Source organism: Cajanus cajan, chromosome 5, assembly GCF_000230855.2.
Source record: "Cajanus cajan strain Asha chromosome 5, NIPB_CcT2T_4, whole genome shotgun sequence".
In the NCBI taxonomy this organism is placed as follows: Eukaryota; Viridiplantae; Streptophyta; class Magnoliopsida; order Fabales; family Fabaceae; genus Cajanus; species Cajanus cajan.
Genome location: NC_138521.1, coordinates 48590606 through 48662694, shown reverse-complemented (window position 1 = coordinate 48662694; position 72089 = coordinate 48590606). Strand labels below are relative to the sequence as shown.

The 72089-nt window shown below is 31.8% G+C and overlaps 1 protein-coding gene, 2 long non-coding RNA genes and 1 pseudogene across 3 annotated transcripts; 2 read left to right on the top strand and 2 right to left on the bottom strand.

Moving 5' to 3' along the window:
* Positions 1-10597: 10597 nt before the first annotated feature.
* Positions 10598-12162, bottom strand: LOC109816160 (CST complex subunit STN1 pseudogene; annotated as a pseudogene).
* Positions 12163-29716: 17554 nt separating this feature from the next.
* LOC145957755 (uncharacterized) lies at positions 29717-46078 on the top strand. Its single transcript, XR_014433757.1, has 2 exons — positions 29717-29919; positions 45475-46078. It is a non-coding gene; the product is annotated as an uncharacterized LOC145957755 (long non-coding RNA).
* Positions 46079-50962: 4884 nt separating this feature from the next.
* LOC145958039 (uncharacterized) lies at positions 50963-56806 on the top strand (the record flags this gene model as incomplete). The annotated part of the gene is made up of 6 exons (XM_083074490.1): positions 50963-51047; positions 51148-51155; positions 51467-51574; positions 52112-52177; positions 52262-52323; positions 55817-56806. Coding segments are annotated over 6 exons (717 nt in total), but the record flags the coding sequence as incomplete, so codon positions are not given.
* Positions 56807-61882: 5076 nt separating this feature from the next.
* On the bottom strand, positions 61883-63750 carry LOC145958333 (uncharacterized). Its single transcript, XR_014434063.1, has 2 exons — positions 62751-63750; positions 61883-62194 (listed from the first exon to the last, which is right to left on the bottom strand). It is a non-coding gene; the product is annotated as an uncharacterized LOC145958333 (long non-coding RNA).
* Between the last annotated feature and the right edge of the window lie 8339 nt (positions 63751-72089).

Here is a 72089-nt window from a genome sequence, read left to right as displayed (position 1 = left end):
AGAACGACCCGTTCTAGGGTTGATTTTAACACACATTGACCATAATTGGAACGACCCGTTTCACTTTGGGAACGGCCCGTTCTGGAATAACCAAAACTGACTTATTTATTAATTTGGAACTGCCCGTTCCACTTTTGGAACGACCCGTTCTACTACTTCAAAAATAGTTTACTTTCATCGTTTGGAACGACCCGTTCCACTTTTTGGAACAGCCCGTTCTGGCCTAAAAAAAATAAAATTATATATAAAAATTTTCATAAATAATTTAAATTATCACAAACTTTTACAATATTCTATAAAACCCCTTTAATTAACTAAGATAACTATAAAAAAATAATCTTCATAAATATAAAAATAAATAATAATTAATATTATATTAGTAGAAAATTCGGGGTGTTATAGTATGAAATGGAATATATCGTCAAGAAAGATCCCTTGTGTAAAATCTTGGGAGCCGACCTTGGGGATTGCTCGATTTGGAAGTCTCAATCCTACCCTCATGAGCATGAGATGTATCTTGTGCGACTTAGCTATCTCGACCAGACCTTGGTAGTATGTCCTTCTAGTGAGAGTGCATAGAGGGTGTGACCTGATTTGTACCCCTAGACTCTATAGTGTGTTGTTAACGATAATACAAAAGTGTGATATGTAATATTTTTACTGGTGTCACATGCATGATAACATATAATCCGTGTCCATTGCATATGTATTATAATCTTATTTATTGTTACTTACTATGCTATGAATGAGTTAAATATCATGATGTTAATTGTGGTTGCTATATCATGTTGTTTGTGTTTGGTCTACACCATGAATCAAAGTGAGATGTTCCTTACTCTAATTTCATTTGTGTTGTCTTTCTGTGGTTTTTGTGGGTAATCATCAACATGGTGTTGAGGATGTTAGTGATGAGGCTTAGTCCTCAATGTTGGGTTTTACTCTAATAGGACACTTGATACTGGAGAATTAGTTAGGACTAGTTAGGATTTGATTTTTTCTATTTACTTTAAGTAGTTTAATTTTTATTTTCGTTGTAATTGTTATTTCTGCTAAGTCTAGTTTATGTTAAAATGTGATTCTCTTTACTTATGTGAATTTTGAGTTTATTTATTACATTGAAGTTATTCAGTTTTATATTGTATAATATGTTATGGCACGCAAGGTAGAGGGTACCACATAGTCCCGAGGAAGTACAATTTTACTTAAATGCCCTCATAAATATTCAATTATGTCTCCTGTCACTTATCACAAAACTATTTATTATCCAATTTAATCAATTCTTTTCAATATTAAAGTACTACTCCCTCAATTACAAAATGACTATAATTTAAAGTTTACTATATAAAATTAAAAATAATAATAAAAGTATCACTTTTTAAATACAATTTTACTAAATAGTTTTATAAATATGATTTTTATTACTTACTTCCTCTGTTTCATAATCAGTGTTGTCTTAGATAAAGATGAAAAATAAAGTTGTACCTGCAGGTAATGTTCAAACATGTCCTGACTTTGATGGGAACTATCCATTTTGACCGGATATGAATACGATTATGGATAAAACACAATTTATTAAATCGAGTATGGAGGCGGAAATCAAGATGATCGATATATACTTACCTACCCTATACCCATCTTTGTTCTCATCCCCATCTCCATCCCTAATTTAAATTTCTAAAACACCTTTAGTGTTTTTTAGAATTTACTCAAGATTTATGTAATCATTATTCTATTTTGAATTTATGTCAAACATAACTTCATCAATATAATTTTGTAATTATCACTCTATGTTGAAATTTGTGTTATTTTATATTTTCTTGCCAAAAAATATTTAATTAATATTTGGTCGATTACGAAGCGAGGTCAAGTATACCTAATATCTAATAGGAACGAAGATATGACACAAATTTTATATCTATCAGGTATCGAAGACGAGAATAGGTATATGTTATGAACTCAAGACAAGGATGAGAATATTTAAACATGCACCCATCTCGTCCCGTTGTCATTTCTAGTCTTACATGTTGTATATTTTGAGATATTTCAAAATTTTAATTAATTTGTGAAATTATTTTGAATTTAAATTTAAATTTAAAATAATTATTTTATTAATTACAAGTTTTAAAACTTAATTAATATTAATTTTAATGAGATATAATAACCTGATCGTTGTAGTTTTAATTAATTTTAATTATCAAATGTTTTTGAAATTTAATTGATTTTAATTCTCATAATTAATTATAACCAATATCCCCTTCTATAAGTATTGATAATCATTAAGAATCAAATGTATTAAACATTGCTCTATGCTTTCTTCTCTCTCTTTTCTGAATTAAAAACTTGTCAATTATGCATCCATATTATATCATAGGGACTTGTGTGAAAGTCTGTAGATAAGCTCTTTAAGACAATGTATTGCATGTCTTAAGAGTTTTGATCAACTCATGTATTCAACATTTATAGACAACAATAAGTTATTTTTACATAGACAAAAAAAACTAATAGATAGATAAAAAAAATAATATTACAAAATGACTATAATTAATCTTCTTTAGGAGAAATAATGTAATATAGCAACCACTTTTTAAAGAATATTATGAGAAATGTGTATTAAATGAAAAATAAAATTAATTAATACTACATTAAAAAATTAACATAACACTTTAAGATTTATTTTTTGCTTCAAACATGACACACCTATTATAAGGATATAAGGTGTATTTTTCAAAAAAAAATAATAATAATTTCCATCCCTTTATGTCATTAGAAAAATATTCAATCATATCTCTCTTCAATTATTGCAAAAATATTTATTAGCCAATTTAATTAATACCTTTCAATGTCGATAAAACACTACTCCCTCAATGACTACGATACAATTTTAGATTTTTACACATAATGTTTTCATTCCTTATTTTGCAAAAATTAATTTCCATCCATTTATATATCATTGAAAAAAAATTCAATCCTATCTTGCTTTACTTATTGCAAAAGTATTTGTTAGCAAGTTAATTATTTTTTTTTTAAAGAACAGCCAAGTTAGTTAATGCCTTTCAATATTGATAAAATGCTATTCTTTCGTCACAAAATTAATGACTTGTAATTTAAGGTTTTTAAACAAATTAAGAACAATAATAAATATTTTTTTAAAAGATTTTACTAAAATAATCTCATTCATAATGTTTTTATCACATATTTTGCAAAAAATAATTTTCATCCCTTTGTATCATTTATAAACTATTCAATGTTATCTCTCCTCACTTATTACAAAACTATTTACTAGTCAAATTAATTAATGCCCTATAATATTGATAAAGTAATACTTTTTCCGTCTCAAAATGACTGTAATATAAGGCTTCTTGTTTATGCACTTAAATTATAAAAACTAATAGATTTATAAAATAAGAGATAAATTATATGTGTGGAAATTAATATAAAGAAAGTATGTGTGTGCGTGTGTATGCGTATACATGTGTGTATATTTAAATATTAAAATTTGAAATTATTATATTTTATTTTAAAACAATTTTTCATATAAATAAATTCATTTTCAAAAGTTTTATATTAATACATTATAATTATTAAATATAATAATATTTTATTCTTAATATTTAATCATTATAATAATTATCAAATATAAGTTTATTTAAATGTATATTTATAAAAATACTATATGAATTTAATCAATTAAATATCTACTAAATATTTATATATTACATTAATATATTTAATGAATATAATAATTATTACTATATAATAAAAAAAATAATTTATTTAAATATTTATAAAAAAAATAATGTATTTATAATATTAATTAAATATTAACTTAATACTTGTGTTTGTTTTTATTTTACTTATACATACATAATTTTTTTTTTAAATTATATATGATTAAATATGATTTTGAAAATAATAATTAAAAACATTTTTCATTTTTAATTAAATTTAGCAAAACTGATAATAATTATTATAATAATAGTTAAATGTATAAATTAAGAAATAAAAATTGAAAGTTTAACATGTTTTGCATCAGTTAAAAAAGAAGGGTAAGGAGAACAATGTGAAATATGTGTAAATGTTGTTTTGGTAATAAAATAAATTAACCACAGCTTATAAAATATGAAAAAGAAAATTACCAACGGATAAAACAGCATATATTTGAATCGGTAGGAGAAGACCATATTTTTTAACTTAAGATAGGAAAACAATCACCATGTTTCCGGTAAAATTTGATAAAATCATATCAACTAAGTTGATTTTTTTAATTCCATCAAATTTAATCTAAACTAATTAAATCTGGTTTTAATTGATTTATATCATGTATTTACATTTTATGATCCAAGAACTTAATCAATTAAAATTATTATTATTATAATTGTTATCTTAATATTGTAATTTTATTAATAACACATAATAATTTTATTAAAAACCATAAAGACTACTTAAATAATAATTATAATTTAAGCAATTTAATTATGTTTATAAGATTATCATAATTTTAAATCTTGAGATACTTTAATTTTGAATAATAAATTATGTTTGACTATTTATTATTTATTATTTTTTACATTATTTTTTATTTTTGTTTGAATGTTATTTATACTATTTTAATAATAAATTTTTATTAAAATTTTGGATAAAATATTATATTTTCTATGTTTTTAAAAATAAATATCATTTTTTTCTAAAAAAATTAATTAACCTAACTAAATCAATCCATTATTTATTAGTTTGATTTGGGGCTAATCACAATTGTTTTTTTTTTTTTATCATTTTAGTAAGTAAAGGTTGAGCTATCAATATTATTAGATGAAAATGTCACAATTTTTTTCTTATCATTTAAGCATGTAGTTGATAAAACCATAAATTGGAGATTAACATAAGAGTTGTAGACAAACTCTTTGACTTCCACGTGAGATAAAAATGAACTTAATATATAGTATTAATATAACTCAAACATATGGTTGCTTTATCTTATGTTGAGTTGTAAGTTGTTTTAAGATGAATATGTACAAGTTAAATAAGTTGTTTTTAAGTTGTGGCTATATGCTTTATGCATGCTTTAAGTTGAAAGTTGTTAAGTAGAAATGATGAACATTGAGTATGATGACGATGATGTTATATGTGTGTGTAGATGCATGTATATTGTTGGATATATGTCTTGCTATTGACACAAGCCTGTGGTGGCTATAGATGAGATGTGTGTGCTTAGACATGTTGTTGAGAGTGAATTTAAGGAAGGCTTGAGCTCCTATTTCTTAGAGCTAAATGTGGTGTTCGGAAGGTTGGATCCTTTTCACCTATGTTATTTCTAAATATGTCTTTAAGGCGGTTTAAAGGAAAATGATGAATTTAGATGTTTTTTCTTAGTTGTTTAGTGGAAGATGCCAAATGATTAGATCTCTAGGATCCTAGTGCTTTGTGTGGTCCCACACAGGGATTAGTGTTATGAAAATTGTGATTCCCTTTTAAGTAGTGTGTTATGAAAAGATATAGTATGTAGTGAGTCATTTGTATAATTGTTGTTGTATAGTCATACATGGGCACTACTAGAAGGATTGTATTCTAAGTCGGTTATTTTGTCATATCTACATCGATTTTAAAACCGACTTAGATAAGGGTGACATAGATGAATGAACATATCTACATCAGTTACGTAAAAACCGACTTAGATGTATTTATACATCTAAGTCGGTTTTAAAAACTGACTTAGATGTATTTATACATTTAAGTCGGTTTTCACAAAATTGTCTTAGATGTGCACATACATCTAAGTCGGTTTTTATCAAAACTAACTTAGATGTATATGTGCACATCTAAGACGATTTTTATTCAAAATCAAATTAGATGTATATGTTCATATCTAAGATAGTTTTTATTCAAAACTGACTTAGATGTGCACATATACATTTAAGTCGGTTTTTACGTATAACTACTGTAGATTGTATTTTTTTTAACCAGGTTAATTTTTAAAATAAAACTGATTCAATTATAAATAACCTGCAAAAACTGATTCAATTATCCAATGTAAGAGAAACCAATAGAGACCAATTTGGGACCGTTATCATTATAGAAATGGCTCAATTACATCATTATATAATATAGGCTAAAAACCTATTTTGGTCCCTTATAATAATTGTTTGTTTCAATTTAGTCTCACTTTTATTATTGGTTTCAATTTATTCCCAAATTAATTAATTGGTTTCAATTTGGTCCCAAATAAATTAATTGGTTTCAATTTGGTCCCAAATAAATTAATTGGTTTCAATTTGGGACTTCCGTCCAAATTATTTGAACAGAGTTAATTGTTGGCCACGTGGATGCCACGTAGATGCATATGTGGATGTCACGTGGATGCCAATTTTTTTGAAAACACCTGGAACTAGAACGGCTCGTTCTGAAACCGGCTCGTTCTGAAACCAGAACGGGCCGTTCTGGTTGCACTTTTGTTGTGTTAATTCTGCATCCGGAACGGCCCGTTCTAGGTGCAAAATTAACACACTAAAAGTGAAACCAGAACGGGTCGTTCTGGTTCCAGACTGCTAAACATAAACGATCAATGATTATAGTTCATGGTTGTGAATCATGGAAGGTAAAAGACCCAAAGTACAAAGCATTTCAAACATTACCCCCACTAACCATATGCACGGACAGATCTAAGTTAACCATTTCATTCTTTTTTTTATATATATAATATTAATAATTTTATAAAATATATATTATTAATTATATTTTAATTATGTTGTTATATTTAATATAATAAATATATTATTATTTTTTTATATTTTATTTTATTATTTAATTATTTTTTATTTTGTGGTAAAATTATTTTTATTTTTAATGAAAAAAAATTTACTTCCTTCAAGAGTACGTCTTGATATATTTATTCTATTTAATAATTAATGTTCTATATCAAATTTTTAAGAATTTAATTGTTAAATTAAAAAGTTTTTCATGTATAGATCAAATTTATAAAAAAAAATTTTAAAAATTAAAAATCATATGATATTTCGTTAAATTAATTCAAATTAACATATAAAATATTTTTGTTTTAAATGAATGTAAAAATTTAGAGGACACTAAAAGAAAATAAATTAATAATTTTATTATGTTTATCCTATTAATTTTTATCATTTTATTCCTCTAATTTTAAATAAGTTGCAAAAAATTATAAAGTGACACTTAAATATTTCTTCAGACAGAAAGAGAAAAAAAAGTTATTACTTTATTTATAAGACAATTGTATTTTATAAAAATGAGTAATTTTAAAATTTTTACCATAAAAAAATATTTTTCAAAATTATTATATTTTTTAATAAAATTAATAAAGAATATTCTATTCTCAGTTTTGGAACGGGCCGTTCTGCATCCAGAACGGCCCGTTCTGAAACCAGAATGGCCTGTTCTGGTTTCAGAATGGCCCGTTCTGCTGTACTGGTGGTGTGTTAATTTTGCATCTGGAACGACCCGTTTCAGATGCAAAATTAACACACCAAGAGTGCATCCAGAACGGTCCGTTCTGGTTTCAGAACGGGTCGTTCTGGTTCCAGGTGTTTTCACAAAATTTGGCGTCCACGTGGTATCCACGTATGCATCTACGTGGCATCCACGTGACATCCACGTGGCCAACAGTTACTCCGTTTAAATAATTTGGACGGAAGTCCCAAATTGAAACCAATTAATTTATTTGGTACCAAATTGAAACCAATTAATTAATTTGGGACCAAATTGAAACCAAAAATAAAAGTGGGACTAAATTGAAACAAACAATTATTATAAGGGACCAAAATAGGTTTTTAGCCTATAATATATATAATACTAAAGAAGCAATATACTTGGAATCCAAAAGAGGCCAATCTAGTATCTATAAAGAAGAGTTTTTTCTTACAAGGAGAAGAGAAACTCAAAAAAATTAGGTTACACTACATTAGACATGCACTAGGCAGCCTAATACCGAAACCACATTCACCTATTTTTAAATTTTACATGTAATACTAGACCTTTCAACATGATCTATTTCTAAATTTTAGAGAGTAATTCAATAGTGGAGAGTGGAGAAATCCCAAATAATCAATTGCTAGCACTAGCAATATTGCTGCAACTTCAATATATGGGATCCTAGATTTTAAGTTGGCACGAAATTTATGGGTGGTTAGTGGTCACCTAAGGTGCACCCCAACCAAGTTCTAAATGGGTGTATGGTATCTTGGGAATAGACAATGGATTAAATCCATAGGGGGTTTGATTTTGCAAACTAATGTTATAATAAACTCATACATAAGTTATTTTATACTTAACTGATAATACTTAATCTTCTAGGTTTATATTGATAATACCTAAGTGACTAAGGTTGTTATTCTCCAACAAGGTTGAATCGAATAGATTGCTCATTTAGGAGATCTTCGTTATTGTTCATGAGTGATGGTGCATGATACAAGCAAGTACGTTGTTGTGTTTATCTGCAAGTTGTGGCATATGTTGTGGTATGTTGATGTGGTTTTCCATGGATATCTTTGTGGTGGGATTGTATGTTGATGTTGTGATCTTGGAGGCTCAATGTTGTATGTTGTTTTCTTTATATGTCCTACCATGCTTTGTATATCTATGTTGTTTTATATTAAATTTCCCATGTTTTTGTGTTGTCTATAATGATCATGTTCTGACATGGAGAACATACATTGTATAATTGGAGGATCACTAGTGCAAAATTTGGATTTAAAATCGGACTTTTAAGATCGGTTATAAGGTAACCGATCTTAAAAGTGACGCGGTGGAAAATTTGTAAATAACATGAACACTTTTAAGATCGGTTAAATTTTAACCGATCTTAAAAGTACTTTTAAGATCGGTTATCAAATAACCGATCTTAAAAATTGCACTTTTAAGCGGTTCTTCAGTAACCGATTTTAAAAGTATCGTCAGAAATCTTTTATATTCCCCTCCATTCTCATTCTCTTTAATCTTTCCCTCCATTCTTTTTTTTAATCTGTGACGCTCTCATTTTCTAAAGTCTCCAATAAGGTAAATTTCGTTGTCATTTTTGTTTCATTTTCGTCTTCTCATATTCTTGTTGTGTTTCTTTTCGTTTTTTCATGCTTTTCTCGTCTCTATTTTCGTTGTTGGCTTAGCTTGGCTAAATTTCGGACCTAGAACGACCCGTTGTGCAAGGAGAACGGGCCGTTCTCCCTTGAGTACGGGCCGTTCTCCCTTGAGTACAGGCCGTTCTCCATTGGGAACAGGTCGTGCTCCCTGGAGAACGGCTGGTACTCAAGGGAGAACGGGCCGTTCTCCAATGGGAACGGGCCGTACTGATAATTAAATTTTAAGCCTTTTGATTAGACTGGAACGGCCCGTTCTAGTTTTGGAACGGCCCATTCCAGTTTAATTTTTTTCCCAGCCAGACTTTTAAGATCGGTTATTAAACAATCGATCTTAAAAGTTAACTTTTAAAATCGGTTATTTAACTGATTTTAAAAGTCTAACTTTTAAAATCGGCTCTTTCAAAATCGGTTACAAAACCGATTTTAAAAGTGAAAAATAACCGATTTTAAAAGTCTTTTTTCACTAGTGGATGGATAATTTAGAGCTATTGTAGTCATCCATTTCTAATGGATGGTGGAAGTTAAAGACATATGATCTTTTGACTTGATGTTTTGTATTGTGAGATTAACTTGATTGTTTAGTTATTTTTGGTGTATATAGATTTATATATTCTAAGACTATAATCTCATAAGAAAATTGTATTTTATTGCTTCAGTAGCTAGGGATTACTTTAGATTCCAATTAATGACTGAGATTATGAGTATATACATATTGTACACATGGATGATGTTTAGATTTTTGTTGCATATAAACCTATGATAAATGATTTATTTTTCTATTATGTTATTTACTGTTGATGGGTAATTTGTGCCGATTTTTACCTGTTGGACCATTAATTACAAGTTTATTATATGACGTGTTGTGTCACACAAGGTGGTTACATTCTTCGTGACAAAGTTAGCCCTTACATAATTAAGTAGACATAATTTGTGTGACTAAGTCGGTTTATGACCGACATTAGTATCTTGCTTTGGTTTTGTCGGTTTGTAGAGTGGCTTGGAATTATGCTACACTACATTGGTGTAGTTGATACCATATCTATATTTCTTAAACTGTAATTACTTTCGAAACAGTAGTCTCCAAATTGGGATGAAGCAAAACTAGTGTCTTATAGGATTAAGCATATAAGTTTAATTTTGTTTTGTGGAATCTTCATCCTTCTTTGCCGTGAGACAATTTTGCCATCTTTGACGAATAGACCATGGTACAATTAGAACATTCTTTAAAGTTGCTAAATCAAGTTGGGAATCACACTCCACCCACAAATTATGCCATTCATATATCATAAGCAAATTCAGTGACCAACATAGTCATAATCAATTCAGCATATAAAACATCCTTAATGCTAATAAAACCACAAAACCCACCCAAGAAAAACTTCATTATGATCATAAAAAAGATCATCACAAGCAACAAATTCAGGAGAGCCTCTAGTACCACCATTTGAATTACACTTCACAAAACCCTAGGCTAAAGGGTTTCAATCAACTTGTTTAACTAGTATAGAGGTTTTTGAGATTGGATAGAGACTAGAAATTGTTTCAATATGCGAATATCATTTCAATAATGTGAAATATGCCCTTTCGCAAGAGAGCTAGACATTTTCACTGCAAGATTCACTACTACAAAACACGCTATCTACATCGGTTCTTTAACATCATCTACATCGGTTATAAAACCGATGTAGAAGAAGGAGACGTAGTAAATGTATATAAATCTACATCGGTTATATTATAACCGATGTAAATCTATACCCCTCTAGCTGCCACCGAGAACTGCGTCGTCGCCGTCACCGCCTTCCAATTGTCCCTCTATCTGCTCCGCCTTCGGATCCACCTCCACCATCATCCTCCAAGCCAACACCACTCTCCAAAGCCCCAACAACACCTTCCAATTGCCCCGCTATCTGCTTCGCCTTCGGATCCACCACCATCATCCTCCAAGCCAACACCACTCTCCAAAGCCCCAACAACACCTTCCAATTGGGCCTCTTTACCTTCTCCCTATCCCCATCCCCAGGCCCATCCAACTACGACCTCGCCATCTGTGGTGGTGGTGGTGGCGGCGCAGAAGAAGAAGACAACGAAGGCAAAAGATTGTAACAGTTGCGAGCCAAGAAGATGCAATTGACGCGGTGCAGGATCTCGGCGTTGGGGTCTCTCTCGAGCATGACGTCGGAGACGGTGACCTGCACGGCGCCCTTGTAGCATCCGAGCCTGCCTCTGACTCGACCCACGAAGCCGAGCGTGAGGAGGGCGGCGAAGTGCTCGGCGAGGTCGTGGCGGTGGTGGCGGGTGACGGAGGGGGAGTGGCGGTTGTTGAGCCAGGGCAGGCAGGGGACGCAGCCGGTGCCGTCGTCGATAGCGAAGCAGAGAAAGAGGCCGGGCTTGAGGTCGCGGAGGGTAACGGAGCCGAGGGTTTCGACGCGTGAGAGAGGGATTCCTCTACGGGAGAAGGAGGGAGATTGGGTGAGAGAGAGGAGATCGAAGGCGAGGAGTTTCACGTGCGTGTTACACCATCCGCCACACCTCCCTCCCTAGCCCAAACACAATCTGGGTCGCAGGCGCCGCAGAGGAAGTTGAAGGGAACAAGGAAGTTGAGGAAGGAAAGGGAGAGGATTAGGGTTTTCACGGGGTGCTATACTACATCGGTTATATTGAAAACCAATGTAGATATACTTTAAATATTTACAAAATTGCCACCGCGCATTTAAATTTACATCAGTTTTGTACATAACCGATGTAAATTTGCTTTCATATTTACGAATATGCCACTGCATGCAATTTTTACATCGGTTCTACCTAAACCGATGTAGAATTAACGATGTAGAATACTCACTTTCTAGTAGTGATTATCATGGAATAGATTGGTTGAAATTAAAATCTCTATTTCTGAAGCGAACACCGTTTCTTCTAAGCCAGATAAGGCAAACAACATATGAACCAAAGCAGATTTCAACACCTCCCAAACTTGAGAACTCCTATTCCTATCCAGAAAGCTCAACAAACCTTGAGTAAACACCAAATCAATAGGGTGCTGAATAATATTCTGAAGCCACATCCATAAAGATTGGCAAAAGGACAATGACACTAGTGCAAAAATAGGCTACTACGTCACCTAATTTACGTTAGCAAAACGAAAATACGACGTTATAAAAACGCGGTGACAGTTTCGTAAATAAAGAGTCACTAATTTACGTCGGACCTCCCCCCTGTCCGACGTAAATTAGTGATTATATGCCCCAACGTTTCACTCTCTTCCCGCGTGCGCCTTGTTTGCAAAAACTGTCTAAGTTTCTCTCGTTCGTTCTCTCGTTCGTTTGTTTGCATATTCGACGTTTCTCTAAGTCTCTTAGAGCTACACATTCAACGTTTGAGGTAAGTTTCATGTACGCATTATTTTTTAAATTTTCTGTTAGATGTTCATCTGGAACGGCCCGTTCTGCAACTAGAACAGGCCATTTTTTTTGAATTTTTTATTTGTTAATTGTTGATCTGGAACGACCCGTTCTGATTTCCGAATGGGCCGTTCCAGATGCATTAAATAAGGACTTTTTAGGCATTGACCTTTAGTTTACCATCGTATTAGTAGAAATATTTATTGATTTTATCCGAAATTACTATCAATTTTTAGGGTTGTAGTTTAGGTTAGAAAAATTATGAATAACTGAGTCAATAGTAAATTTGTGTTAATATATAGATAATGAATCGAAGTTGGATGAATGCAAGTCGCATTAGTCAAGAGTACAGAAATGGAGTTGAAGAGTTCTTGCAATTTGCAATTTGGTAAGGGTACTCGAAATTTAAAGATTAGAACTGTGAGTCGAACAGAAGTTGACCAACACTAGTACACAAAGGATCTTTTACGTCGCATATTTTGAGCCTTTTACGTCGGAAAAGGCTCCGACATTAATACGGGAGACGTAAATTTACGTCAGCTGTGAAAGACGACGTAAATTTACGTCAGAGATTTACCCGGCCCGACGTAAAAAGGGACCAAAAAAGGGCAAAAAACATGCCAGAATTTACGTTGGACAAGACCATGTCTGACGTAAATTTACGTTGGACATGGTCTTGTCCGACGTAAATTCTGGCATTTTTTTTTTAAAATGCTTATTGTTTTTTTATATACCCAACACCTGCATATATATATAGTCTAGAATATCAAACCTAAATCAGGCAGTCCAGAATAGAAATTCAAATTATATTTCAAAATTGAATAACAAAAAGAAAATAATATATAAATCTTAAAAAGCATAAATTATGACAATGTAAATCCTATTATCCTAAAAAAGCTATAAAACATATGTTTGTCAATGCTATCAAACTATAAACATAATATCTAACTAACTAAACTTAGAAATCTAACTATTATATACTTTGAAGAAAAAATGTTGCCCATTGTTCTCTTATCTTGATCATCTCATCTTCGGGCAATGGAGATGGATCTTGAAAGACCTGAAACATTAATTTAAGTGTCATTAATATGCAATGTTAATTATCGTAAAGGTAAATATACTTAAATAAATTTTGATATGAATTACCTGCGCCCAAGAATCAGTAATACCCGCAGAAACTATGGCTCTCATCCAATACATGATGTAATAGCCACATTCAAACGAGTCTTGTTGCTTATTACACTAAAATGAGAAACAAATAACTATTATTTCCAAAGTCAATAAATTTAAATATTATTAGCTGTATTAATTAATTTGCTAACCTTAGGGTATATGAAGTGCAATGTCTTTGCTGATCTGCTTCTTCCACTTAAAATATTAGCTCCAGACACGATTCTAATTAAGTAAAATAAAATTAGATGTTAGCCAATATATATAATTACAGTTTTAAAACATAATGAAAAATTTTAGTTACCCTTGTAATTGGCATTTAATTTCGTGGCTTGGTTTTCGATGTAGTGAACAAAACCACACCACGGTGTATTCCTTAGGAATGATTACCATTAACTACCAATGGGACCTACATTGTATGACAAACAAATTAGTTATAAAATTACCATGATTAAGAAACCAATTAAAAAACTAACCCGTCAATGTATGGAGCCATGTATATATCTCTTCCTGATTCACTCATCCATGTTTGCATATATTGTTGGATGTGGACCTGAGTGTTTCCTGATTTTTGGATGGATTGAGGCTCAATAAATCCATATACTTGTGCTTGTGCTTGCTCCACACTCAATTTTTCCATGTACCTAACACAAATAATTATTATAAGTTAAATGTAATTATTGTAAATTTAGACTCATAAAAGAAAATATGACTTACATGGCCCACAGCTGTATGATAGATATATTTAACATGGAGTTTCCTCCAACAATCTCTAATGCATCAGGAAGGGATATGTATAGTGGAACATCAAAGCTATCAACTCCAAAAACTCTAATGTCCCACTACAATTGAATTGGTTTCTTCTTTAATCGTGGTAATATGGTTAGAAGCTTAGATATGGGATCATCCTCAGCTTCTGCGATATTAGCATGATCAACATGAGGTTTTCTCATGACCTCCTTACCACGATTGATAAAATCCTAAAGAAATAATCAAAATTAGTTAAACAATAATAGAATTATAAGAATATAAAAGAGCAATAATATAATTACCTTTGCCCGTGCTGAAAGTGGCATGACCAAACGTTTTGGCCAAGCTAAGAATGTGTCGGTTGCTTGCCCCACTAGTTGAACCTCTGTATTGGGTAAAGGCACTGGAGCAGCAGCATCTTGAACTTGGTCAACCACAACCCGTGTCCAGTCTAGCTGTAGAGGGACACCATGGATGGTTGATCCACCCTCAAATACTCGGCCAATAGCCAATAACCGTGGGGGGTCATCCTCAACATATAACTCACATTGGTTTGGTACATCAATGTGAGTCTGTTCCGGTGAGGGATCTAGAGCAGCACAACTCCCTTTAGTGCTGACTCGAACACCATCATGAGCAACTACAGTCTGTTGCTGAGAACGAGCCAAAAGTTCAAACTTATGTTCAAACTTTTCTCGAATGTTCTTCAATTTCTCTTCAAACTGCATCTCCATTCTCTGCATAGCCTCTTGACTGCAAGAGTCAACAGTGCTCCTTGATGATCGTGCACCAAAGAAATCTCGGTGGCTCCAAGAACCACCAACACCACGCACATGGCCTGCGTGCTCTAGCCTTCCTATGGCCGTTGTGAGGATATCATCCCGACCATGGGAAACAAATGAGCCCTGGGTGGTCTACTCAACTAAACCCTCCTGCAACATATTAACAATAAGTATACCCTAAACTACACTTATGAATTAAATGAGTTGAAATGAAGAGTCTTAGTTTGTATATTTTTACTTACTATTTTATCAGCAACGACCCTTGCAGACTCAGAAGTCATTTGCCCATCTGATTTTGTTCGGGATGCTATCCACATCTCATGGCGGGGAGGTGACTCCACACGGTCAGCAGACTCAACCCCTGCTGCCTCTGCCCTAGCCTTCATCATTTTCTTTTTTTTTTAATTCATATCCCCCTCTTGACAATAGATGGGGTGCATCATTCTTGCTCTGTCGTTCTTGGGCAGCTATTCTTTTGGCCTGCAATAATACAAAAAAGAAAATGAGATTAATTAAAATATACCTTAAGTATTCGTGTCAATGTAAGAGTTATCAATAACTAACCTGCCAAGAAGGGTCCAATCGAGTGGCACGAAATTGCATCCACTCCTCATCAGTGATCTGGTACTTTAGACAGGGAGTCTCATTTTGTCGCTCTTCAAATACTTACTCCCGTGTCAAGAAAGTCTTGAAGTCTCTCCACCTGGTAGCAAGTGCAGATAACATCTTCTTCCTCATGACCTCAATGTTGGGAATGTCAAATATTTTCTATGAAAATAACAATAAATAATAAATAATGTATTTAAGTTATATAATATTGAAGGGATGTGAAAGTATATACCTGAATATCTTGCCACATGAGGTTCTTGTCAGCCTCCTGAACGTCATCCCCTGATGGAATGATAATAGAAACATGTCGTCGAGCTAGGACTCCCAAATAGCTCTTAAACATGGCAGCATTTGGGCGTGACGCCTTGCTAGAACGAGGATCCACCTCAACCAGTGTCCTCTCCTTGGCAATGCGTCCAGCTGTCAACCCAGACAATTGGGTGACAGATCTACCTTCCCTCCTTCCACTGCCAGACCCTGAATCCTCCATAATCTTGAAAAAATTAAACTCTCATTATTAAAACAACGAATTAACTGAATAGACAAATAAAGTAAAAAAGACAATAACAATATAACAACAAAAAAATAATAAAAAAAACAAATAATACACAAACAAGAACCTAAGATTAATGCCTAAAAAGTCCTTCTTTAATGCATCTGGAACGGCCTGTACTGAAACCAGAACGGGCCGTTCCAGATACACAATTAACACAGATTTATGCGTCTAGAACGGCCCGTTCTAAAATCAGAACGGCTCGTTCCAGATGCAATACTTCTGTGTTAATTGTTTATCTGAAATGGCCCGTTCAGGTTTCGGAACGGCCCGTTCTAGATCAACAATTAACAAACAAAACAATAAAGCAAAACGGCTCGTTCTGGTTGAAGAACGGGCCGTTCTAGATGAACATTCAACTGAAAATGAAGAAAAAATTGCGTAGAGAATAAGAGAAGAACTAACCTCAAACGTGCAATATGAAGACTCCTAAAGACTTAGAAACGTGTAATGTGCAAACAAAGGCGTATAGAATAAGAGAAGAATGTTTTGAAAACAATGGCGCGCGGGAGAAGATACTGAAAGGTTAGGGAATATAAGCACTCATTTACGTCGGACAGGAGGGGGTCCGACGTAAATTATACAATCTACGTCGGACAGAATTACCCTCCGACGTAGAATGTATAATTTACGTCGGACCCCCATTTGTCCGACGTAAATGAGTTAGCTTTTATTTACGACAATATCACCGCGTATTTTTAACGTCGTATTTTGGGTTTTCTGACGTAAATGGGGGTGACGTAAAATCCTATTTTTGTACTAGTGACATCAACGAAAAATTTAATAATATGGTAAAAAGACATATACTTGATTATTTATAGGGATGACAATGGATAGAATATGAGTAGGGTTGTATGATATCTGTTGTTTTATTTGTATTTAAAAATAATATTCATGTAAGAAACGACAATTTCAATCTACATTTTTGTATCAATTAAATACCTAGATATCCATTTCTACACTCGCAATCCGCAATATACTTATATACGAGATTAATAACTATAGGAGAATGAATATTTGAATTCCTAAATTTTATTCTTTTTTATAAATAAACATTACAAATTTTAATTGTAGTGTAAAATATCATTTGCCTCCTTAAAAGTGTATATCGCTAATATTTTATTCTTGAAAAGTAAGAAAAATCTAAATAAATTTTCGATAATTTTAGCTATTTCATTTAAGTACCTAAAAGTAACTATTTATTATCATTTTAGTTCTTAAATACACATTGATATTAATATTTTAGACACATGCTTTATTCAATTTTGAACTAAAGTAAGTAATGTTTTAAATTTTTTAGGACTTTTTTTTTTTGCTGAATTTTTATGTTTTTAGGGATCAAAGTTTCAATGATATATACTTTGAGAAACTCAAATGATGTTTTATCTTTAATTTAATCTCAATTAATCCTTAAATTTTATCTTCATGGAAAATAGACACCATGAATCTTTATTTTGTTATAATTGATCCTTAAATTTTATCTTTTTGTTAGTAAAATAGTCTCGTATAACTTAAGAGGGGACATGAATTAAGTTTTTCAAATTTTCCTCTAATAAAACTTTTTCGAATTACTTTCTTATAAATTCAATTCCTTAGATAAATTTATATGTAAAGAATGAATAATGATGCAAACTACTCAATCAAAATTAATAACAAGTAATTAAAAAGTGTAGAGAAATAAAAATTGCAAACTCAATTTTATACTGGTTCGGCCAATCCTACCTACGGCCAATCCTACCTACGTCCAATCCTCAAGGTTCCTACTTGAGATTTTCACTATTCTTGTAAATCTTACAAGACTTGAATCCTCCAACACCTCGGAACTCTCTTTCCTTGGGTTGAGATTCAAAAACCAACAAGGAGAAAAAAAATTTCTCCCTCACAGATCCAATGATCAATTTAGAATTACAGAATAACTCTCTTTTAAGAGTAGATATACACTTTTATGGTCTTAATGAACTCTTTTAGAATAATGCAAATGAATTTGGCAAGATGTTTTTTGTATATGACTTTTTCATAATAAAGTTCGTAACCTTCTTCCGAAAATTATAGGTATTTATAGACAATTATTTCTTGGGTTGTGTCTTTTCATGAAAAGTTGTAACTCTTTATAATTTTTCAGAAAAGATACTCTGATAATTGATTACAAGACTTGGTAATCGATTACAACGGTTTATAAGTTCAAAATGTTTAAAACGTTGTATCATTTAAATTTAAATTTTTGAAGTTTCAATTAGAATAAAAATTAAAGTTGATGGTGTTTATTTGTAAAAGAAGTAAAGTTTAGAGATTAATTGAAGAAAAATTAAAGTTTATGGTATTTATTTATCAATGAAAAAAAAATTAAAGATTGATAGGATAAAATTAAAGTTTAAATTGCTAATTTGTAAAGAAGTAAAGTTTATAGTGGATGAATACTCTTTTTCTGTTATAATAAATCAATAAAAAAATTAATTAATATAATTGTTACAATTATATTAAAAAAAATTATTCTTAAATAATCCAAACACAATCTTAAAAGTAAACACGCATGATATTAAAAACAAACAAATATAACATTGATTTGTTCAAAATAAAATCATAAATATATTTATTTAAATAAATAATATAATTAGTTTTCATAAATAATATATATTATTTAATTAATTACATTAATACATAACAAGTGCAGAACCGACTAGGTAATATAGTACCCAGATCCATATACTCACACAACTTTATGAGTATATACTCCTTGTACTAAGATTTAAAATTGTAGATAAGTACTCATTTCTCTTACAGATATTTTTGTGGGTATCCATAATGTTCGAGTACAATTTACCATCTCTAATTCTATGGGAAAAGTGGACCATAGTTTTTAACATAAGATAGGAAGATATTATAATATTTATATCTGTTATGAAGGATGAGAGTAATTATCGATTAAAAAATAGAAAAAGGATAATTTAATGCACTAGTTAATTAATAAGATAATAGACTAAAAACATGATGGGAAACAAGAAAACTGTTGGCTTGAATATTAGAAAGAATTCATTTCTTTGAATACATAATAACCTCTAATAAATGCACTAGTTCATTTATTATAATTTCTAAGCTTTTATGAAAAAAACAAAAATAAAAAGAATGAATACTTTTATTCCTTTATGCATTACCCGTATACTTATATAAACAAAAAATGAATGAGTTTCAGCAAATGTCAAAAATCAATACTTAAAGGTTCACGGGAATTTGCAGTTTTCTTCTCTGCTGTCTCCACTTTGGATGCTCATTTCTCCTTGTTACAATAGCTTCCCATATAAGTAAAAGTATCTCCTGCAAATTTCTATAATTTTTTAATGAATTTTGTTTATAAATTGAATCATTAGTTTCAGTCTCACTTTTCAATGTTAATGATATACACACAGCAAGAAAAACTAAGAAAGACCAAGTTAAAAGGCTATCAATGTTCACTGTCTAGAACCACCAATTCTGTATTTTAGATATCTAAGTATTGTCTTCATGATCTCTCTATCTTGCTTATATGTGATACAAGTTCATTTGATTTTGTTGATTTCTTTTTTCAAACTGGGATTTTGATGTTTTCTTATAAGCTATTTTTTTAAAATTTATTTTTAATGTCTGCATCGATGTCGTGTTCAAACCCTCACTAAATGAGATTCTATATTCAAAAATAAAAATTTTGTGCAGCAAAATCTCAAACAGTAATTAGGGTCGCATGTTGTAGAGGATCCTGTTTGCCCTCTCATATGCATGTTTTCTTTTCATTGACCCCAGCGTTCATATCTTAACGATCTGAATTTTTATTTTTCTATGAATTGATGTTGCACAGTTTGCTTTTTTCTTTTACTTTTTATAAAAAATAAAAATATAAATATAAAAAAAAACAGATCATTTTCCTGAGAATCCATGTACTAATCAGTTTGGTATTTAGGGTTTTTGTATGTGAAAAACGATTCTTTTAACCATACTAATTTATTGTTAAGATTAAAAGGGTACTCTAATCCTTAAAAACCAAAAATTGTATGTCAAAATTAAAATTAATAGAAAACTACTCTTATTAATTTGTTTTTAATTTTATTTATTAAATTCTATGTCAAAATTAAAATTTGAGAAACCTACTCATGTAACAATACATGCATTTCACCCTCAACCTTATGCTTATGCTTATGGCAATTATGAACCTTTTCCACCAAATGAGTTCTCTTATGTTGTACTTGGACCAAGAATTTTAAAAATTTAAGAAATTTAAAATTTTTAAAATTTAAATTATTTTAATTTTAATTTCTATCATTATTTAAATATTTTATTTGGATAAGTCAATTCAAATTTTTTAAATTTTAAATCATTTGTTCTAAAAAATTAATTTAATTTTCATTATGGATAAAATTGATTGTAAACAAATATATATATATATATATATATTAAAATTTTAAGATTTTATTTCATAAAACTAAATATTAGTCCGTTTTTAAATATTCAATAATTAAAAATTATTAATTTTTTTTATGTCGACTTTAAAAGAGAGAAAAGAAAGATAAGAGAATAAAAATGAGATAAACAAAAATTTCAAATTCTTACTTATTTTGGAATAATTTAAAATTTTACAATTTTAAGAAATTTTACAAATATTTAAATTTTAAATTTTTTTTAAATTTTTTATCTGAACAAGATATTTTACATCAAAGCATTTAAAATTTTTCAAAAAATTGAATGATCTCATTAAAATCCCCATCCAATCACACTATTAGTTAAGTCTAGAGATTTCTTGTATAATTAAAGTGTGCCAAACTTTAATGCATTCAAGTAGTATAAATGTTAATACATTATTATAAAAGTTGAACATATCATAAGCTGTAAATATTATCATTCTTTTTTCATACAGGTTCAATATTCTATCCTGGATCAACTAAACATGGATCGCGCTGCAATGTTTGAGGTAGATTAATTCTGAATGCATGCTCTTACAACCAAATTCAAGCTATATATGATGGCACAAATTTAACCTTAAACGGGGATAAGTGAGGGATAAGGGGAATAACAAATTTTTCTCACCAATTCCACCCATTCACAATGATTATAATTATGGTTATTATAAACATAACTTATTTTTTTATTATCACAATTTTTTTCTTCTTTTCGTATCACACAACTTAGTATATGTCTATCATTTTCTCTCTACTGTTTCTTTTCTCATTTTTGATTATGCACGATATCAGTATATTGTTACGAGGAAAATAATTTTCACTGTTGCCACTATTCACTATTCATAATAATATTTAGTTTGCTATTAACAAACATGTCTGTATCTTGTAGGCATGATGGTCCTTGACTATTCACTTGTGTACACTTTTAAATTTTAATCATTGTAACTAACAAGCATGTCTTATCTCTATATCTTACAGGAATGGATTGACCTTGTCAATTCCCCTTTGTTACAAGCGCTTTTGGTATGAATTCGAGTAACTATAATTACATATTAATTTTTTTCTTTCATTTAACTTTTACCTCAATTTTTTCCCTACCCTTTTGTTCATTTTTTTATCACTACTTAATTATTATATCTATTACTTACTCTATTTACCTTTTGTTTTTTCTATCTCTCTTCCTACCATTACTTAAACTTACCCCAAAATGAGGTAGACGTCTGTATTTTTCCTACGAATTCATGTCGGAATGATATGCACAATATTAATTTTATCGTCATTACTTAAATTTACTGATGTATATATTTTTCCTATGAAATCACTCAACTTTACATTCTTGTCCATCTTTTATACCGCTAATTCCATCACGTCTTTATGGTTATATATATACTACACTCATTTTCTCGCATTACTATATCTTATTCCTTCCTTATGTTTGACATTTTATAATTCCTCTACATACGTTAAAGTCCCCCATATTATACACAATTCACCCAGAACATAATTTTTCTCTTATATTTGGCATTTTATAATTATAGTTTGAAGGAAGCAATGTATTTGCACGTATATTTCTTCTAGCTAAGAATAAACTATTTGACTTGGCTATGGCTCTAAACATTTTGATTTGAAGCAGACAGGGGAGAGTCAATTTGATATTTTACAACCACAAGAGGCACTGCATGAAGAAGTGATTATGCAACATATCAAGCGTGAAAATTTCACGTTTGTAAATGAAGAAGCGAGTCCAAAGGATAAAGAAAACTGCGTCATTTGTCTAGTAAGTCTTGCTACATTTTGATTCATTTTGAAAGTAACTGACATGGTATTTTGAGATGTTAACTCAACACTTGAAACTCCTTAATTATAGTTGTGAAAATAAATATTTCTTTATCATTTCTACAATCGTGTTAACCAATTAGGCCATACGACGGTTCTAAATAGCATTTTTATCTGCTTATTAATGTCATTGCTTCATTATACTCCCTTTTTATATGGAAAGTGTGTGCATGTTGACATCTTAGTGTTCTACATATTAACTTTTCGTTAACAAAATTTGTTTCCATCTGTAGGAGAGTTATGAAGATGGAGACGTGATCGGGAAACTGGATTTATGTGTTCACAAGTTTCACGTTCAATGCATCAAACAATGGCTCATGGAAAGGAATGTATGCCCAATATGCAAAAGAATAGCTTTGGATGCGAACAATAATGTGGATAGTGAAGATAATTGATGTCAGTGCTATTAGTTCATGCCTTTAACTTTCAAGACCAAGATTCCAATTTTCAGTTTTGTTCCATGGAATTGATAATGACCTTAAACTCCTGCAATTATTATTATTTTTTTTTTAACTTAATGGGTGTTCTTATGTGTCACTTGCAACTTTTGCATATATTTGTAGAAAATTTTGAAGAAAAAGTGTATTTGAAGCTAAGGCTTGTTTGATTTATTCCTGATCACTTTTTTTGTTTTAAAAACTATTTTCTATGATAATTCTACAGTACTTATCCAAATTCTATTAAAATTTGAAAAATGTTTCTAAAATAGGTGCTTTAGAAATAAAAAACCAGAAACAATTGTGAGATATTTTCTCATCCGCTTTCTCAAATTCTTTGTTCAAGTGTTCATGAGATAAATTTTTAGGAAACAGAAATGAATTCACAACAAACACAAATATGGGCATAAACAATTTTAGAAAATAAAAAATTGTTTTTGAAAATAGTTTACTAATAAAGCCTAAATTTCCTTGTATATTTTGGTCAGTAATATGCTATTGGAAGAGCCGCAGTGAAAGTGTCAATCAATTACTCTTATAAATTTCAATAAAATAATTATAACTCCTTTAATCACATTTCAGATGAAATACATCTTACCTTAATGTATCTGAATATAATATAAATTAGATATTTTAATTTATCAATGACTTATTTATTGTCTGGAAGGGACTTGCAAATGAAGCAATCAACTTCACAATGACATACTGAGCAAAGAAATCCTATATTAATATTGTATTCAATGAGTGTAGATTGAGTTAATTATTCTTTTTCCTTTCACTTTTGATATTCATCTAGATTTCATCACTATAATCCAAGTGTCCCACTTGCATAACGTATTCCCATGCACCTTAATTATCACTATTTCTTATGCACTCATGACATTTCCTCTCCCACAAAAATCAACTTTGTCCCCAATGTTGAAGTTAGGGTAATCCTTCCGTATAGAAGATAGATCTTCCCAAGTAGTTTTGGTTTGGCCCAAACCTTCCCATTGAACCAAAACCTAAGGGAGTTGATCAGCTCCACGTAAAATAATTTGGGACTACAATATCTTGGACGATTAGACAAGAAGACCAAATTCATCAGTCAACAATGGAAGAGGAACGTACTATTGTTATTGGCCCCCTTTGCATTGCTTCAAGTTACTCTTCAACTAAGAACTAAGTCACATGGCAACAAAACATCTTGCATATAAGGAGGGTCTTGATGGTCTAAAGTATACTTGGTGATGGAAGGAGGATCACGACATTAGACTGCCTTGAAAGAAGTCATACCAATGTTGGACTGAAATGATGTATTGTACCAAAACTCAGCCCATAAGAGTAACTTACTCCGGCTCTTTGAATTGTCAACCAAGACAACCATGAAACACCTTAAGTACATGTCCAAACATTTATTGAGTGCCTTTGATTGTCCATCAGATTGAGGCTAATATGTTGTGCTCATACCCAAAGTTGTGCCACTTAACTTAAACAATTGCTGCCAAAAGTTACTAGTGAACACTTTATCACGATCCAAAACAATCAATCATGGCATACCATGTAATCTAACAATGGAATACATTAAAATTTTGACTACATTCTTGCTCGAATAATCAACCTTGAATGGAGCAAAATGACCATATTAAGATAAATGATTTATTACAACCATAATCATAGTAAAACCATGGGAAAGAGGTAATCAACAATAAAGCCCATAGCTAAATCTTTCCAAATTTGTAATGGGATTGGCAAGCGTTGGAGTAGTCAAATTGGTAAAGAAGTTGAGGTCTTGGGTTGTTGGCAAAGAAAACAATGTTGAAAAAAAATTTAGTATCGTGTTGCATATACCTTGCCAATAAAAATGAGAAGAAACTCTAGCAATTGTCCGTGCTATCCTCACATGTCCCTAATAGGAGAATTATGAAATTCATTCAAAACTTGTTGGATAAGAGAATGTTTGGAAGGAAGAACCAACCTTTTCTTCCAATATAGTAACTAATCTTGAGTAGAAGAGTGCAATTGAGGAGGAGTGCCTCAAATACATAAGTGAAGTATTTAGGATAAGATAGGATCAATAGTAATAACAACACACACCTGAGGAATGATATCCCACTGAGGTTGAGAAATAGTTAGAAAGAAGGACTGAGATAAGGCAACAACCAGACTTGTATTCAATGGTAAAATCATAGCCAAGGAATTTATGAAGTTATGCTTGTTGCTCCGGGGTTTCGATGGCTTGATCAGTGAGGTTGTGCAAGCTCTTTCGATTTGTTTTGCTAAATAAACTTATATTCCAATAAGTAATGATGGAATTTAGCTATAGCTTCTACAATGGATAAAACTCCTACGCATAGATTGATTGTTTTTGAATTTTGGGAGATAATTTTTTCATTAAAAAATGCAATGGGGTTGTGACCTTGACTAAGAACAACATCAATACTAGTAAGCCTACTTTTATGATTCTAAATTTAATAATAAAATAATATTATTTTTTTATAAACTATTAATGCAGCTCTAAAATTAATAATACTTATCATAAGAACAAAATAAAATTTCATGAACTAATGTACATTTAATTAAACTATGTACATCACTTACTATTTTAAAGTATATACAATAGCGTGATTATTTACAAACTTTTTTTTTCACCCTTCTACTATAATAATTATATATTATGTTGAAATAAATTTACTATTGAGTTAACATGATTGCTAGGGATAGGTAGAAGGTAACTATTACAAGGTCATCAACAACGGTGAGAATGTCTTTATTTAGAGAAAATATAAAAGTTGATAATATTACGTCTTAAAAGGTAACTGAATTGGCAACAACATCAACACTCCAATTCGTGCTAGAGAATCTACCGATATAACTTAAGTAAAAGGGTCGGGTATGTCAGGAAGATCCATCTATTTTGCATTATAATTAATTTAATTTTATAACAAAGAAAAATGAACAATTATCCAATAAATACAAATAAATAAATAAAATATAATTATTCGTAACCAATATTATATATATATATATATTAGATTTTTCTTGTTATAGTAAAATTTGAATTATTATTATGGTGACTAGTCAGGATAAATAAGTTTTATCGTAATCTCAAATAACAAAAGGATATTTTACCTTAAGTTCTTTACTCATTTAAATCATCAAAGTCAAACCTCCAATTACAAATTAATTCAAACTTTCATTCTTATGGCCATAAATTAATATTTATCTTTATAAGGAATTATGATATAATAATAAGATAAGTCTAGAAAAAAAATTAACGAAACTAGATTATAGTTAGAATTTAAAAAAAAATAATTAAACTAAACGTTTTAGAATATCTTTAATTATTTAGAATTTAGTATAACATAGTTTATAGAAATCAGATGTATTTAAGAATATTAATATAGTAGATAACAATTATAAATAACATAATAATTAGACAACATAAATTAGAAACACCATATTGGTTATTTAGAGTGATGGAATCATGCCAAGGCCAAGAAGACTAAGAGGTGATACATTAAAAGACCCGAGAGGAATGGGTTAAATTTGAGGACCTTTCATATCATTTGTACATAGTAATTCTTGTATAGGTTCATTTTTGCCTTTGTATTTGTAAGGCACTTTCTTTCCTTTGATATATGACATTCTTTTAGGAATTTAGGGTAGGCTACTTGGAAACTTTTGCTCCATTTGACCTTGTATTAAGGGTCATTCATTTTTGTATTTTTAGTAGTAGAAATGGGGTGACAATTAGCAAGGTGTGTAGGTGCAACTAGTAATTGGGCCAAAGTTGGGCTTAAGTCAAATTTTACATATTAGACTTGTTTTGCTCCATATTTTCCAAGGAATTGATTTAGCTAGGTTTCACCATCATTGGGTGAACCTAAACCAATTCCAATTTATTTGGATTGGATTAATATGGAACAAAGCCCCTTGGCCGCCCATCTCCTTGCTTTGGCGAAATTACTTAGCTTGCATGGTACACTTGGGAAGCTTGTGCTACAAGCTTCTAACTTAGCTTGCTTCCCAAGTTGCTAAGTTGGAAGCTTACTCCACAAGCCTCCCAAACCATGGCAGACGGTCAAGTTAAGCCAACCATGATTCTCTTGAACCATGGTTAGCCTAGCTTGCTCCATAAGCTTCCCTACTCTATATAAACCTTCCTTCTACCTTTGTAATCACTTTTGAACCTTTTAAAAGAAATAGAATTCAGAAAATTCTCTTTCTTTTCAAGAGTCTAATCTATGGAGAAAACCTTTCTCCTTAAGAACTTTCACAAAGGATTTCCTCCTTTGTGCCTTGGTTCCTCTCTTCTTCTTCTTCTTCTTCTTCAAGAAGAAACCGAACCACTTGGAGTTGTTTCAATCAAGCTTTTGGAGCTTGAAGTGCTTCCGTGAATTCGCCTTTGAGAACCTCAAGAGAAAGAGTGGACGTGAAGATGGAGCTTGAAGGAGATTATCAACCACTTCTTCAAGTGTTTTCATCATAGAGTTAAAAGTATCTTAAATTAACCAAGTAAATGAGGTTAGGGACACCTCACTAAATAAATATATTTAGATATAACATAAAATAAATAAATATAGTATCTTAAATTAACCAAGTAAATGAGGTTAGGGACACCTCACTAAATAAATATATTTAGATATAACATAAAATAAATAAATATAATATTATAGACAATTTAGAAGGATAAAAGTCTCCTCCTCCTTACCTTAATACTTGAAGTGCTACTATGAGTAGATTTGAAGAAACAAAATAAACTCCCCCGATTTGTATTCCCTTTCTCGTAACCTCTCACTTTCAATCATCCAAAATTCCTCTCCCACACTCCTTTTACACATCTCTATTTATAATCAATTTTGTAATCATTACTTAGTTAGTTTTTAATTAATTTTTTTTCTTTTCCTTTTGATTTCAACCCTTCCCGTTACATATAGATAAACATTCATCTGTAAAGAATCTTGATGTTGAACGAAAACTTATCCGTGTATTTAATGCAGATTTTTTTTTTAAATAATATTCCCTCTTTTTGCTTTTGCCTATATTATATATATATATATATATATATATATATATATAAATATATAAGGAGAGATTTGTTTACTCTAGGAGTAAGTCTATTTAGATTTACTCCGTTCAATAACTCATATTCTATATCAAATTTCAACAATCCAGCCGTTTAAAACCGTTAAATTTAAAGTTCTTAATACATAAATCAAATCTATAAATTTTTAAAAATTTTGAAAACTATTTGATACTTCGTTTCATTAATTCAAATCAATGTATAAAATGAATTTATGATTATTCATCAATTTGAATTAATGAAATGAATTATCAAATAATTTTTAAATTTTCTAAAAAATTGAAGATTTGATCTATGAATTAAAAACTTTAAATTCAATAGTTGGATCATTGAAATTTTTTGTAAAACATGAATTATTGAACGGAGTAAGTATAGGTAGACTTAATCTTAGAGTAAACGGATCTCTCTCATATATATATATATATATATATATATATATATATATATATATATATATATATATATATATATATATATATATAATTTAAAATAATTACTTATATTAAACATTTAAAATTTAATAAATTTTAAATATTTATATTTCATAATAATAATTAAAATATTATTATAAAAAATATTATAAATAGGATTTTATAATATAATTAAATATTATATATTTATATTTTAGTTTACTGAGAATATTGTAATAAAAATTTTAAAGTATTATAATTATATAAAAACATATTGTACTTAATATGACAACTAGAAATTTAGGTTATTATTTTAAGAATAAAATAATAGTAATAAAATTGAGAATTATAAAGTTATATAATATTGTAATTAAACATTGTATTAGAAATTTGGAATGTTATATGAGGCATAAGTTTCTAGGATGAAAGGCTTAGTAAAGTCTAGAAGGACCAATACAGGTGCTTTAGTAATAACTCACTTCAAGTTCTGAAAAGCTTCAATAGTAGCAGAGTCCCAATGGAAATTGTTTTCCTTTAAGAGATTAGTTAATCGAGTAGCGAGAACTGCTTACTCATTTATAAATCTCCAAAAATACCTTGATCCCAAAGAAGCCTTTAAGGGTGGTTGGTAGTTGCCAATCGAAAACAACTTTATTCTCTTTTTTTATCCATGGTCACTCTATTTCCCAATATTGTATGACCAAGATAATCAACCTCTTCCAATCCAAATTGGCATTTAGACAATTTGGTGAAAAGGTGGTGATGTAGAAATATTTTCAAAATAACCTCTAAATGTTGCAAGTGAGTGATAGTGCATATGGAACACATAATTCAATGCATTAATTTGGATGATTTGACATTTAATAGTATAAATAATTGATTAATTAACTCTAATTTGTATTAGTCCAATATCAGATTTGGATGTTTTTGGTGTCTACAGAAAGATAAAAGAGAGTTCTACAACTTCTCTGTTGGGAGAAAAGGCCAATTTAGTTTTTAAGAAACCCAAAAATCTGTTGCAAGGTTACGATCCTGTGCAATATTTTATGTTTATTTTTAGATTGTATTGTTAGCTTGTGTTTAGTGTTGTAATTAGCTAATTAGTGGGTTAGGCCTTTAATTAGTGAGATTAGGCCCATTAGTTTAGTCTATAAGTAAGTGTAACTCATGTACACTAAAAAAAACTTCATTTTTCAGATTGGAGATTACTTCTCTTATAAGTTTCTCTAAATTTTATCTCTAACTTTTTTGACTTTTCATATTTTCTCCCTCTCTCACACCCACACACACAAAAATTTTGTTATCTCTAAAGATGAATTGCTGGAGCATTTGGATTGAAATGTGTGGCTAATTCATTCATCGGTTTGAGGTTTCAAGAATTATGGTAAAATTTAAGTTTTCGGTTAATTTCTATCATACGAATTTCTCTTCTTCTCCTTCTCTGTTTAATTCTAAATATGATTTTGTTTTTCATGATTATGAATTTCATTTTATATTTACAATTAAACAGATATTGGATTTAGATTTAAATCTAAATTTAACTGATAATTCTAAATCAATCGTTTACCAATCTAAATTTTATAGAAATTGTTTGATTGCAATTGCATCTTATGTTTCTATCAAATTCAGTAAAACTAGATTTAGATTTAGTTTCAGATTAAATTTTGGTTGATTTAGAATTAAGAAAATTCAAATTATACTTTGAAATTATGAAAATTTTACTATAAGGATTGAACTGATGCATTTTTCGATTGGCATTTTTTCGATTAAAATTTCTGTCTACTTTCTGTTTACAAAATTACCTTTAAACTGTTTGTCAAAAATCCCCTAACTAACTTGCATGTCAAGATTCATTTTCTATGGTTTGTGATTCTAGATTATAATCTAGGTTCCCTATATTACAAAATTTCTAGGAGAAACTAGTTTAATTTGATAGTGAGACAATTGTAGTTATAAACCACTATGTCATAAAAAATACCAATACCAATTTTTTAATCAACCCTTGAAACACTAAATTCATTAAACTTTAAAAGGTGGCACATGCGTTGCTGAGGCCAAAGGGCATGACAAGCCATTCATAGTGGCCTTGATGTGTCCGAAAAGTTATTTTAAATCTGTCCTTTGAAGATACAAGTATTTTTAATCTCTCCTTTGAAGTTTACATAAATTCTTGTGCTTAGGTGTGTATGGTAACCCACAACCTCTAGAATGGGTGGCATTGTGGGAGCACTTATCTCATAATCAAGGGCTTTATAATGGTTTATGGGTCCTTTTAGGGGACTTTAATAAGACCATTCACCCTTTAGAGCAACAAGGAGTGGGGTACTTTCAAAACTATAAGATTTGAGATTTTTGCTCAACATAGGGATGGTTGTCACTTAACTGATACGAATCATATTAGAGGTAGATTCACCTAGCATAGAATAGACCCAGGTTGTCAACAAATGCATAAGCGACGAGATAGATCCCTTTATGATGTCTTGTGGCGAATGAAGGTCTCGAAAGCCATTGTGGAGATCCTCTTTCAAGCTCATTCTGATCATAGCTCATTGCTTTTGGAGTGTGGAAGGATCCTACAAATTAGGGGTGACAAAGTCTATTGTTTTGAGGAAGCTTAGTGTACTTATGTAGACTATGTTAACGTGATCTATAATGCTTAGGGACGATACCATTACCTCCTTGGACAATGTTTAAAAGGATTCCTTGATATTTAATAAAGAGGTTTTTGGTAATATTAGTAAGCCTAAGTGGGAGCTTCAAACCTATATCAAAAGTTTGAGAGCTACTTGGAGCATGTTGATTCTTTTAGGGTCTAGCATTTTACATTAAGAGTTATGTAAGGAGTATGAACTTGTCCTTTTTCAAGAGCAAATCCTTTGGTTTGAAAAGTCTTGTGAGATGTGGATTAAGTTGGGTAGTAAGAATATCGCCTTTTTCATACTCAAGAAGTCATTAAGAGAAAAAAAAAAAGTAAAATTCATGGCCTATTTGTTCCCTTCAATATGTAGTGCACCAAGGATGAGACCTTTCAGCTAGTAGTTGTGAATTTTTTTCAGGGCTTGTTTGGAAAGGTGGCGTACATAGACCCCTTCTCCTTATCTTCCTCTATTTCCACTCTGGTGGTGGAGAATGTGACAAGGTTGGATAGTCCTATTACATTTCGAAGCATTCATGGGAATGAAATCATATAAGCACTAGTACAAAAGAGGTATTCCACGTCGGTTATTTTGAGCTTTTTACGTCAGAAAAAATACCGACATTAATGCGGGAGATGTAAATCTACGTCGGTCTTGTAAAACTGACGTAAATTTACGTCGGACATTACCAAGGTCCGACGTAAAAAAGTAGTAAAAAAAAACAATGAGAAAACGGGCCGTTCTGCTTGGAGAACGGGATGTTCTGCAAGCAGAACGGGTCGTTCTGCTTCGTAGAACAACCCAAAAGAAAAGGCCAACGACCTATACAAATAGAACAACCAAAAAATCGAATAGAACAGATAGCCACAATAGCAATGCGAAGCAAAAAGGTGTTAACGAAACCTTGATTCATACCTGATGAGTTGCAACAGTGTGCGAATGAGTAACAAAGAGTTCACCCCACTCTGCAAAAGATAAAAAAATGATTCAGTAACAAAGGAGAGGGAGAGGGTTTACAGAGAAAAAAACGAAAAGTGATGAAGAGTGAATGTGCGCGGTGTGCCTCGCACTCTCTTATTCAATTTTGCGAACTTTTTTACGTCGGACCTGGTAGGGTCCGACGTAAAACGTCAAATCTACGTCGGACACAACATACATCTGACGTAGATTTGACATTTTACGTCAGACCCTACCAGGTCCGACGTAAAAAAGTTCGCAAAAATTACAAAAATGTCACCGCGCCTTTTTTACGTCGGATTTTAGTGTGTTCGACGTTAAAGAGGTGACGTAATATACTAATTTTCCACTAGTGAAGGCTTTAAGCCTAGATGGTTTTCAACCCATCGATCTTCTATAAGATTTTCTTGGATTCTATAGAAAATGATATTTGGATGTTTGTTAATAAAGCCTTTGATATTGACACTTTTGATCTGAAGCTGACTAAGACTATGATTGTCCTTATCAAGAAGCATGACAACCCATAGTAGTTTAAAGATTTTAAGTCCATTAGCTTATGTAATGTTCTATATAGGTTAATATTTAAAGTCCTTGTCAATTACTTATGCTTAATGACTTATCAACCTCATGTAGAGTAGCATTATCCCAAGTAGGGGAACTATAGACAATATTATCATTCTACAAGAAGTAATCCATAGTATGCTAAATCTAGAGAGAGAAAAAAGGGATTTCATCTTTAAACTTGACCTAGAGAAAGCTTATGATAGAGTGGACAGGGGTTTCCTCCACAAAGGTTATGACTTTGGCTTCCCGTTCAAAATTATGTCTCTTATCTTACATAATGTTACCTCTGTCTCCCTTTGTTTGCTTTAGAACAAGAAATAGTTTGAGTCGTTCTTACATAACAAGAGCCTTTGACAAGGAAACACACTTTCTCAGTATCTCTTTGTTATGTGCATGGAGAAGTTGAATTATATGGTCAAAGAAGTAGTGGATAATGGGTCTTAGAAACCTACTCAAGTTAGTAAAGAAGGCTTTAAGCTTTCTCACTTTTTTTTTCTTGCAAAGGATGTCCTTTTTTCATTAAAGAAAAGCCTTCAAAACTCAAAGTTGTAATTAATATTCTTCACCAGTTTTGCTAATTCAGGCTTGGAGATTAGTTTTAAGAAATCCAAGGCCTTTGCCTCCAAAGGTGTCACCTTGAGGAGGAGAAACAAGATATCTAATATTACCCACATTAATTTCATGAGTAATTAACCTGGGTCTTAAATAGTCACCTCTCTGAGGAACACCTATGCCCATATCAATGAGGGGTTTCATCTTAAATAGGGGAATGACCGGTGTAGTTTTTGGTTCAACCCTTAGTTGGATAGTTCTCGGCTCACACTAGCAGTCTCATATGTGCAGTTGCATAATATGGATTTAATGGTATGACACCCTTTACCTCATATACATGTATAACGTATATTTAAGAAAATAGTGGATATAAAAGAAAATAAGTTAATCCATGCATAATTAAACAAATATAAAATCCAACATAAGGTAAAGAGAGTCACATAACAATCTCTCAAAACAAAACCACAAATTGCGGAAATTCAAATTTGAACACTAGACCTATTATAAACATAATGTAAAAGTAATCATAGTCTAAGCCCCAATGTCACACATCCTATCAGAGCATTCCCAACATAAGGTCTAAACCTTGTCATCAAGAATCATTAATTTCCTAATGAGCATTACCTACAACAACATACATAAAAACAAAGACATAGATACAAAGGAAATGAGAAACTTCCTACTCTAGCTCATGGTATGAGATAAAAGATAGATAGTCATACATGCACAACATAACATTTATAAAATAAGCACTTTATAAACAGACACACATTCCACATAGTCATAGTGTAAGTCATTCATAATTCATTCTTAACACACATCACACAAGCACTCTCAACAATAATAGACAATTATATGCAATATGGAATGTCATGGACATAGACTCTCAATTTACATGCATGTGGTACCAATCACAATCAATGCATATATATAATGATTTGTCGATTTACCGATTTGTGTGCATATGATGCATGTCACAACTAACTCTCTAACATATAATAATGCACTACACATAATCAACTATTTTCCAATCACATTCCATTTGCAACATTAATTCATCATATTGTAATTATATTCATCCTTTAGCATAACATTATATCTCAAACTCATAAATATAACTCATATTAAGCAATAAGGGTGATAATAGGAAGAAAATACAAGAAAAGAATGAGAAACAAAAGCATTAACATGAGTCACAACTCTAACTTACGGATCATAGTTGTGACACCGATCACACCCATAACTGGCTCAACAAAATCCAAAGAGTTGAGATTTGAACACCGTGATTTACCAGTCACACATGTGACATTGGTTATGCTTGTGACGTCGATCACGCCCGTGACTGACCAGTCACATCCATGACCCATCACTCACACCCATGAGGGAATCTAATCATGCGATTTTTGACTTTTTGGACCCTAAAACTCATCCCATCACTAGAATTCATCAAAATTAACCATCAAATTGATAAAATTATAGATTAAAAGTCTAAAACCATCTATTAAGTCATTAATTACATATATTCACATGCTGCTCCTAACTAGTCATACAAACACTGATGGAAATGGTAAGGAGGAGTGATGAATGTTCTTCTCCTTAGCTCTCCTTATGCACGGATCTTCTTCAAGGAAATAGAAACCAACGTGATGAACACTAGATGGAGGATGATTCACGGATTGGAAGAAGGCTTAAGCCTTGGATGGAAGCATCCAAGCTTAAGGTTCAAGGGAAAGCTCACTTCAAAGAGGAGGAAACCTAAAAGGGTTCCTAAAAGTGAAGCTCTCTAAATTTGGTGACTCTTGAAGAAATTTGGCTAAATAAGCTCTCAAATTTCATTATTCTCAAAAGTGAATACAAAAATGTGAAGGGAGGACTTAAGTATGCACGGAAATGAAGCACATAGGCACCTAAACCAAAGCTACACAAATTGGCGCCTAAAGTTTGAATTCAAATTTGAAATTTGAATTCAAACTTTGGTGCACATGTGTAAGTCCGAAAATTTAGGTACCAAGGTGCATTTAGGTCTGATTTGAGAGTCATTTAGGGTTAATTTGAGTGTCACATGTTCAGCCACCAATGGTGCAAAACATGTGACTCAAATGTAACTTAAATGGCTTCCAAATTAAACCTAGTTTAACCTAATTAGCATACTTTAGTATTCCTTGTATTTTCCTATTCTAATGACCTAATTACATTGGTCAAACAATTACAATGGAAAGGAAAAATTACAAGAATGAAAATGAGCCCAATATTGGGTACCAAAAGCCCAAAGGCCCATGAAGCCCAAAACTAGGCCCAACAAGCCTAAAACCTAAAATGCTACTCTATGTGGTCCAAAATACAAGACCAAAATATATGATACCTATACTAACATGATGTATACAAAACATATGAAAATAGCTATAACAAAATATGGCCCATGAAAAGTTCAACTTGGGCCTTCCCAGGCCCATCAGGCCCATTGGGCCCTGACTGACCCAAACCTTCATGTCTAGCCAACTCCTCTTGGCTCCTTCAATATGTCACCTCTTGCCTTCCTAGGCATGATTCCATCATCCCCTCCCTCTTGAAAAGGATTTGTCCTCAAATCACGAGGATGCATGGAATAAGAAACATCACCTACATACACAACAAACCATGTATAAGAGGTGACATGTTTATGATGAGAAAATGGATTATGGATCCTAAGAGGAGTCCTTATATCTAGCCTAAAAAATAAACTATCAAAATTAGACTCCCTAAAAGTAGAAATAGGCTCCTCTCCTAAGCATAACCTAGAAGTAAAACCTAAGAATGTAATAACACTATGACTAAGACAATGAAAAGAATGATTTTTAAACACTACAATATCTTTCCTAAAATACCCTAAATGATAGCCTAGGCTTTTCCTAAAATATAAAGAAAAGAATACTAGAAAACGTCCTAAACAATTTTGAATCATATTGTTTGGTAGATAAAATGTCTTGGAAAATCTTGAAAACTCATATAAACTATTTTTGTCTTGTAGGGAAGGGTGCAAATTAAGTTCAAATAAAGATGAACTTCCCATAAGATCAAAAATAGAATATGAAATATGACAAGATGTATCTATCAAACAATATATTCCAAAATTTGGGTGCTTTATTAGAACAAATATGGTAGAAGGATTCCTAAAGAGAGGAAGGCTATCTTCCTTGGGCACCTCCAAGGAAGTAGCACAAGAAGTGGAACTAAATGTAGTCCACTCCTTCTTCACTACATCTTGAAGTTGAGATTCATTTTTCTTTAGAATGATTTGTTCTTGAATCTCTACTTCATGACTAGTGGTAAGATTAGGGTAAGAGTTAAGGTCTTTATTTATGAAGAGAGTATTTTGTAAATGATTTTTAGTGGTAGAACAACTCTCTTCACTCACAAGTCCTTTAGAGGAATTATTTTCCTCCTTACTCTTCCCTAAGAGCAATGCCTTTTTTCTTTCTTTTTCTCTTGTTTTTCTCAATTTTTCTTTTGCTAAAAGTTTTTCTCTCTTTTGTTTAATAATGTGAATTTCTTCCTCTAAAATTGCAAGTTGTGCTTTTTTTTCAAGTTTTTCTTTTTCTTTTTTTAAAGCTTCTTGCTTTGTCCAAGGTGTTAGTGATTTAAGCCTTTGAGTAGAATGTGAAAAACCTTTTGGAGAGCTTAATTCACTACTACTTGAGAAATATTTTCTCATGATTAAACAAAAGAATTTTTTTGTATATGCTATGCAAAAAGTTATAAAATGTTTTTGGTATTTTCTAGGAATGAAAATAACACTTGGAAGTCTAAGTGTACAAGTTGCACTATCAAGGGAGGTGAGCTACAAAGAGCCACTTAATAACCAAGCCTTTTCAAGTGGAAATCACTAAACTCCTTTGTGGTATCTCCAATTCCCCAAAACTTTTCACAAAAATTTTGAATGCTTTTTCACAATTTGTTTGTTTTTTGAGACTAAACTAAACGTGAGCAAGTAAATCTACACAAGTCTAGACGTTTCAAGGCAGCAAAATAAAGCAATTAAAAGACAAAGAACTTAAAGGAAACAATGTAAGCAACTAGTCGGATATCCTAAGTGGAAGCTTGAAACATATGAAATTTTCAAGCCACTTCCACTAGCACTACACGTGAGGATGCTAACAAGGAGTTAGATATACCTGACCAGCTTCTTAATACTCCCTCCAAGCTTTACAAATTGATTTTAAAATACAAGAGAGATTGCAAAATTTATACTAGCCTAGAAAGCAATAAATGGCGGTTTTGGTGACCAATTTAGTGACGGTTTTTGTGTTCAACTTTTCTAACACTTATTTAAGTGTCTTAATCCGCCACTAATCCTTCAAATTTGATGCTCCTGGACCTGCAAAGAATCACAACAAAAGAGGTTAATGGTGGCTGCCTAACAAGGTGAAAGGAATGGTCACTCAAGTGAAGGAAGTTTAGGAGAAGTTTTGGTCACTAAATTAGGTCAAATTTTTAGGTCTTAGTGTCCAAACTTTTCCTACTCTTTGTTGAGCAATGCTTGATCCTTGAGCAAGGATTTGAGGCCACTTCCAGCACAGGGAAATTATTGAAAGAAAACTAGACAAGCAATAGAAGCACAATTTGAAAGGCTTATACCAAAAGTTAAGAGTAATATGTATATATGACAAGACTCAAAGAGGTTCAACAAGTAAAACTGGAAAATAAGACTCCAAATAAAGCTAGCACTCAGTTAGGAATGTTCCTAGATAGGTACTAGAGTAGATGAACAAAACAAAAAAAATTTGAAAGCAATTGGATAAGTATAGCAAAAGTAGTAGTCAAAACAATAACAAGGAATCAAATGATTTTCTATCAATACACACCTCACGGCTTTTTCAATTTAAAATGTCTTATATATATATTTTTTTTAATTCTTTCTTTTTCTAGTCTCAAATTAAGACTCCAGAGAAGGTGTTTGCCTTTTGTTTCAAATTTTTCTATGATTCCAAGCTATAGAAACCGAGACTACAAGTTAGCCAAAAATTAGATCAAAATTCAAGTAAATTTGAGAAACTAGTGCACTAGTCTTTAGGTTTTGGTTTGGATTTCTTTTGAACTCTTTTTCTTTTGAACATTAGGTCTTTAGGCTCTGTTTTAAACTCTGTTTTCCAGCCTCTTAACTCACTTTTTTTTTTAAATTTGAATCCACAAAATTAGTGCACTAGAAGTAGGATTACACTTGAAATTTTGAGTCAAAATTTTTTTATAAGATTTTCAATGGAATGTGATTTGAAAACTTAAGAACACAAAGGAAACCTAACTCTAAGGAAACTTGCTAGGACTAATAGCAAATTATGAACACAATAAGGTAAAATAAAAAGCACATATAGGTAGGCACATTAGAAGTATGACCGAATCAAAAAATGATGAACAATGTACTAAAAAACAATTAGGTCAACATGCTATTCAAGGAGTTTTTGAACATATAAGAACTAAACACAAACTCTAAGACAAAACATGGATTAAAAACCAAAATCTAATGCAAATGCATGAAGTCCAATAACGGACACATACAAGAATGGAGAGACTCAAATTAAATCAAAACAAGCACAAGCTAATAGGTCCTAAACATGTTGATTGTGGAAGAAAATTCAAAAACAATCAACCAATGGATCTATGGAACAAAATGTGATTCAAAACATATAGATCCGAAAATAAACTCAAACAAGACAAGAAGAACACAATGAACACACTAGAACACAAGAAGAAACGGACTCAAAAGTGAAACAACTTATCTCCTTGAAGAACCTTGCTCTTGATACCAAAAATGATGGAAATGGTAAGGAGGAGTGATGAATGTTCTTCTCCTTAGCTCTCCTTATGCACGGATCTTCTTCAAGGAAATAGAAACCAACGTGATGAACACTAGATGGAGGATGATTCACGGATTGGAAGAAGGCTTAAGCCTTGGATGGAAGCATCCAAGCTTAAGGTTCAAGGGAAAGCTCACTTCAAAGAGGAGGAAACCTAAAAGGGTTCCTAAAAGTGAAGCTCTCTAAATTTGGTGACTCTTGAAGAAATTTGGCTAAATAAGCTCTCAAATTTCATTATTCTCAAAAGTGAATACAAAAATGTGAAGGGAGGACTTAAGTATGCACGGAAATGAAGCACATAGGCACCTAAACCAAAGCTACACAAATTGGCGCCTAAAGTTTGAATTCAAATTTGAAATTTGAATTCAAACTTTGGTGCACATGTGTAAGTCCGAAAATTTAGGTACCAAGGTGCATTTAGGTCTGATTTGAGAGTCATTTAGGGTTAATTTGAGTGTCACATGTTCAGCCACCAATGGTGCAAAACATGTGACTCAAATGTAACTTAAATGGCTTCCAAATTAAACCTAGTTTAACCTAATTAGCATACTTTAGTATTCCTTGTATTTTCCTATTCTAATGACCTAATTACATTGGTCAAACAATTACAATGGAAAGGAAAAATTACAAGAATGAAAATGAGCCCAATATTGGGTACCAAAAGCCCAAAGGCCCATGAAGCCCAAAACTAGGCCCAACAAGCCTAAAACCTAAAATGCTACTCTATGTGGTCCAAAATACAAGACCAAAATATATGATACCTATACTAACATGATGTATACAAAACATATGAAAATAGCTATAACAAAATATGGCCCGTGAAAAGTTCAACTTGGGCCTTCCCAGGCCCATCAGGCCCATTGGGCCCTGACTGGCCCAAACCTTCATGTCTAGCCAACTCCTCTTGGCTCCTTCAATATGTCACCTCTTGCCTTCCTAGGCATGATTCCATCAAACACCAAAACGTGTTCCCTTAGGATTCTCATATAGGTAATCCAAGATCTACAAGATTAATTTTGATTCATAAAATTAACCATACATAGGCATTCAAGATATCCAATAGAGCATCGAAGAATCATATGGAAGACAAAAACATATTACAATTGGGGATTCCCCCTTTCATACAACACATGTAATAAAGGAAAAAAAGATTGGGAGTCAATCTCACTATCCAATAATTACTCCATGCTCAAAGCGAGATTACTTATTCTCCCTTTACCTTATTTGGCATTAGGTGAACAATGTAGGTCTCCAGATGATCTCTTGTAGCCTTTTTCTCCTTTTGGTTATTCATGGTGTAAAAACATGAAATGAGAGTGTATGAAGAAAACTAGTGTATCCCCTTAAATTTTAAAAATTGACTTAACCTCTTTTTATCCCAACCAACAATTACTCTTACTGACTCAAGTTACATTTTTCTTTCCCTCAAAATACTCATAATAATAATAAAACATTTTACATTTTGATCTGCATATAATTAATTAAATAAATATCAAAAAATTTAATTATTAAAATGCTTTATAAAATCATTCCCTTTAATTTTATAATAAAACATATATAAATTAATTTAATTGTGAAACACAAGATGTTACAAATGATGCAAAACCTTATTTTGGAGGATGGTTGGAATCTGGACCATTTATCTGCAACCCTTTCACTTCATGTTCAAGATAGGATTGAGAAGATGAGGATGGTGTTACACCCTACTACTCCAAATTTGTTTGTTTGGAGAAAGAACCTATCAAGAACTTACTTTGCAAAATCAAATTATGATTGGTTGTTGAAACATAATACCTTGAGTAGTGTGGAGACCTGATCTTGGATTTGGAAGATGGACCTCCCAAAAAATGTAAAGTTCTTTCTATGGCAGGTTGGGCATGAGGTTTTTCCTACCCAAGCCTTTTTTAGACGATGACATATTATTCCAACCACCATTTGCCCTTGTTGTGGTTCCAATATGGAAGATATGTGGCACATTTTCTAAAGTCGTGGTGATGTTGGAAGGGTTTGGCATTTGCTTAAAATTAGCATAGTTGTATGAAACTGCATTAATGTTACAATTCTTGAGTGGGTCCATATCCAAATTCAAGGCATAAGGGCCATTATTCCCATTTCTCTCTAGGAGATTTGGAAAGTGAGAAATGTAGCCACCTTTCGCCTAGAGTGACTGGCTCTAATGGTCTTCGCTAATAAGATCTCCCAATTGTTGGATGTTGTTTGTAAAGATTTTGTCATTTCCATGTTGAGGAATAACCACAATAACATTGCAAGAGAGAGATGGGTCTCTTGTATCCATGTAGTTGGTGACTAGGTAACACTACATGTTGATGATAGTTGTTGTGGAAACCTTGGGCCAGCTAGTCATGGGGGACTCATTCGTGACTCTCACAATCATTGGATTAGAGGTTTTCACTACGAGATAAGCCACACTAATATCCTCCACATTGAATTAACTTCCATTTTTTAGGGGGTAAATTTAGCTTGGGATTTGCATAATAAGGATGTGGTATGTATCTCAAATTCCCTGCATGCACTTCATTTTATCAAGCAACTTGATTCATTTTTTCATGTGTATGCTACCCTAATTGAATCCACTAAGGGTTTTTCTAAAAAGGAAATGAAGATGGAGTTTGTTCACACCTTTAGGAAAAGAAATTAAAATGTTGACATTCTCGCCAAGAAAGAACCCTATGTTGGGTAGACCTTTGATCGTGCTAGACCACCCTCCATCAACGTTGTTGATTCATGTGCCTTTCTTGAGGCATTAGACTTGTATTTTTCTTCTTTTTGTTTCCTTTTGGCTTACACTACCAAAAAAACTAATGCAAAGTAGAAAGGATATAGTGATGCACTAACTCATGTATTGTTTACATGATATGACATCATTATGCCATTTGTCTTTTGTGGAAGTTGTAACGACCCAACATGATAAACATTGGCAAAACTATACCACAAAACCACATCACAAAGTAGTAAATAAAAAAATAAGTCATCTATTTGTGGTTTATCTTGCAGCAAAACCTAAACATCATACATGTATAGTAATATGTATACTTAGGAGCTCAATAATTAACTAAAGTCAAAATTTATAAAGCAATCCCTGGTCATCAAAGTAGTAAATAAAATCCACTTAAAAGGTTACAATCCCAAAATATACAAAATCTAAATACAAGCACCAAACATCTTTTCATCTGAGTTAATTAGTCCCATAAAAAATAACTACAAAGTTGAGACCATTTGTCTTCGACTTCCACCATTCATCCTACGACTACCAAAATTGCTCCAAGCTACCCATCTCTAGTTATATCTACCCTTCTATCATGTCAAGACATGATCATCATAATTAACACAACAAATAGCAAGGTAAATTTGAAATAAAATAGCATAAAATATATAAATATGAAAATGTATACAAATAAGATCACAACATATACAACACTAAGTCTCAACTGCTCACACATCAACATACAATCCCACCATAGGGATCCAATAACCACAAACACAACTCAACACAACATGCCATAACACTACAAGAAAACGGTGAATAAGCGGCGGAAAATAAGCGTCGGCTAATAGCTGACGCAAATAGTGTCGGAAAAGCCGACGCTATTTTAAGATGTAGCGTCGGCTTTTCCGACGCGAAACTTAAAATAAATTTAAATTAAATATTTTAAGTTTAGCGTCGGAAAAGCTGACGCTATATTTAAAGAATAGCGTCGGCTTTTCCGACACTAAACTTAAAATATTTAATTTAAATTTATTTTAAGTTTAGCGTCAAAAAAGCCGATGCTATTCTTTAAATATAGCGTCAACTTTTCTGACACTAATTTAATTTAAATTTAAATTAAGTTAGTGTCGGAAAAGCCGACGCTATATTTAAAGAATAGCGTCGGCTTTTTCGACGCTAAACTTAAAATAAATTTAAATTAAATTTATTTTAAGTTTAGCGTCGGAAAAGCTGACGCTATATTTAAATAATATACGTGCTTTCAGAGAGTTAAAAATAATTTTTACAATGTTATATACGCATAATGTGTTCTAGTACACTTGGTTATCAAGTTCACTTAAAACCTCAAGGTTCACGGATCGAGTCCTAGGAATGTTAAAAATACGAACGAATAAATGATAAGTGAGAAAATGAAGATAAAGAAAAAAATAAAATAAAATTTGTGTCAACATAGTGTCGGCTTAACCAACAATAAAAAATTAAAATAAATAAATTTGTCAGTGACGGCTTAGCCGACACAAAAAAAATTGTGTCGACTTATTTAGCGTCGGCCAAAAACTGATGAATAACTGACAATATTACGTCGGCTTTTATGATTTAGAGTCGACTTTTGGCCGACTCTAAATTAAAACATTATTGTAGTGTAACTTGCATACATCACATCAATGTGCCTAAATGCACCATGTGTCATCACTCTAGGTGAACCTTAGGTGACCCACCAATAACTTACGTTCCAACTCAACATCTAGGTTCAAGGAACCTAGACACATCCACTCAACAACTAGTATGAAGCAGCTCACTACATACTATTTTAAAATATCGTTTAAAGGAGAACCAAGATTTCATAAATAAAAAAAATCATCCTTATGTGGGACCATGAAGCACTAGGCTTTTAGAGATCCAATCAAATGACATCGCCTGTTAAAAAACTCAACAAAACATCTCAACTTGTCATTCTTCTTCAAAGCACCTCAAAGGCATTTCTAAAACAATGTGGGTGAAGGGGATTCGACCTTCCTAACGCTACACTTGTAACATCGTGTTTTTCATAAATTAAACAAATAAAACAATAAAGGGTATTTAATTTTAGTAGGCTTAAATTAATTAATTTATTTGTGTTAAAATAAATTTAGAGCATATTTTATAATAAAATAAAAATAAATGGACTAGTTGGCTTTGAAGATTAAGTGGTGGGTTTTTGGATTTAAGGAGTCCAACCCAAACCCAAATACTTAACTTGCTAGGGTCTAAGGAGTTAACTCAGAGTACACTTCAAAGATGGTCATTCTATTTTCTGACTTTTGAGAGAACGTGTTGGAGAAATGGAATGGGAGAATCTTGAGGAACAAATTATGGATCAATGAGTCACACCCTTACACAAAGTAAATTGCTTCATTGAGGTGAAGGGAGTGGGAAAATTATCTTTTATGCATACATATAGAAAATGTGGGCAGTGTGATTGTCCCTATCTTAGACTAGTAAGAGCATTTTATGACTCAACAATAGTCAATGAAGAAGATATGACTACTGAGGCCACTCTTAAAGGAAATAAAATTGTCAATTATGAAGATGTTTTGAGCATCATTTTGAAGGTACCTTCTAATGAATGGTCTTAGATTATGGGATTATTGGTATAAGTCACCACGAATTTCAAAGAAAAGAGTGTTCAAGAAACTAATGGAGGACAAAAATAGTGAATTAAAGTTTTTCTTGCAAAAATCATTTGGAAGAATCGCACATTGGATGTGCATGTATTCTATCATTCCAGAGGCTGACATATATCATTAGGTTAATAATCATGACTTATTGGTCATCTATTGGTTATGGAAGCAAATACTAATTAGTCTCCTTTACCTGATCATCCAACATATGATCAAGGCACCAACTCCATCAAATTAACTTCAAACATTACCTATGGAATGCTAATGATAATGATCTTTAAGTACTACAAGATTTTTGTGGGTGAAGAAGTTTGTGTTTTAGATATCAAAGGGTTCGGTGCTCCAAATCTAAAGGATTTAAAACTCAAAAATCACTATAGAATAAAGAAACTTCATGTTTGATCTAATGACGAGGATACAAAATAGAATAAGAAGGTTGAGGAAGAGAAAAAGAAAGAGGAAGAAAATAATAAGGAAAAAGAACAACAAAATTTCTGCCAATATTGCTCCCATTTTTTATCTTCACAAAATAGGGATGATGATGAAGATTAGAGCAAGGAACTTTGTTCCTACATAATCTTTTAAAGAGGAGGAAAAACGAAACTCTTCAAAAATATTAGGTAAGAACCATTTTGAGAACCCTCAGAATATGATTGGTATTTTAAAAGATTTTCCTGGCATATTCCAAGATCTAGAAAATCCTTCTAATAAATTGTTTTGCACTTATTCTTAAATTGTGTATGCAAGAACTTAAGGGAAAAAGTAATTCTCTAAAAATAATTGTACAGAAGACAATACACTATAAGAAATGTTACATATAGTGTGACACACAAAAGTGTCATTATAAATACAATATATGTAAGTAAGAATCTATTTGACATATACCTATGTTAAGTCTCAATTTTACCTCTTTTTGGATGAGACTTATACAAGATTTAATGATCAAATTCTTCCATTCTTTGTATCATTGCATTTTAATTGTTCTCATTTTGGTTTCTTTTGTATATGCAGGTATTCAAGTAGAGAATTGAGGAAAAAAGGGTTAAAGGAGTGGAAAACCTAAGAAGCTAAGGAGCAGAGAAGAGGCTCTGCGCCGGGCTCAATATAATCTGCGCTGGGCGTGACAAAAACAGAGTATTTCATCTCTGCCAGGAATTAAGCCGGGCGCAAAAGGAATTAAGCCGGGCTCATTAAGCCGGGCGCAAAAGTAATTGCGCCGGGCGCATTAAGCCGGGCGCAAAAGGAATTGCGCCGGGCTTGTGCTGAGACAGAGAGTGCTTGACTTCTCTGGAAGAACTTGCGCCGGGCGCGAAGAATTGTGTGCCGGGCGCGGAACCCTAATCTGATCTCCCAGGCTCGTATTTAAAGCCATTTTCGGGGTTCTTTTCCCCAATTCGCCCAGGGGCGCCTCCAGGAGCTCTGCAGGAGGGATTCTCAGGCTTCGGAAGCCTCCCATGGTGGATCATTCCTTCGGTTCTTCCTTTCCTCTTCCATCTCTATTTTAGTTTTCCCCTCTTTGTTTTGAGAGGTTCTATCCATTGTATTGGGGTTTTGATGTAACCAACAAACTCTATTGTAATCCCTTTGTGTTTAATGATATATATGTTTTGTTTCATTCCTTGTTGTGTATGATTCTATGCTTAATGCTTGCTTTGGCTTGATCACCCTTTGCATGATTTAAGGTTTCATTGAGTATTGGGAAATATCCTTGAAACTAGTTATGAACATATGCCTAGTGGGAATTGTACCTAGGGATAGGGCTTGACCCATTAGTAGTCTTAAAACCCTAACCGGTAATGCGGGTGGAGGTATTGAGTACTCAAGGGATTGATATTCAATATTTTGCACCTAGGCTCTTTCTCTAAGGAATTAGGTCTGAGTAAATTTATGGTTGACTGAACAATGAATGTAACAAGAGACATAGGATTCACTAGTGTTTCTTTGGTGAAATCAAACCCCCACAACTTCAAGTGTCCATTTTGCCATTTCTCACCCCATTTCATTTCTAATCCATTTATTTGTGTTTTAACAATTCCAGTAGTTTTGTTCTTAAATTCACATTCATATTTATTGGGATTGTTCTCAAGTCACAAGTAGCCAATGAATGCTTAGTTTACCTTCTAATCCCTGTGGATACGATATTTTTACTACTTGTACGGCCGGTACACTTGCCGTGTTTGAGTCCGTTGAGGGAAGTAACCTAATCTATAATTATAATAAAAAGTACTTCAACGGAAATCTCAACAACCTACACTTAATTTTAGTATTGATTTTGAATAATATTTAACATATTTTGTGTGTCATTATAGCTTTTACCTAAACTTTTTTACAATTATCATATATTATATTTATAACATAGGTAAAAGTAGTTTCATAGCGGTAATATATGCATATTCACAAAGAGAGCTTATTTGATTATTAGAGAAAGGTTCATCAATCTTAAACTTGCTCCTAAGGTTTGTCACCATAAAAAAGGGGGAGGTTGTTGAATCTAGTGGTTTTAATTATGATAAACATTTATATATGCAAATCATAAGAATGATAAAATGTTATTTGTACTAATAATTTTGCTAAGTATTTTAGAGAATGACTTCAAAATAAGCAGATGTTGAGTAAGTTCATCATAATGAGGATCTCCCATGTGAAGAAGAGCAAATGAATCTTTTGAAGGTCATCTAGATAAAGAAAATATTTTTCATTCTTTATCATGACGAGCGAGAATAATTAAGAAGAATCACATAATAATAAAGTTATCCTAATAACTACATCAGAATTAATCAAATACTATTATAAAGTGGAGTCAATCTCTCAATTGAAAGATCATCAAAACGATTGTAGATATCATCATTTGTACATGAGTTTCAGCCTTGAACTTATTTACAACATGAAGATTTTGAATGAAGCATCAAAATGGTTTATATACGAAGCATAAACCACTAACCAAAACAATTAGAGATATCAAGAAGAAGAAAAAAAAAGAAGAAGATAGTTAAACTTCACAATGATTCATCATAATGGACCAATATATAGAACAAGCTATTAGAATACCATCCAATTGGTCCTTAGAGTGGTAACTCACAATGAGTGCCAATTGTCAAAAGTATCAACTAACATTAACTTTTAAAAAGTTGCTTGCTTTTCTATAGCACGTGTCAAATTATAATAGTCACCTTTTGACTTATTATAAAAGAAAAGACTTTGGAGCTTTTCACAACCACTAAAATAATAATAGAATAGTTCATTTTGTGCTTAAAACTTTATTTTAGAAAATCACTTTTTGCTTAATCCCTCTTTATGAAAAAGAGATACCTGTTTCTTCATTCATCTATTTCAATGTATATTGTATAAGAAAAAAGAAGTGAGATATATTTTCCTATGTGAAAACATTTGTAAAAAAATAAATAGAGGGAGAGAGAGACAAAGAGAGGGAGAGAGATTTTGCTGTCTATACAAACCATTACAAACAAATTGTTGTATTTAACCTTGGAGATCTCAACTAAGACCAATAGGGTGTTGTGGTTAAGGTGTTGTTGTGTTCACTATTGATGCATTTATCTTGAGTATTGGTGGAAGAGTCGTGAGCTCTAAAATTTGTTGTACAACCTATGAAGTTGACGTGTAACAAGTTATGATGGCTAGAGTTAAGTTTTAGTGAAAAGTTCACTAAAATAGTGAAGAATAAACATAGTCTTGGGATTAGGGTAAATCAGTGCAAATTTATTGTGTTTATCTCATTCTCTCATTGTGCTTTTAAATATGTTTTCTTATTAAAAACTAAGATTTTGATTTCAAAGCTTCAAACACATGACCATCTCTCAAAACATAGTTATATCTTTCACTGAAATCAACACTTTTAAAAAAGTTTTGAAAGTCTCATATTAGTTTTACAAAAGAACTATATTTTTAATTATGAGCTTAGAACATTTTAAACTAGTAATTTCTAAATATAAAAAAAAAGGAACAATTTTTTTATTACACAATTAAACCCTTTCTCCTTGTATTATTTTATTCATTTCACTCCTAGTTTTACTCCCTCAAAGGAATTTGATTATAGCCCAAGAAAACATCCATGAAACACAAGAGTCAGCTTCTAGACGAGCCATCGACCAACTTATCTATGCAAGGAAGTAGGTATTAATATCCTTTAGGCAATGTTTGTTCAAATTCATATAGTCCACTGCATATTCACCACTTGCCAAATTGTTTCTTTACCATCATTATGTTCTCCAACTATGTAGTATTTTGTAACTAATGAGTTCTACCCTCAAGAGCTCACCAACTTGCTTCTCCATTTCTAAAGCTCGATCTAGACTTGTGCGTCACCACTTTTAGAAAATTGGCTTTATAGTATGGTTCACAACTAGCCAGTAAATGTCATTTCAAAGCCGATATGATCTAACTATATATGATCAACTTCTCCTTCACATCATCTAGAAAATCCAATCTTACTTTTACTGTCTGAGTAAGATTTGGTCTAACCTAAACTACTAACAACTCTTCTTCTAGCTTTGGCCTCCTCACAAAAAATTCAGGCTCCTCACGACAATCTAACTTGGTCATCACCTTAGGATTTCCCTTGTGTCACTTGGTTGATCCTATTTCTTCCTCCTTTTAGATTGTTGGGGCAACGAAAATTTTGTGCGAATCCTCATAACATTGTCGCGCTCTTTTATGATCTTCTCTAACAGTAACCACCTTCCCTTCATTGCCAAATAAAATACTGAAGTAATTGCTTCCAATGCGCTCAATGAAGATCTCCCTAAGAGCGCATTGTATGTTGAATTGCTTTTAACTACCATGAAAAGTGTTGAAATTGTCCAGATCATTGAGAATTCTTCGAATGTCACTAGAAGCTTAACATACCCTAGAGATGTGATGTTTAGAGATCTTCCATTGTCGACTAGTAGTATATGCATTTCCTTGTTTGTCATAAGAGCAGAGACGTCGATAAGTAGATCATCATGCCCATATAAAATCCCCCTCATGTCAGTTTCATCAAAAGAAAGAGAAAGTGTTTTTCTCTTTGTCAAAACCTCTTTAGGTAAGATTGTTGACGTTGTCATAACCTCTCTACCATGTTTCTTTCGAGCATCCTTGGATGCTCCCCACTGGAAAAACCCCTAGAAATCATGTAAATGACTTTATGGTTTCGCTTCGGTGATTCCTTTATTTTGCTTCTCGATGGGCTATTCTAAGCTACTTGTACCTTGGAAACTTGTGTTTTCCATAAATGGGACTTGCCCTAAGGAGAAGGATGAGTGTCTTTCTTGACTTGTTGATCGTTCTCGTCCTGTGCTCTGAGTGGGGCTTCTTCTATCATTTCCTCCTGTCACAAAATGTTTCAACTTTTCCCTTTTGATCAATGCCTCAACTGCATCCTGAAGCTAATAAACGCATTCCTCAGTCATGATCTAGTGAAAAGGACAATATTTGGGTTTAATCATTCCTCTTAAAAGGACAATATTTGGATTTCAATCCCTGCTTCCTAAACTCCACATTGTAGACTCGTTCAAAATTCTTCCTCTTTGAATGTTGAGAGGGGAGGGAGGGACATAATCATAATAACAAGACTCAGTTAGACTAAATGTAACTAAGTCAATCAATATTTTATCAAGTCAGTTTTCACATAACTTACGTTGAAATAATTATAGATAAGTTCATAAGTCAGTTGGATTGATAATCCATTAATTATTAGAGTATAAGATTTTTCCTTTTTATATTATGTTATTCTTTCAATTATATCTTGTTGTAATTGTCTAGGTTATACGTCTTTATCACAGTCGGATTATTTTTCTTCGTAGAAAATAGCTTCCGTTGGAGTCTATGGTGTTGTAATAGCTTCCTATACAAATATAAGTGCTCACCTCTTTATTATCATCAGACAAATATTTTTCTCTTATCAAAAATATATAAAATAATATGATTTTCTTCGTTTCGAGATATTTTTTAGTCAATATTATACTAGAAGCATAATGTTGACTTAAAGAAATTTAGTCAGTCAAAGATTTTTTCAATGATATTCCATAATTTTAAACGTTTCAACCACATCTTACGTATTGTTTTCTATTTTTTTTTATCACATCGTATAATTGTACTTATATATTATTTTCTTTCTCTCTCATTCCGGATGTTGAAGGGTACCCAAAATATTTTTGTATAGCTTATATATAAATATAAACCAAGGCCTAGTAAGTCGTATTGGAGTTTCTTCTCATCAAACATGATCGCTGTTGTGCTAGTGTCAGCGAACCATACTTTTGATCCAAAACCAGTCCACAATTCCCCATGTCATACGTCATACCCTTTCTTTGTAAACCTTTTGGTTCTTTTTCTCCATCGGTTTCTCAAGGTAGCTGCATTACCATTACACGTTTTATAATCACAAACATAAACACTTGTCTCTGCAACCGACTCTGAACTCGAACCCCGAAAAATAAAACCACTCACTCTCCTTCCTCTCGTACGCTTCTGAAAACCAAAACAATATGTTGTACAAAATAACATGTCTTCTTCGACCACACAGGATGAAATCTACCTTGTCCTGCGTCAGATTCTCCTCCGTTCATCCCTCATGACCCACGAGGGTAACGACATCCATGGATAGGCTCTGTAGCTCCAAAACTGCACAACAATATGCACTACGAGATGGGATCTCAAAGGGTTCTACTTCTTTGTCTGTGGTAGCGAGTGAGGTAGTGTTGCTTCTGGTTTCTAATATTTAATGTGCCGTAGTGGATTTTATTTATATTATAATATATATATATATATATATAGGAAACATATTAAGTGAGAGGGAATTTATTATGAGAGATGAGAGGGTTAAAATATAACCTTGATTAATTTTCTCTCACTTAATTAAATCTCAAATTTTCTCTCACTTGATTAATTTAAGGGTTATATTTTAACCCTCTCATCTCTCGTAATAAATTCTCTCTCACTTGATATGCTCCCTATATATATATATATATATATATATATATATATGAATATTTTGTGAATGTAGGAGGGTGAAGCGTTGGTGGAAGAGGTTACAGTTCCAACAAAGTGGGTTCGTTCTAGGAGTTCCTCCAAAAGGAGCAGAGCTGCGGAAGTTCATAACCTATTTGAAAAGGTTTGCAAATTCTTCTTTGATGAGAAATCTCTTAACATATTGAAGCTATGTTGATGTGATTACTAATTAATAAAATTTAGAGAAAGTATATAATTTGTTGAACCTATATATGCTGATGTGATTACTAAGAGTTTGTCTTCGTCTTGTAGTAAATGAACCTACTAATTAATCAATCATGAATTGAGTGCTTTCACCATTCAATTATGGATGCTTAATTAGCAGGTACCCTCCTCCATTGTAAATAACCAGAAGGGAATTTTTTTGAATAAATCAATGCTAGAATTTAGTCTCCGAATCTGTCAACTTAACAACAAAGTTAATCCTCAAATTTGGTCAATGTCACAAAGAAAGGACTAATTTGTCATTTTTCAGGTTCGAGGAAATCAATCCAATGTCACTTTTGTATTTACTCTAAAAAAAATTTCACCTGCACCGCAATAAATTCTTCTGGTTCTGCTTCTGCATGATGGTTATTTTTGTGTGCTTGAGTAATTTTCCTTTCGGCTTCTTATGTCTGGTGTGGGGTTTATTGAGCAGCGGAGGAGGAGTAGGATCAATGAGAAATTAAAGGCTTTGCAAAATCTAATTCCCAGTTCTAACAAGGTACACTGGTTTCTTTTATCTTAGTTTGTGTAGCAATCTACTTGATTCTTTGTTCTTTGACTGTGGAGGATTGCTGTATGGCAGACTGATAAGGCTTCAATGCTTGATGAAGCTATTGAATACCTTAAACAGCTTCAGCTCCAAGTACAGGTCTGTATCTCTCTGTATCCTTCATTATTGTAGGGGTGCAAGTTATTCTTGTACATCCTTAGATTGGAATTTAAGTAGTTATTAATCATGATTCATGAGTAATAAATTAATAATGTCTTGCTTATTTGTTTTAATGAGAGATTTTGGACACTTGAGCGTGATCATGTATTGATAGTTTGATACTACTTATAAGTGCAAGCTTTAGTATCCACTGTATTTCAAGCATTTGAATTTTTATGTCTGCAATGACAAACTGGTTAGTGCACTAGTATTTCCTTTGTCATTACTAGCTACTTACATAAATTATAGGTTCTTTCGGAATGGACCTTAATGTGCAATTTTGATGAAGATATCTTTAATAGCATCCTTAGAGGAACTAAAAAAATTGGGATGCTTTGTTACCCAAAGACATCCCAAAAAGGAAGCTTCACTCTAAATTAGCATGACATTAGTTATTATTCAGTTAAAATAAGCCTAAATCTTGGTTAATTTCATGACGATAAAAGAAGGGCAGCAAAGAATGTGACACCCTTACTACCCCAATACATATATAATATAATTTAATTAAGAAGAATAAACTTTCAAAGGGTTCGTAAAAGGGTTCACATAAAACTTCAAAACTGTTCTTTCTTCAATATAAAAAAATGACTGAAAAAAATAAAACTTGAAAGGTAAAATTTAAGAGTTTACAATTTTAAAATCATTTATTACAATACCAAATCCATATAAATATTCTGTCCTAGAAATCCTCTGCCCCGATGTCACACTATCAAAGCATTCCCATAATTTAACTGTTGGCATTCTAGATGCCACTCGTAGCCGGATCTTCTTCACCTAAAATATCCACAGTTTATACGGTGAGAAAAGAAAATATCTATATGCAAAGTACATACAAACACATCACAATATAATCTCATCATAATTCATTATTTAATAAAATATATATAGATATATATATATATATCAATCATTCATCATCTTCACATCTGAATTCACATTTAACATATCTCATTTCACATACATATCTCAATTCATCATAATCCACACCAATTATACAATTTACAACATCATTTCCATATCCATAATTCATGTCAATCTTACAATTAACAATATCATTTCCACATCCATAATTCACACCAATCTTATAATTAACACTATGTCAAGACCTCGCCACATCTGACACAAGTGATACAGGTTAATTGCCTCCCACACCAAACCAGGGTCACGCCCTCCCTGTAGCATCACTTACCCAGGGGCCGTGCCATTCCTAGTCATTAAGGAGTACGCTCGTCCCTGAAGCATCACCTACCCAGGGTTCGTATCATCCCTGATCATCTGGGAGTACGCTCGTCCCTGAAACATCAACTACCAGGGTTCGTATCATCCTTGATCCTTTAGTGTGAGGAACCACAATCAAATTACAATTCATACGGTCTCTTGCAATTAACCCTATGTCAGGCTTGCCATAATCGACATAAGTGGTGTGTGTTAACTGTCTTACTCATCCCACACCATGCTAGGGTCATGCCCTCCCTGTAGCACCACTTACCCAGGGGCCGTGTCATCCCTAGTCACTGATGTGAGGCACCACAATCACAATCATAATCACATCCATACAACATCTCATCTCATAATTCAAATTCACATCACGTACACAATTTCACCTCACATACACAACAGATAAGTCCAACAAAATAAGGGTTTACACACCCCTCAAGTAATTCACATCAAGATCATTCATTCTTATCAATCAATATAATAATAACATTCATAAATTAATATTATAAACAATGGAATTATCAATTTCATATAACTTTAACATAAACAATAAAACCCCTAATTCTTTCAAAACTTAACTCACAAGCACTTTTCTACAGTTTTGTTCTCCCTCTCAGATCATCATTCTTACAAATTAAATATATATTTCTAATCCTCAACACATACAGAATCTAATGGTATCATTAATTCCTCAAACAGAAATATTTCAATTTTTCCAAAACTTTTCTATAATTTCGTTCTCTCTCCCAGAGCATCATTTTTACAAATAAATCATATATTCATAATCCTAAATTCATACAGAATCAAATAAGACTAATAATTCTCCAAACAGAAATAATTATAAAATTGCTCATAATCCTAAAGGATTCTTCCTCTATCTAATTTCTTCATGTAACTCTACATATAAATAATTCCCTTTTTCCCCCGTACCTGGATAAACAGCAGTTGAAACTACAACAGGGATCTCTTGGTCTCCTCCTCTAAGTGCCCCATGGTCTTCAGAGAGAAGAAGAGGGGAAGAAGAAAGAACAGAAGAGAATAGGAAGAGAGAATGAGAGATGTGAGAAAATGAGAGGTAAGTCCTCCTATTTATAGGAATCTGCCTCAGCTAATCCGGAACAGCCCGTTCCAAAAGTGGAACGGCCGTTCTGGACCCTCCAAAACCAAGCAAAAATCTCAACTGGAACGGCCCGTTCCAAAACCGGAACGGCCCGTTTCAAAACCCAGCAGAACGACCCGTTCTACTTTCAGAACGGCCCGTTCTCCAATCGGAACGACCCGTTCCAGGCAACGAATTGGGCTCACGGCCCCGCAAAAATTTGGGCTGTTACAAAGAACACAAGTTTTGAAATAATCTTTATGATTGCAAGGATAAGGTTTCTGCTTTGTGAGGGGAGATATTCAATGGGCTTGGTAAATGGTAATGAACGATAATTGTGTGCAGGGGCGGATCTTCATAGGGACAGGGGGGAGCCACGGCTCCCCCAAACTTTTCTAAATTTTTTTATATATATATATTAATATTATATTTATATATTATTATATTATTAATTATAATAAAACTAAAAAAATTATGTTAAAAAAGAGAAATTCTAATTTTTTTAATTAATAAAAAAATAATTTATAATTTTATATATATATATGAAAATAATCTGGCACCCCTAAAAATAATCTGGCACCCCTGAAAAATTTTTTCAAGTTCCGCCACTGATTGTGTGTTCGATGCCCAATCTTGCCTAATAACTTTAAGATGTTAGATCTCTCCACTTATATTACCCTCACTTCACTTGGGCATTCTTTACCAAATACACTTGAATATCAGCCTCTGAAATACTTATTGGCTTCCATCAGAAATTATTATACGGCATGATGAATACAATGTAATGGTCATAGTTTTGCTTGTTATGTTCTTTGTTCTGTAGCATTCAATATATGCACTTCAGAGCATTCAGACTATCAAACAATCAGAAAATATAGTTTACTTTACTTCGTACATGTTGATACTTTTGTTTACAGAACTATTGAAACATCAACTTGTAAATAACACACGAATAATGCTTTATACATTATGCTGTTTATAGATACCTTGATTAAATTCTTGTTAGGAATCTCTTCCCACTTTGTTTACTCTTTAATTTTGAGCATAAAGGGGAAAGGGGAAGTAGAAAATCTGTTGAGCTTGTTTCTAATATGGTTTTATGCTAATATATATCAAATGCTGTCAATGAAAAATGGGTTGAGTTTTCATCCTATGTTCTTTCCGGAAGGTTTGCAACCTCTGCAATTATCTCAAATGAGAATGGATTCAGGAGAAGAAAACAAATATACACATTCAAACACAAAAGCTACTCTGCCTGTGCAGCAAGAAAAACACATTCACTTTTCGTCCAATCTATCTAACAAACACACAGTGGCAGATCAGTCATCCATGCAAACTCCATCATATATACTCAACTCAGAAACTTCTTTTAGGCTAGAATCTCCTATTCCAGAAAATATAAGATCATTTCAACTTGGAAGATTTTCTGAGGTTAGCTCGCTCACGTCTGGTTACATAGACGTGTCAAAAATGGTTTTGCCTGATGGGTTGGTCCAATGACCCAACAAACCGAGTTCTTAAAAAGTGACTCAAGAAAGAATTGAGCTAATTTGTCTCGGTCTGGTGGGTTAATCGAGCTATGATGGACCAATAATTTTTAAGTCCAAAACTTAATAGGTCTATTTGACATGATATTTTTTTCTTTGTAAAGTTAAATAAAAATAAAAAATAATATGAAATGGATCAATTCAATATGGCTCAATGGACCAACGAATTTAGTCGGGTACAAGTGGTCTGTAAAAAAATTTGATGGGCCAGATCAGCCCACTTATAAGAAGTGATCTGCATGGGTGCGGCCATTTGAATCCTCTACATATACACCTAGTTAAAAGAATAACAAAACATAATTTATGCATGATTTTTTCCATTAAATTGTAAAGCAGATAGGCAGGGACTACATCTTACAGCACCCGCACTTAAATCCAAACATATTGGCCAAACATTTTGGCCAACGCAAGACGGCCATTCAACAAGTTGTTACAACTCCAAGTTTTGAAGTCAAAACAATCTTGGCTGGTGAAGTTAGGAATAGAGGTTGGATGATAGATATTTGGAATCATCTCAAAGAGAACAAAGTGGAAGCCAAAAAAGATCAAGATTAAATCATGTCACTTAATCATTGAAGCAAATGAGATTCCATAGTGGTATTTGTGGCATGTATTTTATAGCTCAATCCATGGCCACCAGAGTCATTTGAGTTGGTTATTATTTGCCAACTATAAAGTCATGTTGCAAGAATTATGTGCAGAAATGCAAACCTTGTCAAGAATCTATCAAAAGTTTTTCATCAAATGTAATCGCCTTGGCCTTTTGTTTTGTGGGAAATGGACATACATTGTCCTATTTCCATAGTAAAAGAGAAACTCGAGTTCTTGTTAGTGGCTATTAAATACTTCACAAAATGGGTAGAGCCAAACTTGCAAATATTGTTGCACAAAATGTGCATGGAAGAATATAATTTGTAGGTATTAGTGGATTCCTCTAGAAAAAGTGGATTACCAAGACTTACTCTTAGAATAAATGAACACTTCCATATACAATACTTACTTTTAGAATAAGTAGATTCATCCTCATATAAGAGAAAGGGGTAAGTCTTGGTAAACTTACTCCACTTAATAATTCATTATATCAAATTTGAACGATTTAATCATTAAATTAAATTTTAATGTATAGATCAAGTTTTCAAAATTTTTAAAAATTTTAAAATTATTTGATACTTTATTTCATTAATTCAAATCGAAGGATAATTATAAAAATAATTTATATGTTGAATTGAATCTATATAATAAAGCATCATATCATTTTAAAAAAATTTAAAAGTTTACAAACTTGATCTATACATTAAGAAATTTTAATTTAATGGTTATATGGTTGAAATTTAATGTAAGAAATGAGTTATTAAATTAAATAAGTCTATTAAGTCAAGATTTATTTTTGAAGTAAATAAATCTCTCTACGTATATATAAGTAGATGTACTTAATAAATATAGAAATATAAATAATTAAAAGTTATTTGCAGCTTAGAGAGGTTAAGCCCGCGAATATATAGCTCTTCCCATTAACACGGAGAATTTTTTTTATATATTTTCAACTAATTAAAAGTGGCACAAAAATGTAAGTAAAAATATTATAAGAAAAATTAATGAAAAAAGAAAATAAATATATGCAGTCTGACCCATTCAGTTACGAAATTATACCAGCTTATTAAATATAATTTTGTTTTTATCCACGATACTTGTTTATAAATATATGTATATAAATTAATTCTTATATATTAAACGTAAATAATTATTTTATCTGAAAATATTTCTAAAATTTATTTTTTTGATGAAAGTAATTTCAGTTATTTTTTATAATTTTTTATTTAATTTAATTTTTTATTTTTTTATATTTATTATTGAATTAAATTAATATTTTATAATAAATTTTCGATAATTAATAATAATTTTATACAATAATATAAATTATTTATTTAAAATATAAAATATATTTATATTTAATACTTAAAAATATTTAGTTATATAAATTTTAAATATAATTTATATAACTATAATATAATATTTATTTATATATAATTTATTATAAATTTTAGTTATATATAATAAATATTTAGTATTTAATTAAAATATTAATTTGATTGATGACTAAATGAACCAATTTATTCTTTAAATTGTGATTTACACGAGACGATACGAGATGAGAGGCGAGTCAACATACATACTTAGCTATAACAGTAATAGATAAATTTTAAGAGACCATTTAGTATATAAAGAGTTTTTACTATTTTCATGGAAAGATGAAAAATTAACTTTTTTCAAGATAAAATTAAAATCTTAATGCGGTAAAGATGTAACGTTCATTTACTTATTTGATACTGTAAAAAGTTTTGATTTTTCAAGTAACATCTTCAAAAATATTTATGACAACCAATCATTTTCTCATAATAATTTTCAAGATTTATAATTAGCAAGAATCATGATTTTCAACTAAGATTGAGAATAAGTCAAACCTTAAACAATAATATATGATCTGGTTTATACTTGATCTTACCTATTTAATAAAAAAGTTAGATTTAAACTTTTAAGAGAACTTATGTATATTTAAACATGTTAGGTTTAGGCTTAAAAAAAGTATGTTAAACTTGATAAATTAATCTATTTATCTATAGAATATAATAATAAAAATAATATACATATTATTAATATAATAAAATAAATAAATTTGTAATAAAAAATTAAATAATTAATATTCTTAACATTTTCATTAAATTAAACGTTTTATATTCTCTATTCATATAAAAAACAAGAAATATAAAATAAAAAATCTAGTAATTTTATATTTGGTTGTTCTTTTCTTTCATCTTTACGATTATTTATTTAGAATATTCTAAATAAAATATAAAAAATATTTATAAAGTTTATTTTTTGACAAAATTATCTTTTTTCCATCACACATATGCATGAATGTACATGAGTATGCATGATTTTTCTTTCTTATGTTATTTTATTTTAAATTTTAAATAATAATAATAATAGAATAAATTTATTTTTATCACAAAATAAAATTAAACACATTTAAAAATAAATTTGTTAACTTATTTAAAATTAAATTTATTAATCTATTAAACATTTTTAATATAAAATAAATTTTTAAATAGATTAATAGATCAAATTAGACTTTTAAAAAGATTAAGTCAAATATAAAAAAAATTATAATAAATAATAAGTTAAACTTATATTTTATTTTTATAAAATAAGTTTGACTTATATGTTTAATGTGTAATCTAATTTAACCTGATCATTATTATTCTTAGACATAAAATGTATCGTGCAGCAAACGCAGTCAAGGAGAAAAAATATTCACAGAACTTATAGGTGGATGCTAGAATATCCTTCTTCTTTGTTTCTAGTTGAAAATAATAACAGAATTTAGACGCGAACATATGGGCTCTTGTAAATAACAGTCTATGAAATTTATCCAAATCATTGATGTTAATTACGATAATGAGCAGGTACTGGCCAGTCTTATTATTATATAAGCAATATTATGGACGCATTATTAATCTAACCATATTAACCGACTTAAGAATGTAACACGCCTACATAATACTAACCACACTCTCAAATATAATTTTTTAATATATATTTTGAATTATTGATTGAAATTTGTTACAAACCCCACCTCCACACACATAAGCACAATGCATGATCATTCATACTCCCTTGTGAGCCTTTGTCCCTACCTTGTAATCATTATATTAACTTGTTTTATTAGACTTACAATACAACACAAAGTCCATATGATCATTCATATACAATACTCACAGTGAACTTTGTATATGTCATTATCTTGTAATCATTGCATTAACTTGTTTCTATTAGAGGTACAACAATACATTGAAATTTACATAACAATAGAAAAAGTGAAAAAAAATATATTATAATCAAGTTATTAGTACTTTGTTTTCTTCAAAAAGTTTGGATAGACTCAGGAACTATCTCATTTTAGCGTGCTCTATATTTAACACTAGTTTAGGGGATATATACCTGAATATGTTTATACATTTAATTCGAGCATATAATATAGAGGATAAAATTAATCATAGGTAATTGTACGGTCCAGGACGAAATCTGACTAGGGACCTCCACGAGGGACATGTCGGCCATGGCTAAGCCGACGCTCTGTCTAGCAAAGTCCTTCTGCCTTATAGGCTCAGCGCTGGAGGGCTAGTGTACGGTCCAGGTCAGATTCCGACCTGCCTACTACGTATGTCAGGCCGACTATAGCTCTCGCCGATATGTCAGGCCGACTGTAGCTCTCACCGATATGTCAGGCCGACTGTAGCTCTCGTCGATATGCCAGGCTGACTGTAGCTCTCGCCGATATGCCAGGCCGACTGTAGCTCTCGCCGATATGCCAGGCCGACTGTAGCTCTCGCCGATATGCCAGGCCGACTGTAGCTCTCGCCGATCACCCCTCTAAGAGTGGTTCGGTTATTATTCGACTTGGTTTCTCTACTTAACCTGGTCGGTATATTTTTGATTCCTTCCACTTACAAGAACCAACTCGGCCAATACTCGACTGTACCCTCAGTACGGGTATGGTCGGTCGGGGGCCGACACAACTCTCGCATACAGGGACTACCCGATAGCAAGGGCAAGGTCCCACTGTCCCTCACCAAATATTAGCCAGATCAAAACGGTTAAGGAAATCCCTACATTCTCGGGGCCCATAAAGCCCGTAAACAAGAAACTATAAAAGAAAAAACCCTAGAGTTGAGAAGGCAGATTACGCTTTTGAATGCTCTAGCTCTAAGGCACGATCTAGGAAAAAACCCTAGTTCACCCTTTGGTCGGAACAGTAATAGATAATTCTCAATCTTTGATTTATAAAAAAAAAAATCTCATGAAAAATAACTTTCACTTAATTAAGACATTAATATGGTAGAGTTTTTTTTATGTTGATTAAATTGAACTTTATGTAATTTTAAATGTGATATAATTTTCAACAACATAGAATGTGTAAACATTCTATGATGGGTTAACATATAACATAGAAAGTTCACTTTCTATGATGGGTGATTAACGCTCATCATAATATAGGTATTAAATGTGATGATTTAATCATATTGGTACCTACATTTTATAATAAGTAAGGTCACACCCATTATAGAATGTGACACAGACATTATGGTCACACCTGCCATAATTTGTGCATTTTTTTAATATCTTGTTCAATTTTTGAATTTTCCCAAATTTATACATCAAAAATACATTCTAGATAATTCAATGCAGCATATTGTTGTCCAGTTTAATACAAACTTATATAAAATACAATATCTATCTTTTAAATTAAAACAATGTACAAATTAAACTACCTAGCAAACCAAGAGAGTTAACAATAAACAAATACTATAAGAATGTACTAATGTTATCAAATAATAATGAATCTAAAGTAAACTAGTCAATATACACAAAGAAAACTAAAATAATGTAAAGCATAAATTAACCCTCAAATTGACTCAAGAAAAGTAGTTGTGGACCCATTTGGCGGATATCTACAAAGTCTTCATGGGCAAATGGAGTTGGATTTTAAAATACTTCCAATTAATTTAAAATAAAGATAAGTTAAATATTAGTCGATCATTAAATAATTAAATAATCATTTAAATTAATTAATTTGATTTAAAAATATATTACCTCTCTTCATGAGTCTCTAATATTGTTGATAATAATGGTGAATATGCATTTCATCACGTAATAATCGCACTCATGATTATTAGGTTAACATAGACAAATAATCGCACTCATGATTATTAGGTTAACATAGACACTACAATTTAGTGAAATATAAAACATGGTTAGAATATATTTTAATTCAACTATAAATATTATTAAGTTGATAGTTGGCTTACTTTCAAGGTAATATATTAAAACTTCTTCCGAGCTACCAGAGGAAACATCCACAAGATCATGCTTGCTTTCAAAGACCTATGAAATGAATGATAAATAGACAATAATTAAAGAATAAAATTATTATTTGTTTAATGAAATTATAAAAAAAATAAATAAAAATAAATAAATAAATAAAAAGAACCCACAAAAATTGAAAGTAGATATGGGTTTATTTGAATAGTCCCTATAACCATGGGTTATTTATAATCAATTGTACACTCTAAAACAACTCCCAAATTAGTTCTAAAAGGGCCATAAAATAGGCCTTCATAGTGCCCAAATCACCCACAATGAAGAGCCAAAAGAGGTCAAAAATGTACCTCCAAAATTAATCATAAATCAACTATCAACAAAATCTCGAATCAGTTATAAAACAACCCAAAATATCTAACAAATAGCTCCAAATAAATTAGCCATGAACACCGCCAAAACAACCCACAACATTTATCTTGCGCATTTATACGAGCAGTTGACAGGCATTACTACAAAACCCCAAAACCAGAACAAATTCATAATCTTACCCCCCTCCCCAAAATAATCCAACCATACCAAAACAATTAACACAAAGCATTGGGTAGCGGTGGAAACTGACCTTGAGCGGAAGAAAAAATTGGAAAAGTGTTTGGCGGGTCCTATGCAGGGGTGGGTCATGATGGCCGTCAATGCAGTATGCATGCACGAATGAGTCATTAAAAGTAAGGAAGAACTAGAGAGGGAGAGTCTAAACGAAGAAGACGATGAAACACTAGAGAGAACGAACGAGTTCATGCTCCTAGTGACCCTAATAAGGACACTTTCTATGGGTAGGTGGTGAATTACCCGTCATAAGAAGTTTCTTTCTATGTTAGATAAGTTAACAACCTCAGGGCCAGTCCAGACATTCAATAAGGTAATTAAGACTAATGACTAGAGCTCTCAAATTTATAAGGTCTCTAAATTCTTTTAATAATAATATTATTGATATAAATTATTTTTTAAAAAATTTAAAATATTTGAGATAAAGCCCAATATTTTATAAGACACATATCTCACATTTTTTATATCTCTTATTTTTTATTATTAAAATTACTTAAAAGACCACAACACATTTATTAGTTTTTGTAAATGAAAAGTCACTCAACACTCAACAGTCATTATTACTTACTTTTGTCTTTTACAAATGACAAATTTTCAATCTCTTTGTTTTCTCTCTAGTCTATCTCTTTCTCATTTTCTCTCCATTCTCATTCTCAATTCTTTCTTCTCGTCTAATTTGAGAGTTTGATTGGGAGCAATACAATCATACTCTGCCTTTTTTTTTTGGTTGATTCATACTCTATAAGATCCTTTAAACTACAAAGTTAGTATAATTTTAGGTGTTGGTTCAATAACATCAACGCATTTTCTTAATTATCACCATTAACAATCCATTGTAGTGTACTTCTTGCATGATATTGCATTGTGAATTTGTCATGGGTCATTCCAGGGAACAGTACCACATATTCTCCTTTATAGAAATTGAAGTTTGTCACCGTGACAAGATTTTTGTTAAGTTAGACGAAGAAATTCCCAACAAGGTTTTGAGTGAGACAAATATAATACATGTTATCTCTAACAAGTGTGTCAGTGTTTCAGAAAAACATAAGATCAGGTAAAATGACGAAGAGGCATAAGCATTAGACGATACAAGATGAAAGGTCAACATAAGCATTCAGAAGACAATAGCACATCAAGCACAATCTAAGGCGAAACATAAAGACTCAGACGGAAGATGGTCAACGACCAAGAAGAAATACCAGAAGAAATTAAAAGTTTGACCATACATAAGTTGCCCAGACGAAAGGAAAAGCCAATACGTTAATGACAAATGCTCAGATAAAGGTCAAAGTTTGAGCTACATATAAGACTACCAGACGCATACGAAATTGTCACACAACCACCTGAGGAATCAAGCCTCAAAAGACAAATCCAGGCATCGTCTACAAATATATAAGATCAAGGACAAAGTTGAATACGGGAAAATAGAAGAGAAGAACGAGAAAAACAAGCGCAAAAGTAAAAGTATGCTTGTATCAGAAAAAGTACATTACTTTTTTAGACAATGACAAAACTTCACAGCTATGAGACTAGAAAAGGGCAAAAAGGTTCCTAGGACTCTGCTGTATCCAGACACAGCCGCTAATAGGGCAAGGAAACTTCACGCATTGTCTATGAACAGGAAGCAACATTTAATGCAAGAATCTTAGCATTAAATGAGAAGATCAAACTAGTCAAGAACGACTACATCAGCTTCAATGGACAAATGCAACGGGTAGATTTCCACTAGAACATATATATATATATATATATATATATATATATATATATATATATATATATCGCTACCCCAAATCTTAAAAGGTTGGTTGTTTGGCTCGAAATGATGCAAGCGTAAAAAAGAGTGATATCCAGCCCATGGTTCAATGAAACCAGAGACAGTGCATATAGAGTCAAAAGTACATTAATGTATTCATCTCAGTAAACTACGGAATTTTAAATATGTACATCTTAGCGTCAAACCGTAGTGAGTGTAGAAACATATGTATCCTCTCCTTGAGAGTAACCCAAACACTTAAACCAAATCTGTCTAGCCAACATTGTAAAGCCTGAAGAGACTAAGAAAATAATACTTGTAAAGCCTGGAGGGGCTTGTCAAAGAATACTCACTGCTAGCCAGAAGTGGCTGATAAGAGAATACTAGCGTTGGTGAGTGAAGTCGACGGGCCAGGAGTGGTCGAGAATACTTGGAGAACCAGAAGTGGTTTAAGAATACTAGCGTTGGTGAGTGAAGTCGATGGGTCAGGAGTGGTCGAGAATACTCAAGGCCAAGAGTGGTCGAGAATACTCAGGTCTAGGAGTGGACGATAATAATGTTCTTCAATTTGATATCTAGTGGAACCCTTTAGTTGAAGGAGACTGGACGTAGCTCAGTTGAGCAAACCAATATAAAATAATTGCATTACTTTTCTTGTTTAACTAGGAACAATCTTCTTTACTAATTATATCTTTGTGAAAGACTTCGTCCAATATTTACATATCGTTAAAACCATTTTTCAGACGAAGACGCAATTTCATTTAACAAATATATTACACTGAATAGCTTTATCCACTGCTTGTCCTTAAACGAAACTATCTTAAGAAGGAAAATGTAAGAACTTCAATAATTATTATTATAAACCATTTTACTCAAGAGACGATAAATCCTTCAGACGCAATGACCTTGTGTTAACTAAATTCTGCCTAACCGTCTGATATTCGAAAGTGCATTGGACGAAGTGTATCACTCTTGCGAAAAATGATTTCAAAATTCCTTCGTACACACACACACATAGTCACCCCCCCTTCTATGTGTTTTCCGCTAACTTCAATTTCTTCTTTCCACGATTTCCTGTGTGTCTTTGAAAAGTCAGGATCAAACCCTTCTAAAACATTGTAAATTAATTATTAATGCATGAGAAAAAATAGTTTAGTGCAGTACTTTTATTTACAAATTATAATTTTTAGATCTCATTTTTTTATTTTTTATCATTGTAGGTGCTACGATAGTGCATACCCATAGCTTAAAGAAATTTTCATTCACAGATATAATTTTTCACTTTCCAGGTTTTATTGTTTCATTGTTACCTTCTTTTAATTTTAAAAATTAAATTTCTTATTATTTTATTTTAGCCGATCAGTAAAATATGTCAAATAGAAAGTATGTATCTGGTTTTGAAAAGTTGAAAAAAAAAAAAAGAAGAATTGAAAAATTAATTCAATCTCAACAAGGTGCTCTTCATAAATTTGTTACTATTCATAAAAATGATGTTACAACTAGTTCAACAAATACAAATATGACATAAAATTCTCCGCTAGAAATCCCAAATAATATTAATATAGTATAGCAAAATACTGATAATGAAAACATTTAAGAGGTAGCTCATTCTCTTGAAGATTCTTTTTGCATTGATTATTTTTTGTATATATTAGATCAATTTATTTCTTCTATTGAGAGTCGATTTGAACAATTTTTAGAATATGAAAACATGTTTGATTTTTTATTTAATTCAAATAAATTTTAAAGTTTAGGGGAAGATGAGTTGAAAAAATATTGTATCAATCTTGAAAAGATTTTGAGTTTTGAGGACCATTATGATATTGATGGTCTTGATTTGTTTTTAGAATTAAAGTTATTGAAAGAAATTCTAACAAATGAAATTAACACACCATTAAAAATATTAAACTATATAAAAAGATCATGTTCTTTTCCAAATATATACATTGTTTATAGAATATTATTATCATTACCTATAACTATTGCGACCGCTGAAAGAAGTTTTTCAAAATTAAAATTGATTAAATCATATTTAAGATCAACTATGCTACAAGATAGATTGAATGAGTTAATTATATTATCTATTGAGAGTGATATGTTAAAATTACTTGATTATAAAACTTTAATAAATAATTTTGCAGCTCAAAAAGCCAGAAAAATAACAAAAATTATTAGGCTATATTAATCTAGACTCCTATCTTAATTTTTTGCCTAAGGCCCCGAAATTCCTAGATACGGCCTTGAACAACCATCACAGAAAGGTTAAAGTCAAAATATAACCAACACATTCTATGACATGTGTTGATTTAACCGTCATAGAAAGAATATTATATGACAGATAAGTCAACATTCATCATAAAATGTTTAAGCATATTTACAAGTGTGTTACTACGTTACTTTCTATATCGTGTGGATAATACTTGTCATAAAAAATATTTAAAAAATAATATTTTTGCATGCTACTTAATAAAAATTGCTTGTTATACTAATGAAATGTCAAATTGTTGCTACAATATAAAGGTGGATAAGGATGCATCTTTCTAGGATACTTAGCTCCATTTATTTTAAAGTACGTTGAATATAAGTAAATTTTATATAATTAATTTTAAATCGTTGAATATGAATAAACCATTTTTAAGGCAATTGCATATGACACCTAAGCATAATGTTAGTTTCTGTTAGAATTGAGTGTAATTAACTTCTATAGATATATATAATTATGTGTCTTTCTCCTTAGAGCACCTCCAGCGGAGGGTGCTTGTGTTGTGTCTTAAAAATAAGATACGGAGCTTATTAAAAACTTCCATTAGAGTGATCCTAGGTGGCACTTGAGTTGCTTAAAAATTTGTCAGTGTTGCTTGTACAAGGCACGTTGCTTAGCATTAAGGAGAGAACTCTGATTGGCTAAAATGCATCTACCTGGAAAATGGTTCAGATTTAAGAAAATAAAAAAAAATTGAAAAGAACGTGTTCATCTTCGTCTCCTCCGACACCCTCCGCGCATGACCAGAACGGCAGCCGGCGACCACCGCGTGATCAGAACGGCAGCCAGAACCACCGCGAGCGCCAGAACCCCTCCGCGTGCGACCCAGAACCCCTCCGCGTGCGACCCAGAACCCCTCTGCGTGCCCCTCCGCGCGCGACCCCTCAGCCTAGACCACCTCCGCGTGCGACCCAGAACCCCCCGCGACCCCTCTGCACGCGACCCCTCAGCCCAGACCACCTCCGCGCGCCGGTCAGAGAAAAGAGAGTGAAGAGAAGTGCGGTAGGAGAAGAGAGAATGAATGGAGAGTGTGGTGGGAGAAGAGAGAGTGAAGAGAAAGTGGGGTGGGAGAAGAGAGAGTGAAGAGAGAGTGAGGTGGGAGAAGAGAGTTGATAGACGTAAATCAAAAAATATAAACGTTGGAGAGCCGTTGAAGAGGTAAAAATTTCTTTTTATTTATTAAAATTTTTGATATATTTTTTATTATGTAATTTTTTTTATTATTGAAATATGAGTTGTAAAAAAATTGAGGTGTCAAAAAGTATAATATGAGTTGTAAAAAAGTTGAGGTACTTATAAGCAATTGCCATTAGAGTAAAAGTTGTAAAAATATAGTATGAGTTGTTTATGAGTGACGTGGCACAGTGTGACCCATTTAAAGTGGTTGGGAGTTGTAGATGCTCTTATATAAATATACGAAGTCTCCTTTTGTATAATACATTTAATAATAATTGGATTTTTTTAGAGGAGGGATTCTTCAATTCTATGCTATGTGACTGATTGTCCTCTAAATATTAAGAATTTTATTTTCAGCATATTCATCAGAACGGAACAAACATAAATTTAATTAAAAACAACCAAACTCCTATATGCTGAATTAATGCACAGGGAAGAATTTTCACGTGTTACATCTATTTGACATTCAGCGTCTCTTTCAAAGGAACTGGAAATGTGAATCTCATTCTTCCTCTGAAGGAAGAGAATCAATGCAAGGAGTGATGTTTATACGATGCAAAGCACAAACAACTTTGACAACATAACCAAGAGAAATGAAACAAGAGAAAACCTACCAGCTAGGTTGACTTTATGTCTTTTTCGAGTCAAGTCTTTTTTGTTTGTCTTTATCTTTTAGTCACTATTAAATTTGAAAAGAAGAAAAGTGGTAACTTTTTCTGTTTTCCACCTATTTAATTGTCTTTTGTTGATTAGTTATCGTCTCAAACACTACATATATGGTCAATTCAATGCATCTTTCCTTAATTTACTAATGAGTTATGAGTATATTTGTCGACAACTCCATTTTATATTGCCATAAATTTGGTGGAAAACATCTTTTCGTGTAGACTAGAGTTCAAAGCTTTCTTCAGCTGGCATTCGTGCACGACGCGCTGCATCAAGGAATGAACTCCTTAGGGGGTGAAAATTATGTCAAAATGGCTTCAGCTAAACGAAGTTTAAATTTAATTTTGTGATGAATAATTATTTAGATAAATTTACCCTTTCAGATTTAAACTTATTTTGTTTAGAAATGTTAAATTTAAATTTATCTTGTTTGACTTATTTATAATTGATTTTGTTATCTTTTTTGTTTGAATAACGTCAACTTTATTAATTTAAAATTTAACAAATATTTTTATAATAGAATGTAAAATAGAAAATGATAAATAAACATAAAATATTTTTTTTTATATTTATAGGTGATATTGTTTTACTTTTAAGAAGGTTGATTTTAAACCATTTAAAACATGATTATTGAAAATTAAAATCATGTAAATATATAGCAGATATAATAATAATAATAATAATAATAATAATAATAATAATAATAATAATAATAATACAAATTATAGAATATCCTTGTGCAATCAACCTTCTGCTCACATAAACCTTGTGCAATTCTAGAATAAAATGAAAGTTTTTTTTTTATATATATATAAAAAAAAGTAAATAAAATACTTTAAAAAATTAAAATTTATACAAATATGCAATACCAATTATGTTCGTTAAATAATGGATATTATCTTTAACAATATGAGATAGTAAGAGTTTAATAATTAACTATTCATTGGCTTAAAATTGTATAAGAATAAATTATTTAGTTGTGTTCGTACTATTTGGAAACATTGTTTTGAGATCATAGACATGGTCAGGGAGCATCGTCTTAATGTTGGTGATCATGATCGTGCTCAAGGAGAATAGAATCGTGCTAAGTGAACCTTCAATTGTGTTAGGTTAGTCACGACTATATATGTTACTTTTCCAATGCTCATATTAGAGGTGAAGACTTGAAAAACCAAGCATAATTGTACTTGGAGGTAGCATGACTTGGTCTTTTTCATAGCACAACCTTGGTGGTTCTTAGCATGCTCGTGCTAGTTCCTTATTCACATTAGTTGCCTCTAAGACTCGAGTAAAAGAGTGTTGAAATGTTAAAGAGTAAATACGTGAGATAGTAGAACAATGGAATAATTATTAGTATTTAATGATCTTGAGAACACTTGTGAGATGTGGCTAATGAAAATAATTGAACAATTTTGTTTGGGAACCCCAATCACACGTGATGAGTATAGGTGAAACTAGGGTGGCTTTATAACTCTGATGAGACATCGGTAGATATTTCTTTTGGTGATAGTGTTTGGTGGAAAATAACTAGGTAGGATGACTCTATTCATCAATAAGTACTCCTAAGCTTTCTCTTTGTGATGTGCTTTTGAAATGTGTATGATTATTGTAACGATTCGCCAGGCTTCACATTGGCATAACTCTAACATGAAAGGATCTATGCAATAGAAAATAAAGTCATATAACCAGCATGTCTCAGACTTCCACCATCCTTTAGATGGCTAAAACAGCTCCAAGCTACCCATCTTCCAACAAAACCTAATTTGCTTCCATGTCAAACATGATCATTACAATCAACACAATAGAAAGCAAGGTAAGTTTGATAAACAACAACATGATATATAATACTAGGAAAGTGCATGTAGAATAAACATAACCTACAATTCAAGTCTTAAACTACTCAAACATAATCACACAATCCCACTAGAGAGAATTCGTGCATAAACCCATCACAACTCATCATCATATGCTACAATTAAAATATCAAGCATCAATGTGACTATTTGCATCATGCATCATTAAACACAAACAACAGAGATCTTTTATATGAGTAGTTTGTCTTAGTCACTTAAATATCATCGACATTGACCTAGAAGGTCTGGTATCACATCCACAATCATAGTTTTAAAAATCAAATTGGTCATCAAATTGGTTAGGATATTAAGTCAGTGGGTCAGAAGTTGAATCAGTGGTCACTAATTGAACTACATGACCCGATTTCTATTAATTTTAAAAAAAAATCGTTATATATATTTTATAATTATAAATTTAAATAAATTCATATTGTATCTTAAATTTTAATTTTCATCTTATTTAAAATTATTTAATTTTAACCTATATAGAGAAATACATGGGAATTTTGCACGTTGAATTATATAAATTAATACAAATTAAAAATATAAATAATATATACATATGTATAATGTACTTGTAATTTTGATGCCACAAAATAATATGTGCATATCTATTATATTATGAAATATATAATTTAAAGTTAATAGTTTACTATAAAATTAATTTAAGTTCCACATGTATTAATTAGACTTGTTAGCATAATGGTGTGTTTTATAGCAGCCAAGGCTCTTACCTTTACAAGGGTAAGGGTTTGACCCCTATGGGTGCACATTCTCCGTAATTTCTTTTAAAAGTTGCAAATGGGACCATTGGTTGAACCGATTTGGCTTTGATTCACTAGTTCAACCAAAAAACCTGTTGGAAGCTAATTTGTAACAAGTCATATGCATAACTGGTACGACTAGCCAATTCGAACTGATTTTTAAAACACTATTCAAGATAGAACAATTGGATATGAGTTTACCATGACATTGGTGTACAACAACCAAGTCCCCTATGGAATTAGCCATCTAACCCCAAGATACCATGCACCTTTCCAACATTAGGTCGAGGTGCACCCCAAATGACCACCTATGACTTACATGCCCACTCAACATTAGGGTTCAAAGATTTCAAATAGGACCATTTAATAGCTAGTATGCAACAATTCACTACAAACCGTTTTCATAACATTGTGTGAAAGAGAAACACGTCTTTTTTATTTATTTATAAAAACTCATCCCTAGGACCATGAAACACTAGGTTTTAGAAGATCCAATTAAATAGCACCTTTTATTGAGAGATTCAACAAAACATCTCAACTTATCATTCTCCTTCAAACTACTTCAAGGCCATTTTCAAAAATAATATCAATGAAAGGGATCCTGCCTTCCCAACACCACACTCAACTTTGTGAATCAGGGGCTCAAGTCATCACTCAACAACATATATTAGAGATACATATATAAACAACATGAACAATATCATCATCATATCATAATCATCAACAACATTATTCAACACCACACATGGTTAATAGTCCACCTAGGATACAAGAACATCTAATACAAACTAGAGCATCTTCTAGTTAATCAACATTTTTTCTTAGTGAATCTCAACTCATTAAGCAACTCGAGCTATCTATAGCTTCATGCTGAGTG